This window comes from Sorex araneus, chromosome 4 (genome assembly GCF_027595985.1).
Source record: "Sorex araneus isolate mSorAra2 chromosome 4, mSorAra2.pri, whole genome shotgun sequence".
NCBI lineage: Eukaryota > Metazoa > Chordata > Mammalia > Eulipotyphla > Soricidae > Sorex > Sorex araneus.
In genome coordinates, this window is record NC_073305.1 from 205,345,228 (window position 1) to 205,411,919 (window position 66,692).

Consider the following 66,692-nt stretch of genomic DNA (forward strand, 5'->3'; position numbering starts at 1 on the left):
TGCACTTTGGTTCATGCTGGAAATGACTGTACTTTGGTTCTAACACTTGGACTCAATTTCAGGGCTGGTCAGTACATCAAGCCCCTTGCTCTTGGTCTGGGCAGCCCCTGCAGGTTAATAAAGGCTCTTAAATTTGGCAAATAAGCTTGTTCAAGACTTTCTGGAAAGGGGCTGGAGCAACAGCACAGCGGGTAGGGCGTTTGCCTTGCACTCGGCCGACCTGGGGTCAATTCCCAGCATCCCATATGGTCCCCTGAGCACTGCCAGGGGTGATTTCTGAGTGCAGAGCCAGGAGTAACCCCTGAGCATCGCTGGGTGTGACCCCCAAAAAACAAACCAAAAAGACTTCCTGGAAAATTCTCACTTCTTTACAGAAGAGAAATGACATTTGGTGAATCCTTATAATCCATACCAGTCTCTTTACAACAGCTTTGTTTAATTTAATATCTGTCTTTGCCAAATAGGAGAATTAAAGCTTAGATTAATTTGCTCAGTCATATAGCTGGTAAATAACACGTTCTTTCTATGGTACCAAATTTCTCTCTCAGGAATTAGGAAATAGGGGCCAGAGAGAGGACAGTGGGTAAGAAGCTTGCTTTGTGTGCAGCTGACCTGTGATTGATCCCAGTATCCCATAGGGTTCCCCAAGTGTTGTCAGTTGTAATTCCTTAGCAAAGAGGCAGCAGTAACCCCCAATCATCACTGGGTGTGGCCCAAAAAAAACACAAAAAGAAAGAAAGAAATTAGGAAATTGCTGCTGGAGTGATAGTACAGGAGGTAGGGTGTTTGCCTTGCATGTGGCCAACCAGGGTTCAATCCCTGGCATCCCATATGGTCCCCCGAGCACTGCCAGTAGTAATTATGGAGTGTAGAGCCAGGAATAACCCTGAGCATCACCAGGTGTGGCCCCAAAGTTAAAGAAAAGAAAAGCAAATAATAAGTCTTGCTTGTTCAGAAAGCAGAAAGAAGTCTTGCATGGCTGAAAGTCAACAAGCTAGGAAGGGAAAATGCATGTGGGAGTTGATGACTGGAGCATCACCCCAAGCAGATGCAAGACCTGCTGTTTCTGAGCAGAATCACAGGGGAGAACTAGTTGGGAGCAGTGAAAAACCCGCGAGGAAGGAATCTCTTTATTATTTTTTTTTCTTTTTTGGCCACACCCAGCGATACTCAGGAGTTGCTCCTGGTTTTGCACTCAGGAACTACCCCTGGCGGTGCTCGGGTGACCATATGGGATGCTGGGAATCGAACCCGGGTCAGCCGTGTGCAAGGCGAACACCCTACCCGCTGTGCTATTGCTCCAGCCCCTCTTTTTTTCTTTTTTTTTTTCTTTTGGCTTTTTGGGTCACACCCAGCAATTCTCAGGGGTTACTCCTGGCTCTGCACTCAGGAATTACTCCCGGCGGTGCTCAGGGGACCATATGGGATGCTGGGAATCGAACCCGGGTCGGCCGCGTGCAAGGCAAATGTCCTACCCGCCATGCTATGGCTCCAGCCCCAGGAATCTCCTTCTTGCAGAGAAGGAAAAGGGCTCTGGTTGCTCTAAGAACATGAGTGGATGAGGAATGAAGCTCAACTGTGAGGTTCTATGTTTGATTCCAGGCATAGCAAAAGAAAGAGAAATGTGCAAGTACCTACCTGGAATCAAATATATTTCTTGTTCAAGTAAAGAATATCATGATAGGGACTGGAGCAATAGCACAGCGGGTAAGGCGTTTGCCTTGCACATGGCTGACCCGGGTTCGATTCCCAGCATCCCATATGGTCCCCTGAGCACTGCCATGGGTAATTCCTGAGTGCAAAGCCAAGAGTAACCCCTGTGTATCGCCGGGTATGATCCAAAAAGAAAAAAAAATATGATAGGGGCCAGGGCGATAATAAAGTGGGTAGTGTGCACTTGGCCAACTGGGTTCGATCCCTGCCATCCCATATGGTCCCATGAGAACTGTCAAAGTAATTCCTGAGTGCAAAGTCAGGAGTAACCCCTGAGCATCACTGAGTGTAGCCCCAAAACCAAGAAGAAAAAAAAGATTACGATAGGGACCAGAGAGATAGTACAAAGGGCAGGATGCTTGCCTTGCATGTGGCTGACCTGAGTTTGATCCCTGGAACCAAATATAGTCTCCCAAGCTCCACCAGGGGTGTGGCCCCCAAACAAACCAACCAATAAAATATATTGTGACCACGTGTATATGAATATACATGAAATATTCATATGGTACATACAAAAATAGTGTTCTAGCATGTAAATAACAACATGGAAAGTGAGTAACTTCTTTTTTTTTCTTTTTGGGTCACACCCGGTGATGCACAGGGGTTACTCCTGGCTCTGCACTCAGGAATTACCTCTGGTGGTGCTCAGGGAACCATATGGGATGCTGGGGAATCGAACCCGGGTTGGCCGCATGCAAGGCAAACGCCCTCCCCGCTGCACTATTGCTCCAGCCCCCAGAAGGTGAATAACTTCTTAGAAGGGATGACCAGTGAGTGCAGGCCTCCCTGCGAGTAAATGTGAAGTGGAAGTTTGCCAGATTTACAAGTCGGTAGCAGATTGTGGGGTTGTATATTCTTGTGAAGAGCACAACAAATTCCAAGAGCAACTTTCACCAAAGTATTTAGTGAAAACTACTGTGCACAGGACCTATTCTAAAAGGAGGTAGAAAATTAATTTGGAAAAGTCTTCATCTTACTCACTAGTCTGCACTACACTTTCATCTGAGGAGAAAGGGGAAGAACACATCCAGTGGTGCTGGGGACTTACTCCTGGCTCTGTGCTCCAAATCACTCCTGGCACACTCCGGGGACCATATGGGACACCAGGGATCAAACCCAGTTTAGCTGCATGAAAACCAAGAGCCTTACCCGCTGTACTATTCGCTGTACTATTGCTCCTGCCCCAGCCTCTTTGGAGAATTTTTTTCTTTTCTTTTCTTTTCTTTTTTTTTTTTTTTTTTTTGCTTTTTGGTTCACACCCAGTGATGCTCAGGGGGAGTTACTCCTGGCTCTGCACTCAGGAATCACCCCTGGCAGTGCTCAGGGGACCATATGGGATGCTGGGAATTGAACCCGGGTCAGCCACGTGCAAGGCAAATGCCCTACCCGCCGTGATATCGCTCCAGCCACTGAATTTTTTTTTTTTTTTGGATCACGTAGGAGTCACTTCTGCATGTGTTTCCTTCAACTGCTTCACTACCTTGTCCAATTAACTTTCACTTAGAAAGAGGGCAGACTTAGTCATACTATCCCTACCACAACCCAACACTGCAGTTACAACAGCTGAGTGACTCATTATGCTCAGAAGCTAAATGCTCAGACGAAGGGAACCTTCTGATCTTAGACAGGCCTTCCAGGTAAGCTTCTAGGAAATAGATATTGAACGGTTTTGTCAAGATTTGCAAATAGTGTACCTGTGTGTTTGAGGGGAAGGGGGTGCGGGTAGGAAGGTGGCGATGGAGCGGAGGGGGCATTCCACCTAAAGGAAACTGAAACGCCTGGAACCAGAGATAATACAGTGGGCAGGGCACTTGCCTTGCACACGGAGGTCCAGGCGTAATCTCGGCACTCCCCGCGACCCCACTCCTCCATCCCCACAGGAGTGATCCCTGAGTCCTGAGCTGGAGTAAGTCCTGAGCACCGCTGGGTGTGGCCCCCAAACAAAAACAAACAAAAAATAAAAACATAAAAGATATTAAAAGGGAGTGATGAGCGTGGTTCCCCAAAAACAACAACGAAACTAATAAAGAGTGCGGCCCTCAAACACAGGCAGATATAGTGATGGGGCCCGAGCATATGCTCTGCTTGAGGGAGGCCCCTATCACTCATCCCCTGAGGGACGCCAAGCACTCTAGCAAGAACAGACCATGAGCACCAATGGTGTGGCCGACCAGCAAATACAAATACAAGGAGTGATGTGATCAGACGTTACTTTATAATCAAGTTCACTGCGGGCCATTCTGGAAGGGAAGCATCTTCCCCCCACAAACTCCGAAAGTTCCAACCAAGCTCACGGGTGAGCAATTAGAGGACAGGCGCCCAGGCTCTGGGACTGAGCAAAGAGCCCACGGCAGCAGCTGGCAGGGTGAGGGGCCGACAAGGAGGTCCCGCGGCCGGCTGGAGCAAGCTTTCATTGGTTGCGAGGAAAACGCGGCCCACGCTTACGATCTCGCGAGAGTTTCGGGCCGAGGCCCAGCCTGCGCGCCGATTAGCCGAGGCGTTCAAAAGGCTCCGCGGCGAGGCTGGCCAGTATTTCGTTCTTTAGGTGGATGAGCCGCCCCAGTCCTTTCTGTCCCTGGCCAATCAGGTCAGCGTCTCTCTCTCCTGCCCGCCCATTGGCGCACCCGTGGATAGAGACGGGAACGGGAGCGCCGCGCCTGCTGCTGCAGGGGGCGCCGGGAAGCGCGGCCTTTCCCCGCAGCCGCGCCCCGCCCCCAGCCGACCTGTTTCTCGGCAGGCGGAGCTTCCCGGCGCGCCGAGCATCCCAGTGGCGCCTCGTGCGCCCGCCCCCGACCGGCCACTTTCGACTCGTACCTGTCGCCATCACAAAGGGGCGCGCGGACCGCCCCCCCCTCCCCATGGCATGTTCTTCCAGTTCAGGGTAGAGCTCAGTGCTGTGAGGTAGGTAGCGCCTATGGGCAGTCAGAATCCAGGCGTGGGACATGCTCCGACTGTCCTGGGGGCAGTTTTTTTGGTTTGTTTTTATTTAGAAAAACTTACTTAGAAGTAAAAGGGAAGAGAGCTAGAGAGATCACAGGCAGCGCCAGGGCATAGTACAGGGTTTTTGGCGCTTGTCTTGCACACGGCTGGTCCAGGTTCAACCCTTTTACCATGTTACCTACCACAGGGTCCCAGGAGTAAACCCTGAGCACTGCAGGGTGTGGCTCAAAACACCGAAAACAAAGAAATAAGAACACAGGCTTCTCCAGAGGATCTATTCATCTCAGATCCAGATGTGGGAGAAAACTCTGCCCCATGGAGCTCATTTTAACCAGATGTGGAGCTAGAAAGCAGCAATGCCAACCTCGGCATCTGGACCCTTCACATGCCAGTGGGCTTGCCCTGTGCACTCCCCAGCCCTTCCCACCCGTGCCAGAAACACACACGCACACGGAGTCCAAGCCTCAGACAAGAAGCAGTTTATTGAGGTGACACAGTTGTGGCTGTTGGGCCCCGGGGCTTCTGCTCTGCCCTTCTCCCATCTCTGCTGCTGTCCACTGAGGTTTTCTGCTGTATCGGATCTATTTTGCCAGCGTCCAGGTGTCGACAGGGCAGTTTGGGGGTGAGTTAGTCCTGAGACTAGGTTCCTTGTGCTGTCCAGGAGTGAGCTCTGACTGAATGCATGCTTGCAACCTAGGTTCCAGGCCCTGAGCACCACCGGAAGTGACCCAAAAGTTATCCTAACTATTCCCCTTAAATTCCAGGAGTCCCATTGTTGCAGCTCACAAGGTCAAGTCTGGTTCAGGGGCAAGGCTGGGAGAGCTTCATTTCTTTTTGGTTGTGAGCCACACCCTATTGTAGTCAGGGTTGTCCTAGTTCTGCACTCAGGAACCGCTCCCAGCGGGGATCGAGGACCCATATGGGGTGCTGGGGATCAAACCTGGGTTGGCCCGGTACAAGGCAAATGCCCGCCTGCCCACTGTACTATCGCTCCGGCCCCGGGGTTCACTCCTTAACAGTTTAGGAGGCAGCAAGAATTTAGGTTTCCTTAAGAGCCCTAAGGTCCTGAGCCCAGCTAGGACATTTCCTGAGTGAGCGTCAAGGTCATCTCCAATCTCTATTTCTACCTATTCACTCCGTTCTCCCCCTTTCCCCCCCCAACCACCTCCCAGGCCCTTTTTTCCTCTGCTTAAGGAACAGATACCCTCCCTTTGGTCTCCTGGCCTTCCACCCTCCCTGGCCCCCTTCATTCCAGTCCCGTCGGTGGCTCCTCTTTGAGGGACCTTGCTTGATCATCTCCTATCCCAAAGGGCCTCAAGACCAGGTGCCCACGCTGGTGCTTGATTCGGGCCGAACTGTCCCCGAAACCCTTGCCACACTCCGCACACTTGTAGGGCTTCTCCCCGGTGTGCGTGCGCCTATGTTTGACTAAATCAGAGCTCCGGGGGAACTCCTTCCCACAGAAGCCACACACATGCCGCTGGCTGGGTGCAGAGGGTTGGGCCTGGACTCGGGCTGGAGGGGCCACGGGGCCGGGGCCTGGGGGGTTATGTGGCCTCAGGAGAGTGGATGCTGGTGGTGACCGGGCCCGCTCACCACGGTGGGTGCGGAGATGCTTGACCCGGGCCGAGCTGTCGGCAAACCCTTTGCCACACACAGGGCAGAGGTAGGGCTTCTCCCCCGTGTGCACACGATGGTGCTTCACCAGGTCCGAGCTTCGGCGGAAGCCCTTGCCACAGTCGGGGCACTTGTGGGGCTTGTCAATGGCTAGTGGTGGAGGCGGCTCCCCAGCCTGCGGGCCCCCAGGCTCGGGCTCCAAGCCTGGCAGGCCGAAAGGCCCGTCACCTGAGTGCGAAGGGCTCCTCGGGGTCAGCGGGGGGCTGGTGCCAAGAGGAGGTGGGGGGGGACTTGAACTGGGTGGCGGGCTCGGGATGAGGGGGGCCAGAGGGTAGCCCGGGAAGCTGAAGTCCTGGGGCTCCAGGTGTGTGAGGCGGTGGCGCAGGAGGGTGGAACTGAGGCTGAAGGTGCGGTCACATTCGGGGCAGGCGTGCGGCCTTTCCCCGCTGTGGGTGCGGAGGTGTTTGACCCGGGCCGAGCTGTCGGCAAAGCCCTTGCCACACTCAGGGCAGAGGTAGGGCTTCTCCCCCGTGTGCACCCGGAGGTGCTTCACCAGATCCGAGCCCCGCGCAAACTCTTTCCCGCACACGTCGCAGCCAAATGGTTTGGGCCCCAGGTGACTGCGCTGGTGGGTCAGGAGGCTGCAGCTGAGGACGAACCTCTTGCCACAGTCAGTGCAGACATAGGGCTTGTCCTGGCCTTTGGGTCCCTGAGTGGCGACTGCGGCTGTTCGAGAAGGCTGCCGGCGGGGCACCACCGGCCGGGGGGCCTGCTCCCCCCGGTGCGTCCGCTGGTGCTTTATGCGGGCGGAGCTGTCCCCGAAGCCCTTGCCACAGATGCCACACTTATAGGGCTTCTCACCTGTGTGTGTGCGCTGGTGCTTCACCAGGTCGGAACTCTGCCGGAAGCTCTTGCCACACTCACCGCAGATAGTGGGGCGCTCACCAGCAGGAATCCTGGACCGAGGAATCTTGGGGGGGCCCTGGGCTGCTGGACGGGCTCTGTAGGGCTTCTCACCGCTGTGAGTTCGCTGGTGTTTAATACGCGCAGAGCTATCCCCAAAGCCCTTCCCACAGACGCCACACTTGTAGGGCTTCTCCCCCGTGTGGGTCCGCTGGTGTTTCACCAGATCGGACATCTGCCGAAAACTCTTGCCGCACTCACCGCACACAGCAGCCCGATCGCTAGCCTGGCCCCAGCGGGGTTCCCCCAGGAGCCGGGGGCCTCGATCCCGAGGCTTTCCTAGTCCCTCTCTGTGGACCCACAAATCATCCCAGGTCTGGAAGCCGTCGGGTTTGAGAGAGGCATTTCCTACTTCGCGGCCGGGGGCCAGATCTTCCTCCTCCTTGAACCTCAAGTCATCCTCCTGTGGGGTTTGTTCAAACTCCTCAGGCTGGGAGAGCGCCACAGTCTCGATCCCTAGACCTGGGGAAAGAGAAGGGAGTAGCAGACCCTGTGTCTGATAGTGTGGCCTGGGGCTTCCATCACCACCCTGCCCCCAAGAACTTCGGGAGCACTTACTATTGTCTCTGCCTCTCATTAACATGCATTTACAGCTATTCCCCTAAACTCTACAGACCAGATGGCCTACAAGTGCCAAAGTTGCATCTTATTTTATTATTTTTTTTTTTCTTTTTGGGTCACACCTGGCGATGCACAGGGGTTACTCCTGGCTCTGCACTCAGGAATTACCCCTGGCAGTGCTCAGGGGACCATATGGGATGCTGGGATTCGAACCCGGGTTGGCCGCGTGCAAGGCAAACGCCCTACCCGCTGTGCTATCACTCCAGCCCCAGTTGCATCTTATTTTTAATTTTTAATTTAATTTTATTGTTTTGGGGCCATGCCCAGTAGTGCTCTGGGGTTACTCCTGGCTCTATACTCAGGACTCATTTCCTGGTAGGCTCAGGGACCATAATGGATGCGGAGGATCCAATGTGGGTTAGCTGCGTGCAAAGCAGGAGCCTTACCTGATGTACTATCTCTCCAGCCCCTTATTTTTAATTTTTAAAAGTCATTGAGGGGCCGGAGCAATAGCACAGCGGGTAGAGCGTTTGCCTTGCACGCGGCCAAATGCGGCGGACCCGGGTTCAATCCCTGGCATCCCGTATGGTATCCCAAGCACCGCCAGGAATAATTCCTGAGTGCAAAGCCAGGAGTAACCCCTGAGCATCACTGAGCATCACCAAAAAGCAAACAGTGATAGTACAACGGGTAGGGAACTTGCCTTGCACACACCTGACCTGGGTTTGATCCTTGGCATCCCAATTTATCTCTAAGCACCACTAGGACTAATTCCTGAGCGCGGAGCCGGGAGTAATCCCTAAGCATCACCATGTGGCCCAAAACAAAATTGAAAAGGTGAAAGTTAATAAATGCATGCTACCCCAACTCACTTTGCTCCTCAAACCAGGGACTGTCTCTGACCTTCCACTCTGATCCCCCCTGAAAGCAGGAACTAAATCTCTGTGAAAGGTACCCTCTGACAGACACCTTTATCAGCAGAGACAGGACAAACTAGCTCTGCTTAGCTCACTCCATTAAATGTCCAATGCTTTCAAGAATGTCTTTGTCCTGTCTGTTCTTCACAGATTAATTGCTTCTTTGTCTAAAAGCTATATAAACTGTTTGGCCATTCACGAGGTGACCTATATTTTATAAAATTAAATGTCTTTTTTTCCCCTTTTTAATCTCTTGTGTCCATTTATTATTTTGTTACCCAAAGGAACCAAACAAGATGAGGGAGAGATCCCACCCGACTTGCCTTTCCTCTGTGCGGCGGTACTGAGTCCTCGCAAGCAAACCTAAGATTATTATCAGCCAATTCCTGTTTCACAGACACTCTGTCACTTTCTCGAGATTAGAAAGGTCAGAAAGTAGCAGAGTCGAGTTTATAACTTCTGTCCCTCTGACTCTTGAGCCTGTGTTGTGACTACAATGTAAGAGCGCTCATTTGAAAAAGCAGGCATTCGCTGTTTCCATTGTCGCCAGAATGGATTGCTTCAGTCGTTTGATCTCGCACAGATTCTAAAGATGAATTCTAAGTAACTGCTGTCACAGGGCTAGGGAATCATAGCCTGTATGGGGACAGGTTTTCCCAGCGAAGGAAGGAGAAAACCACGGGGAGGAATGGAGTCTAACGCCGGGCAAGGCATCTCGGGATTAGAGGAAACATGTAAGGTCGGGACTGAACCCTAGGCTGGAGCTTCTCACTGAGCTGGGTTAGATTTCGGGGTGGGGGGGGGGGAGACCGGATTAGATCAGCCTGGCTGCAGAGGGCATCGCTGGAGAGACAAGGGCAGTGGGGAGGCCGCTGGAACTACCGAGGAGAGAGGCAAGGGCTAGAGTCAGGCAGCGCCCGGGCGGGAGGCGATGGCCGCGGGGAGGGGCGGCAGTCCTTGAAACGATGCCCCTTCCCGGGCGCACAGAAACACGGGCTCCGCGGGTGTGGACCCCCACCGCCACCCGCGCCTACCCGAAGCACAGTTCCCGCCCGGTCTTCCGGGGGCTCGTCCAGGTAGCGCCCGAGCCCGGACTTCCCACCCGCCGGGTACCTGCCGCCGGCCGCGCCTCGCCCGGTCTCACCTGCGCGGGCGCCCCGCAGCTGCTCCCTCCGTTCTGGACGTTGGAGCTCCGCGCCCCAAGGCTCCGCCGCGCGCTCCATCGCCGCCCTGAGCGCGGGGACAGACACCAGCCCACGGTCACACAGCCCGGGGCCGCTGCCCTCTGCCGGCCGGCGAGCGGGTCCGAGGTGGCCCGCGGTGCCCGCGGAGCCCGGCCGCGTCGCCCGCCGCCCTGCACCTGCCGGCCCCTCGGCCCGCGCGGCCGCACCCGGAGCTCCGAGCCGGGCTCAGGTGCCGAAGTCGCGGGCTGCCGGGGGCTGCGGGCTCGGCGCCAAGCAGGGAGGGGGTCGGGGCCGCCGGGGGCGGGACGGGAAGCGGAAGCGCGGCCGCCCCGAGTCGCTCTAGGACCGCGGAGGAGCCGCGCGCCCGCGGGGGCCGCCGGTCGGCCGGAGCGGGGGGCCGGCGCGCGGGGCCAGGGCCGCTCGGCGCCCGGGCCGGTGTCCGAACGCGCCGGTCTCCGCCGCGAGGCAGCGTCCTCGCCGCCCGGCCGGGCCGCCGGGCCGCCACCCCGGCCCCGGGAGACAAAGAGAGAGTCGCGGACGGGCCCCGGGAAGGGGTGGGGGCGGGGGGAGACCGAAGCAGACAAAGGGCGGCGGAGACCCCAGACGGGGCGGGGCGGGGCGCCCAGACGCAGGAAACAAAGCGGGGCAGGTCCGAGGCCCGGGGCCCGGGTGGGTGCGGGCGCCTGGCGAGCGCGAGACGCCGGTGGCGGCGGTGGCCGACGCCCCGTGGGTGCCGAGTGCAGACTGGGCACAGGGGATCAGACCCGGGCCCCGGCTTGGGGACTCACAATCCTCACCCAGGACCCAGAGACAGCGGCAGGCCAGAACTACGGGAGCCAGAGACTGGCCGCTGGAGACAAAGAGATGTAGGAACAGATAAGAGGAAAAAAATCATTGGCGGCAAATCACATGAGCTCTAAGAAAAGGCAGGGAGATTGGCGAGAAACAGGTCCCGAGGCAGAGAAACAAAAGACAATGGAACAGGCAGACACAAAGAATGAGGCCATGGGAGAGGAGGGACAGGCCCAGAGCCCTCCGAAGGCGGGGAACGGCTGCAGGATTAAGCTCAGTTTGGCGGGGCCCCTCGCGGGCTGCAGTAGATGCAGAGCCAGCGCTCCAGGCAAGCCTGCAAATGGCAGCAGCCAATCTGCTGATGGAGGGAGATTCTCTCACATTTCTTAGCGCTGAAGAGCAAAGCCAGGAGTTTGGAATAGAGTTGAAACCTGTGGAAGACTACCCTGGAGATTACAGGGCTTTGTGGGAGAGCGGAGAAGTATTCTAAGCTGTGGGGATGCTCCTGGGTGCTTGGCATGATGACACGACAAAACGGGGATCACAAATCAATAAGCACTGAGGCGTCACCAGCCAGTCCAGGCCTGGAAGAGGCTGAGAAGCTGATCAGGGAGCTCTGGGCTCAGTAGAATCAGACCAGTGAGGTACAGATTCTACCCTGACCTATTAACAAGATGGTAGGGTGTGAGGCTACCAGCGGGATCAGTCTCTGAAGATTTTAGTATCTGAGAGCTGTCGGGTCACTCATGCAGAATGCAACTGAGGCAGGCAGATAGATAGAAGAGGGCCTATGGCGATGGAGTTCCTGAGAAGTAATAAATCCAGTAACACCGAAGCTGCAAGAATTAAGGCCTAGGCCTGATAACATCTTCCTGGCGCCAGTGACAGGCCTTGTGGAGGCTGGGCCCCACAGAGACACAAACTTCAGCAAGAGACAGAGACTGCAATTAAGGATCTGAAGGAGATTTATGACACCTGAATGACCCCCATCTCTGCCAGAGAAATTCCAGACCAAGGTAGCCCCCCTTGGCAACCGCCCTAGCAACGAACTCTTACCTATCTAGACATCCCAGGTGGGGGCAGGTGGGAGAAACCCTATAAAAGCCACCTTGAACAAAGAAAGGGCGCACATATGCTGCCTGAACCCATGTGCTGCTTGCGCCCACATGGCCAAACACATATGATGTCTGAGCACATGTGTCACCCGCATGGCCCCTCTTGAGGTGTGTACTGAGACTCCACCATTGGAGAAGCCCACCTTCTCCCTTGAGCGTGTTACTCTCTCACTTTCCCCTTCCTAAAAAAACCTCCAAATAAAATCTGTGTTTACTTCACTGCTTATCTACTCCTGAAATTCCTTTCTGCCTATAAACCCTGGGGAAAGCCTAGGACTGATTCTCCGTTTCTGCAAAGAGCCAATCCTGGCTCCTGCCTGAGTCTGTGACTCCCAGAAAGAAATCTTAGGGGGGGATTAAGTCCCTTGCTGAGAAGACCAAACAGACGTTAGGTGTGACTCGATGTCACCTGATGGAGCTGGCGGGGCTCTGGCAGACTTTACCAATCCTAGTCTTCCCAGCTGGTCCCCGGGGGGCAGAGGCGGATTGGGAGAAAGTGACCACCTCTCCTCTTCGCCTCACATACACCACCCGCCGGGGCCCACCTACTTCAGGATTCCAATCCTTGCTGTTATGGTTTGATCTTGGGGAAATTATTTATTTCTGGCCAGAAAGATAGTACAAGGCTTAAGGCACTTGTCCTGCATGCAGCTACCTGGCTTCCGGCTTCCATCCCCAGTATCACTATCTCAGGCATTACCATGAGTAATTCGTGAGCACAGAGCTAGGAACACTGCTGGGTGTGGGCCAAAAAAAGTTTTACTGGATATCTTTTGCTAAATACTTTACACAGACTAATCCTTGTAGGATAACATTGGTTTGTACTTTCTGCCTTGCCACAGGGAGTTTAGGTTTATTGGATTACTCCTATCACAGTGCTCTCAATCCTCTGTGTTTATTTGTAATTTCTTTCTTTTTTTTCTTTTTTTTGTTTTTTTCTGTAATTTCTTTCTTTGTGCTCTGTTTTCCCAACCTGTCAATCACCTTTGCTTCCTGAGCAGACTCTGTTGACTTGTAAATATTGTTTTTCTCTTCTCCTTAAGTCCTTTGCATAGTTAATTCAGAGCAATGTTCTTTTGTATGAACACAGGAAGGCAGTTAATGCTATGCTTTTGTAAGTTGGGAGTTAACTGACTCTGAATGATGTTTACCACCTGGACCTCTGTTCTCTCAATTTAGGCCTCAGTTGCCCTTATTTCCTGGCACTCCACAAAAGCAGGGTCTCAATGAGGGACTGGATGAACCCAGGGCAAGTGATGTGCTACCCTGGCATCAAAAGGGGCCTGGCCAAAGTGCCATAATACTTAACTAAAGTTAAGAGCATGGTCATGGACAAATTCTGTCATGATCCAAAAAGTAATAACTAAATTCGGACCCTGCTGGGGTTAGGAAAGATTAATCTGGCCTGAGCACTGTGGTCTGAGTCTGTGGCAAGATGTTCCCAGGAGAGACACCCTATAAGCTCAATGTATCTCTTACTATGTCCAGATAAAATAACTAACATTAAGAAGTATTAAGATGTTAATTAAGATGTTAATTAAGTTATTGGACTAAGGAGAGCAGAAACACCCCTAGGTGGTATTTTCCACCCTGGAGCCTAATTGGCGATCAGGAAGGGCTGTTGATTTGTTGATGTACTACCCCCAACGCTGGGGAGTTGGAGAGAGACGTGAGAGTTGGAGGGAGATGCGAGAGGGAGACCAGGGCAGCAAGGTGGAGCGTGGTGAGGCTAGCAAGGGGGACGGAGGGAGAAGAATGTAGGGAAAGAATGCAGGAGCAGGCACGTGGAGAGATGTGGCTGCGAGAGGGAGCGCAGAGAGATGAGTGGGAGAGACGGGAAGAGATGGGATTGAGGGGCAGTGTGAGACTGGAATGGGGAGTTTAGTGAGACTGGAACGGGCACGTGGGGAGAATGGAATAAACGGCAACTGATCATCAATCAACCAGCCTGGCGGGCTTGTTTCCTCCTTCGTCTGCCCATGGCATCTACTGTCCAGGGCTGCAAGGGAGGGGGGGGATCAGAGAGAGCAGAGAGAGCGAGAGCGAGCGAGCAAGTGAGCCAGAGAGAGAGAGAGAGAGAGAGAGAGAGAGAGAGAGAGAGAGCGCTGGGGGGTGGGGGCATGCTCTCCCTAGCCACCCAGAGAATACACAAATCCTAAACCATTTTATTTTATTTTTTTTTTTTTCTTTTTGGGTCACACCCAGCGATGCTCAGGGGTTACTCCTGGCTTTGCACTCAGGAACTGCTCCTGGCAGTGCTTGGGGGACCATATGGGATGCCGGGGATCGAACCTGGGTCGGCTGCGTGCAAGCAAGGCAAACGCCCTACCCACTGTGCTATCGCTCCGGCCCCTAAACCATTTTAATTAGGTATCATCATGCCCGTTTTATAGCTTAGGAACAGAAGTAATCTTGGGGAGGAGGGTTGAACATATCCACCGGTGTTCAAGATTTATCCCTGGCTCTGCTCTGATGGAGCTTGGGTGACCCTATGGGGTGCCGGGGATCAAACCCAGGTTGGTTGCGTGCAAATATCTCGGGCCCCTCAATTATCACTCTTATGTTTGGGTCACTTCTGGCAGTACTCAGGCTACTTCTGCTTTGTGTTCAGGGGTCCATGTGAAATTGAACCTGGGCCTTCTGCATGTGAGGCAAGCACTCAGCCTGTTGAGCTATCTCTCCAGCTCTTCCGTTACAACTCTTTTAGCTAGAACTACCAAGGACAAAGATAACATTTTTAAACCTATCCTCATAGGGCAGCTAAGATTTCAGCAAAGTTCAGAGTTTGCCTGTAGTAGGAACTGAATGAACTTCAGAAAAGAAAAAAAAATAAGCTTAGGGGCCAGAGCTATAGTACAGCAGGTAGGGCATTTGCCTTGCACGTGGCCAACTGGAGTCAAGTTTGATTCCTGGCACCATATGTGGTCGCTCAGGGAATGATCCCTGAGCACAGAGCCAGAGTCGCCCTGAGCTACGCCAGGTGTGGCCTCAAAACAAAAACACATAAATAAATAAGCTTGAGATCCAAATATGATCTAAGACTCACTTACCTGGCTGACCTAGGTTCAGCGGACCCAGTGTTGCTTTGAACAGGGATGATCCTTGAGCACAGAGTCAAAGTAAGCCCTGCACACCACCAGGTATAGCAAAAAACAAAACAAAAGTATAGTAATAAATAGTAATTTTATTTCTTTGTGTTTGAGGGCCACACCCAGTGTGCTCAGGGGTCTTTTCTGTCTGGACAGTGATTGGAAGGCCGAATGTGGTGCTGGCATCAGCCTTTATGCAAGGCAGGCACCTTACCCGATGTACTGTATCTCTGACCCGATGGTCCCAGTTTTATTTGCTGTTGTGAGGGCCACCAGGGCCATAGCCAGGGAACACGGCAAACCCAGGGTCTTGCTCCTGAAAGGTTTATGTTCTATCACTGGAGCTATAACTCCAGCCCTGAGAATAGCTTTTTTGTATGTTTTGCGTTTGTTTATGGGGGGGGAACACACTTGGCAGTGCTCAGGAGCTACTTTTGGTTTGTTGCTTAGGGGTCACCCTGGTGCTGCTCAGAGGATCAAACTTAGATCTCTCACATGCTTTGCATGTGCTCAAATCCTTGAGCTCTCTCTCCAGCCCCCCCCAAACAGGTTTTTGTTTTTTTTTTTTTTTTTTTGCTTTTTGGGTCACACCTGGCCATGCACAGGGGTTACTCCTGGCTCTGCACTCAGGAATTACTTCTGGTGGTGCTCAGGGGACCATATGGGATGCTGGGAATCGAACCCGGGTCGGCCGCATGCAAGGCAAATGCCCTACCCGCTGTGCTATTGCTCCAGCCCCCCACAAACAGTTTTTTTTTTTTTTTTTTTTTTTTTTTGCTTTTTGGGTCACACCCAGCGATGCTCAGGGGTTACTCCTGGCTTTGCACTCAGGAATTGCTCCTGGCAGTGCTTGGGGGACCATATGGGATGCCGGGGATCGAACCCAGGTCGGCCGCGTGCAAGGCAAACGCCCTACCCGCTGTGCTATCGCTCCGGCCCCAACAGTTTTGTTTTGTTTTGTTTGCAGGGAGGCACACCCAGTTGTGCTTGGCGATCACTCCTGGTGGAGCTCAGGGGACCGTATGGGGTCGGCCCTGTGCAAGGCAAGCTCCTTACCCGCTGTACTATCCTTCAAGTCCCAGAGCTAACTTGTCTTGAACTAATTTCTTCCCCCATGCCTAAGACTGGCCAGATTGCACACCACACTGCAATCTTGCAGAGAACTAGCTCTGGCTTTGAGAAGAGTAGAGTAATAGGGTGTGAACTTGAACTCAAGTCTATAGATAGAGAAGCCTCTTGGGCCCAAGACTATGGCTCAATGATAGAGTGTGAGGCTACAAATTTGACCCATGGAACCAGCAATAACTCCCCACTCCAGCCTCAAGTGTGATGCCCCTGTCACTGTGATCTCTAATGCCACATGTGCGTGCTCTTTTTTTTTTTCTTTTTGCATCCCGCGTGCTCTTTTTTTTTTTTCTTTTTGCATCCCGACAATGACAATGCACCGGGGTAACTCCTGGCTCATGCATTCAGGAATTACTCCTGGCGGTGCTCAGGGTATCATATGGGATGCTGGGAATCGAACCCGGGTCGGCCGCGTGCAAGGCAAATGCCCTACTCGCTGTGCTATCGCTCCAGCCCCATGCGTGCTCTTTGGCAACTGCAACCGGGTACCAAAATTCCGTGTACAACCTGACATACAAAGTAAGAAAACAGCAGCATAGGGAAGGGAAGTGGGGCACTAGAGTTCTCCAGTTACGCCTGGGCTGGGGCCATATAAGTAGCTCGCTGTGAAGACCTGACAGGCTGACAGGAGAAGAAAAAGAACTAATCCAGCATTGGTGAGAGCTCACCTGGCACAGGTTTGCATGCAGGAGGTCCAGGTTTGCTTCCTGGCACTAGCCAAGCCACTGAGCACTGCCAGGAGCGATGACAAACAGAGCCCAGAGTAGTGCCAAACTGTTGGGCATGGTCCCAAACCAAAACAAAAGAACTAACCCAGATGGTTATGAAATGGGAAAACTGGGGCCAGAGAGATAGTACAGCGGGTAGGGTATTTGTCTTGCGTGCAGCAGACCCAGGTTCAATCCCCAGCATTCCATATGGTCCCTTGAGCACTGCCAGGAATAATCCCTGAGCACAGAGCCAGGAGTAATCCCTGAGCGCCTCTAGGTATGGTCCAAAACAGTACAAATGAACAAATAAAAATATGTGGGAGAACTATCCACTACCTGGCAAGCTACCTGTGGCATATTCGATATGCCAAAAACAGTAACAACAAGTCTCACAATAGAGACATTACTGGTGCCCGCTCAAGCAAATCGATGAACAATGGGATAATAGTGCTACAGTGCTACCCTAGAGGAAACTCAAGGTAGGACCGTCCTTTCTCCAACCTTAGCATGTGAGTGGTTAGGCATAATGTGCTGATGTGCATACACCTATTAGTAGAATATTGTGTCATTTAAAATTCATATTATCACCTTAAATTCATATTATCTCACTATAAATTCATATTTATATAATCTACATATAACACAAAGGTCAGTCTGAACCTTTTCAACAAGGTAATTGATTAGTACTGTAGCACTCTCGTCCCATTGTTCATCGATTTGCTTGAGCGGGCACCAGTAACATCTCCATGGTGAGACTTGTTACTGTTTTTGGCATATTGAATACACCACGGGTTGCTTGCCAGGCTCTGCAGTGTGGGCTGGATACCCTTGGTAGCTTGCTGGGCTCTTCAAGAGGGACGGAGGAATAGAACCCAGGTCAGCCACGTGCAAGGCAAATGCCCTACCCGATGTGCTGTCACTCCAGTCCACCAATAATAATAATAGTGGGGGGGAGGGGGGAGGTATACTGTGATTCTTGGTGGTGGAATATGTGCATTGGTGAAGGGATGGGTGTTCAAGCATTGTATAACTGAGACTTAAACCTGAAAGCTTTGTAACTTTCCACATGGTGATTCAATAAAATAATAAATTTAAATTAAAAATAATAATAATAATAATAATAATAACAATTTTAAAAAGTACTATATGGTACAAGTTTGGTATATATACATACACACACATATTTATTTATTTTTTTTTTAAATTTTTATTAAATCACCATGTGGAAAGTTACAAAGTTCTCAGGTTTATATGTCAGTTATACAATATTCAAACACCCATCCCTTCACCAGTGCCCATATTCCACCACCAGAAACCCCAGTATACCCCCCGCCCCCACCCCCTACCCCCTACTGTATAACTAATGAATTTCACTTCATTTTTTCTTTACCTTGATTACATTCCATAATTCAACACAAAACTCACTATAGTTGACATAACTCTCTCTCTCTCTCTCTCTTTTTTTCTCTTTTTCCTTTTCCCTTTTTTTTTTTTTCTTTTTCCCCCTCATCCCCCTTCCTGCGCCTCATAGTATGGTGTACGCCACGCCACGTCGGCCAGCGTGGGGCTTTTGCTTAGTTCACAGTCCAGAGGTGGCTGCTACATTAAAAACCTTCAATATTTTCAACAAAAACTTACTGTTATTATTTGGAGTTTCCCCCCCAAGTCAGACCTGTTCAAATGGAACCAATTCACATTGCTGACAATTATAAATGTTAAGTCGCGCGGACGCAGCAGCGGTTTTGGATTTCTGTATAAAGTCCAGGGAGAATTCTGCCAGAAATTACATAGCCCAGCTCACAGTCCCAGTGCATTGCTGTAAGAAGTCTCTGAATTCAAAGTCTTTAGGCGCAGAGGGTCCGATTCGCGCTCAGCGGCTCCGGGTTTATCTGGGCCGAGGGCGTGCCGGTTACGCCCCCTTCCCATGAGTTCCTGGGAGCCCCCAAAGTAAAATCCGAATACCTGTGGGTCTGGAATCAGAAGATGGCGCCTGCCACATGGTGCCGCCAGCCCGCCGCTTTCCATGCAGGAAGACAGGGTGGGGAGGAAAAAAAATTCCACCCCCAGCAGCACCGAGTTGTAGCCCAGTTTGGTGTCCCAATGCATTGCTCTCGGGTGCTGCGCTGGATGCCCGAATCACACACACATATTTAGATAACATTTTGGCCACATTGTGGCTCTTAGGACTACTCCAAGCTCTGTCCTCAGAGGTTACTCCTGTTAAATACTCAGTGCACCATATGGTGCCGGGAATCAAACCTGGGCTTCTGGCATAAAAAGCATGTGTGGGGGCTGTAGCCATAGCACAGCGGGTAGGGCGCTTGCCTTGCATATGGACCACCCGGGTTCGATTCCCAGCATCCCATAGGGTCCCCTGAGCACCGCCAGGAGTAATTCCTGAATGCAGAGCCAGGAATAACCCCTTTGCATCGCCAGGTGTGACCCAAAAAAAAAGCAAAAAAAAAAAAAAAAGCATGTGCGCAGCCAGTTGAACCATTTCTCTCTCTCTCTCTCTCTCTCTCTCTCTCTATATATATATATATATATATATATATATATATAGCTGTCTTCCCCAGGGCCCTCGGAGGGGACGGGCTCCAGCTTCCCTCCCCACCCAGAGCAGAGCTCCCGGCGGCTGAAGACCACCGGAACCTAGCTACAGCCATGCTGGAGGCCCCTCTCCACACGTTCGGACAGGCCTCATGCATGAAGGTACCAGCAGAGGAACCCAGGTGTGTGTAATCCCATCAACGACCAACATCCAGAGAGAGACTTAAAAGCAAGCTCTCAGAAGCGCTCGGCCGCTTGTAGCCTTCTCTCTCTGGGAGAAACTGGCAACCTTCTGAGTTTCCTCTTCTGAGAGTTTCAGCCTTGCAAGCTTCCCATGGTATATTCATATGCAAAATCCAGTAACAAGCTGGATCTCATTCCCCCAACCCTGAAAGAGCCCCCAGTGCAACATTGTTAGGAGGGCCGAGTTGAGATGGACTTCTAAGATCTCAGGGAAAGGACGAAATGAGATGTTAATGAGCCTGCCCGAGAAATCGGTGATAAACGGGATTTTGTGATTCATGATTCGTGATATATATATGTGTATATACATATATATAATTTTAGAGATATAAAAAATCTAGAAGGATAAACATCAAATAGGGTTGGATTATGGTAGCAATGTTAGATTTTAACTTGGGGTGCCATTCCGTGTGATGCTAAGATAACCACTTTTTTGTTTGTTTTGTTCTGGGTCACATTTGGTGATGCTCAGCTTTTACTCGTGGCTCTACACTAAGGAATTATTCCTGGAAGTGCTTGGGGGACCATATGGGATGCCAGGGATCAAACCCATGTTGGCTATGTGCAAGTGCCCTACCTGCTGTAATATCTCTCCAGCCCCCAAAAGATTTTTTTAACTCACTTTAATTTTCTAATTTTTCTATTAGAATATGTATTAATGGTATAATAGGTAAATGTATATTCTTGTTATTTTCTTTTTTTGGCTTTTTGGGTCACACCCGGCGATGCTCAGGGGTTACTCCTGGCTCATGCACTCAGGAATTACTCCTGGCGGTGCTCGGGGGACTATATGGGATGCAGGGAATCGAACCCAGGTCGGCCGCGTGCAAGGCAAATGCCCTACCCACTGTGCTATTGCTCCAGCCCCAATACTTGTTATTTTCTTAAAGGCCACTGAATGACTCAGAAAAGAGCAAATTAGGGACTGAAGCAATAGTACAGTGGGTAGGGCACTTGTTCTGCATGTGACCAACCTGAGTTCACTCCCCAACACCTCATATGGTCATCCGAGCCTGCCAGGAGTGATTCCTGACATCAGAGTCACCAAGCCCTGAACACTTCCAGGTGTGGCCTAAAAACAAAAACAAAAATAAAAACTAATAAATAAGTAAATACAAGAGCTAATCAGACAACACAGCACAAAGCCAAGGGATAGACAGGGGCCAATTTTTCTGATAAAAAGGGCTGGGAAACCAGTTGTATATACCTGGGGACAGCAATATAGAGAGAGGAGCTACTCAGGCTTTCACTAAAACACAGGAAAACTCAGCTTGTTGAGAAATGCGGGAAGAAATCGCGTGGTCTGGGAGGTGTATTTTATCTCTTTCTCAGCCTCTCCATCACTGTAGTACACTACTCGCAGCTTTCTGTCTCTGCAGAGGGCCACAGCCCTGTCTGATTCACTGTCTAGATCCTCAGAAACTCATCTGAGGAACACTCACAGACTAGAGTGACACTGCCGTCACACCCTCACTCAGGTACTGGCAGTAACCCACAATCTCTGTGATCTCATGCCAGGCACCTGCTACTTAGAGTTCAAGAGTATTCAACCGTATAAGCCTTATCACCATCCTGTGAGTCACAATTCTATGTCACACTGATAATCCTGTGAAGTAGATTTCTTTTTTGTTTGTTTTTTGGACTATACCCAGTAATGCTCAGGGGTTACTCCTGGCTCTGTGCTCAGGAATAACTCCTGGTGCTCAGGGGACCATATGGGAGCTGGGGATTCAAACCCAGGTTGGCCATGTGCAAGGCAAATGCCCTCCCTGCTGCACTATTGCTCTGGCTCCATATGAATTTTTAATGTAATGTATATAATTCTGTTGAATTCATTGTGATTGGAGCTTCTAATCCCACTTGATCGTTGAGAAAAGTAAGGAGAGAAATGATTTCCCAAGATTACTTGATGAGAACAAGAAATGAGGTTGAAATAAAGAATGAGATATACTATGAGTCCGAGAGCCAGTACACTGGGTAAGGTGATTGCCTGGCATACAGCCAACCTAAGTTCAATTCCAGCACCACATATGGTACCCTAAGCCCTGCCTGGAATGATCCCTGAGCACAGAGCTAGGAGTAAGCCCTAGGCAAGATGGGTGTGGCCCAGAAACAAAATAAAACAAAGATACAAACATAACCTGGCAACATGGACAATTTTTTTTTTGGTATAGGGGAATCAAACCCAGGGCCTCATACATGCAAGGCATATATTTTACTACTGAGTCATATCCCCAACCCATACATGGATAGATCCTTAAAAACAAAACTTCTGCTGAGAATAGCCTCAGCACCGGCAGGTGTTGGCAAAAGGGAAAAGGAAACAAACAAAAATTAGAACTTAATGGGGCTGGAAATGTGACTCAACAATAAAGGGTTTGCCTTGCGGGTGTGTATCACAGGGCCTAGAGGGATAGGGCAGTGCTCAGTGAAGAAGTTACACAAATGTTGTTCACGCATGCACGCACGCACGCACACGCGCACACACACCCTTCCTTTCCTACACATATGCACTATAGTATTTCCAAAGTGATACAAATAAAAAATACTTTTCGAGTATATTTTTGGAGTGATCGCATAATGAGCAGGGACTTGCCTTGCATTCAGCCAATCCCAGTTTTATCCCTGGCATCACATATGATCCCCAGAACCACTGGGCACTTCTGGTGCGGTCCAAAAACAAAACAAATAAAAAGGACAGCAGAACTGTTGTCTGAGCACTCTACCCTTATGACCTCACTTAACCTTAAGTACCTCCAAACACAGTCACTTAAGAGGGTCAGATTTTGGTACATGAATTTTGGGAGGGCATGCTTCTATCTATTTGGGAGGAGTTAATAGGGAAATGATAGGACTGGAAGGACAGTATAGGGGTTAACGTGCTTGCCTTGCTTCCTGCTGACCCCAGTTTATATCCTTGGCACCCAGCACTGCTCCTGAGCACAGAACAAGAATTAGTCCCTGTTGGAACCCAAGAGACAAAGAGCTAGCACAGTGGGCAGTGTGCTTGCCTGGGTTTGATCCCTGGCACCCCAGGTGGCCCCCAAAGCCCCACCAGAAATGATCCCGAGTGCAAAGCCAGGAGGTAATCCTGAGTACTACAGCCTGTGTACTCCTCCACCTCCAAAAGAGAAATAACAATCTAAAGGAGTGGAGAAGCTAAATGGCGTTGCAGCAATGAACAGGATCCATATTAAGCAGCTTCTTTCAAAGAGAGGATCTACTGTTTTGTTTTGTTCTCAAAGAGAGTGTCTTAAACAATTTAGCAGTTTATTTTTTTAACCCAAGTGTTCAAAAACAGGTGACTGGATAAGGAAACTATGGTACATATACACAATGGAGCACTAATCACTCAGAAGATGAAATCAGGGCTGGAGAGATAGAACAGCAGGTAGGGCGCTTGCCTTTCATGAGGCCAACTCTGTTCGAGTCTCAGCATCCCATATGGTCCCTCAAGTACTGCCAGGAGTAATTCTTGAGTGCAGAGTCAGAAGTAACCCCTGAGCATCGCCGGGTATGACCCAAGTACCCCCACGCCCCCACTCCAAATAAAAGATCAGCCTCCTTTTTTTTACATGTTCTGTAGCATTTCAGTCTTTGGCCTAACTTCATCCATTTAGTCTTCTATGCATCGATTCAACTAGTATATTGCCACTGTTTTGTGCTGAGGTCCTGTTCAAGACGCTGAGGTTATAGAAATTAGGAAAGCATCTCCCTTACTAAGAGAGCTCAGCAGGAAGCAGGAGAAACAGAGAAGCGAATCTGGCAGGGGTAGGGGGCACACCCAGCTATGCTCAGGGATCACTCCCGTTGGTGCTCGGGAGATCATCTGGGATGCTGGGGATCAAACACGGTCAGCTGCAGATCAGGCAAGGGCCCGCCTCAGTGCTATACTATCACCCTGACCTTGAAAAGGCAACTTTTGGGGCTGGAGCGATAGCACAGCGGGGAGGGCATTTATTTGCCTTGCACGCGGCCGACCCGGGTTCGATTCCCAGCATCCTATATGGTCCCCTGAGCACCGCCAGGAGTAGTTCCTGAGTGCATGAGCCACGAGTGACCCCTATGCATCACCGGGTGTGACCCAAAAAGAAGGGGAAAAAAAAGGCAACTTTTCATTTTTTTTTAACCATCCTTCAAAGCCTTCATTTCACTTGTCAGAGAGACCAGCTGCGTCCTTCCTCTAGCCCCCTCCTGGCCTCCTTTAGGATAATGGGGCTACCTGGGCATGGGGAATAAAGGGTGTGGAAATGGAGGGGCAGAAGGTCTTCTGGGCAGAAGAAGATAGGACAGGGAGGCCCCAGGCATTCATAGTTTTGATGTCGTCCCGGGGCCTGTGTGCATATCTCAGCCCGCCCCCTGGTTTGCCACACTTGACTTCCTGCCCCTCCAGAGGAAGTGGGGAGCAGCGACGGCAGGTGCAGTGGTGGACGCAGGGTCATGGTGAGTCTTTCTGGCCTAGAATCCAGCCTCTCGGCCCCCAGCCCAAAGGGAGCTGGGCACAGATGATGCCACAGTGAGCTGAATTCTCCAACCCTCTGGGCTCAGGTCGGGGGTGGTGGTGGGGGGGGGGAGGGAGGCTGCCTGCTGCTGGCCATGGCCTTGCACTGTCCACCCCCTTCAACAGGACAAGGAATATGTGGGTTTCGCCGCTCTCCCCACTCAGCTGCATCGCAAGTCCGTCAAGAAGGGGTTTGACTTCACTCTCATGGTGGCAGGTCTGGGGGTTTGGGAGAAGAGGCTGGACGGGGGTCCGCCAAAGGCCCGAGGCGTCACCTCACCTGATGGGTGGTCCTGTCCTGTCCACAGGGGAGTCGGGTCTGGGGAAATCCACCCTCATCAACAGCTTGTTTCTCACCAATCTCTATGAGGACCGGCAGCTGCCAGAGGCCAGTGGTAAGCTCCTTCCTGCCTCTCGGCCACTCGGTCGCCCTGGGCAGTGCCCTCCCTGCACCCCTGCTCTGGGTGTCTCCGGACTGGGTGCGTCTCTGTCTCTGGGTGCTTCTGCCTGAGGCCGTGTCCTTTCTTGAAAGCCAGGGTGGGGGCAACTGTGGTTCTGGGAAGGAAACTGGTCTCGCCCCGCCTCCAATTCCCTGATGTCTCTCGCCCCATAGCTCGGCTGTCGCAGACACTGAGCATCGAGCGCCGGGGAGTGGAGATCGAGGAGGGGGGCATTAAGGTGAAGCTGACCGTGGTGGACACACCTGGCTTTGGGGACTCAGTGGACTGCTCTGACTGGTGAGGAGACTGGGAGGGGCAGGGGTTAACCCCCCAATATGGCTGCTCCATGAAGACTGAGGGGTGAGACGGGGCTGGCCGAGCTCCCCGACACCTGTCACAAGAGGTGGAGCTGTTTCTGGTGACCATCTGGCCCCAAGTGTCCTGGGCCTCCCAACCCCTCACTTCCACCCAGCCCTGCGGCCCCGACTCTGACCACTGTCTCCCCACCCCCAGTTCTAACCACTGTCTCCCACCCCCAGCTCTAACCACTGTGTCTCCCCACCCTTAGCTGGCTGCCCGTGGTGCGCTTCATTGAGGAACAGTTCGAACAGTATCTCAGGGATGAGAGTGGCCTGAACCGGAAGAACATCCAAGATTCCCGTGTTCACTGCTGCCTCTACTTCATCTCACCCTTTGGCCGGGGGTCTGAGGGGCTCTCCAGGGGGCAGGGGGCATCGTCTGGGAGGGCTGGGGCTCTCTCTGCAGCAGGAGGCTGAGCCTAATTCCTACATGCAGGCTCAGGCCCCTGGATGTGGCCTTCCTCCGGGCCGTGCATGAGAAGGTCAACATCATCCCAGTCATTGGCAAAGCAGATGCCTTGATGCCTAAGGAAACCCAAGCCCTCAAGCAGAAGGTATGCGAGGGCCTAGGGCTGGAGGGATAGCACACTGGGTAAGGTGCTTGCCATGCACTCGCACGCCTGACCTCGGTTCGGCTGACACGGGTTCGATCAAACTCCTGGCATCCGTGGAGCACTGCCAGGAGTGCAGAGTAAGGAGTAATCCCCGAGCATTGCCACGTATGTCAAAAGCAAAGCATAACAAAAACAGAAGGTACATGAGGTCCTTTAAGCTGCTTGAAGCTCAATCACCAAGGGTAAAGAAAGTCCAAAGGCTGGAGTTTTATTTTATTTTATTTTTGCTTTTTGGGTCACACCCAGCAATACACAGGGGTTGCTCCTGGCTCATGCACTCAGTAATTACTCCTGGCAGTGCTCGGGGGACCATATGGGATGCTGGGAATCGAACCCAGGTCAGCCGCTTGCAAGGCAAATGCCCTACCCGCTGTGCTATTGCTTCAGCCCCAAAGGCCGGAGTTTTAAATGCACGCTTTGCAGGAGGGAGATCTGGGCTCAATCCCTGCCCCCCCATGCTCCATTTAGTACACGGGAGCAATCCCTGAGCACCAAGCTGAGAGTAGCCTTAAAGCATCACTGGGTGTGGCCCCGGGAAACCAAATGGCAATAACAAAATAACCAAAACTCATGACCCAATCTAAATTGCTTTGACTTCTTTCATCTTTCTGGAGCAAGATGTTAGGCTCAACTTTGGGAGTTTCTGAGGAGGGTGGGTTGAAAGCTCCCAGAAGCGGCCTTTCTTATTTCTCAGAACAGAAGTCCTGGCTGCAGACTTGGCTAAGGTGGGTCTGAGGGCAAGTGTAGACATGAGGGACCCCCATATCCCTCTGGCCCGGGGCAGAAGGCAGCCCGCTCTAGTATCTCTGGCGCCGTCTCCCAGTCTCTGCTGGGTGGGGCTGGAACGATAGCACAGCGGGTAGGGCGTTTGCCTTGCACGCAGCCGACCTGGGTTCCATTCCCAGCATCCCATATGGTCCAGGAGTAATTCCTGAGTTCAAAGGAGTAACCCCTGAGCATCGCCGGGTGTGACCCAAAAAGAAAAAAAAAAAACAACAAAAAACAGTCTCTGCTGAGTGCTCTGCCCTCAGTCCGCTTTCCCCTGTCTCTGATCCTCCCTGTCTTAGGCTTCCTGGTGCTGGAGATCCTGGTTTTGTTCACCTCTCATGATGCCTCTCTCTGTATCTCCTCCCAGATACGGGACCAGTTGAAGGAGGAGGAGATCAATATCTACCAGTTCCCAGACTGCGACTCTGACGAGGACGAAGACTTCAAGAGACAGGATGCTGAGATGAAGGTGCGGATGCGAGGGAGAAGGGGTGGGGGCTAGGGGAGGCGGAAGCTGGGAAGGGTGACCCTGTGTCCACCCACCCTGGCCCCTGCCGTCCAGGAAAGCATCCCGTTCGCGGTGGTGGGCTCCTGCGAGGTAGTGAGGGCCTGTGAGACCGGACCAGTGAGGGGGCGCCGCTACTCCTGGGGTACCGTGGAGGGTGAGTAGAGTAGAGGGGAACACCCGCGGTCAGCTGGGACTGCAGCCGAGTCATCTGCACCCAACATTTGCTCTGGTCGAAGGGGTCCTAGGAGCCCCGACCGGGTCCCTGTGCGGCAAACTCTGGGGGCGGGGGGGGGGGCAGCTCCCTGACGCTCCCGGGTCCGCCCCCCAGTGGAGAACCCCCTTCACTGCGATTTCCTGAACCTGCGTCGGATGCTGGTGCAGACACACCTACAGGACCTGAAGGAGGTGACGCACGAGCTGCTCTACGAGGGCTACCGGGCCCGCTGCTTACAGAGCCTGGCCAGGCCCGGGGCGCGAGATCGCGCCAGCCGGAGGTGAGAGCCGGGAGCCCTGGCCGAGGGGGCGCCCTCACCCCTCCGGGAGGCCGCCTGGCGCCGCCTCGAAGCCGTGGCCGCCAGCCCTAGACTCGTGTCCCTCTCCCGCACCCTCTAGTAAGCTTTCCCGCCAGAGCGCCACAGAGATCCCGCTGCCCATGCTGCCTCTGGCCGAGACGGAGAAGCTGATCCGCGAGAAAGACGAAGAGGTGAGTTCCCCGCGCCCCCTGCCCCCTGCCCAGACCCCAGTCCTCGTCGAAGTCCTCCTCCGGCCTCGCCCCGTCCCACCGCCCGCAATCTTGCCCGGCACAGCTGCGCCGCATGCAAGAGATGCTGGAGAAGATGCAAGCGCAGATGCAGCAGAGCCAGGAGCAGTCGGACACGCTCTGAGGCCGGGTTCCCTCGGCTCCGCCTTCGGTCCGTCTCGCGTCCAACCCCGGCCCCAGGCTGCCCAGCGGCTCCTGCAGCCCCGCCTGCAAGGCCCGCCCCCACCCCGCCCCGGCCCCGCCCGCCGCGCCCCGCCGCCCGCTTTCAATAAAGTCTGCGTTTTGCTGAGGCTGTGTGAGTCCTTTTATCCCGTCGGGAAAAAGTGGCGACCCCCCCCACCGGCGCCCCAAATCTGCAGGCCACTACTTCCCGCAGGGGTTCAGCCCGGCCTCCCTCCCTTCGGTCCCGACACGAAGGCGCGGCGGGTAGGAAACAAAGACCAGGCAGATTTTATTGGGGGTCGGGCCGAGGTCTGGCCGGCCGGAGGGCGGGGCCCGCGCCCGCCCCTGGGCTCTCCTACTCCTGGTCCTTGGCGTCGCCGTGCGTGATGACGTAGCAGATGTTCTTGTAGTCCACGTTGCCGCCCACGTCGGGGGGAAAGGCCGCCCACATGTTCTTGATCTGGGGGGAGACGGACACGGGGAGGGGGGCATCTCCCACTGGCCCTTCCCCCGCCCTCCTGTCTCCTCTTCTCCCGGGCCTCTCGCCCACTCACCTCTTCCTGGGAGAAGCGGTCACACTGCGTGGTCAGCAGCTCCTCCAGGCTGCAGAGAAGGGACAGGGCAGGGTGCCGGAGGGGGATGTTTGCGATTGAGTTTCACGGCCTTCCTCCTACCCTGGCGGTGCCCTTCCCCAGCCTCGCCCTGCAAGCCATCTGGCCGCTCCCTATCCTTCCTTCATATTTGCCCTCTGCAAGTTGAAGCCCACGGCCCATTTCCACATTCCTAATTTCTCCCCCTCTCTGGCAGCGCCACACCCGTGGTAGGAATTTAAGGAGGTTTTCCTTAAAACTTGGAGGGGCCACTTACAACTGTTTCTTAATGGTGCCCTTCCCCTCAGGGTCCAGGATCTTGAAAGCTCCAGTGATCACATCCTCAGGATCAGCGCCTGGGGGAGGTGTCAAAGAGCACAGTGGGAGTCAAAGGGCACACAGAAGCTGAGGGTCCTAGTGATCTCACTCCCTAGGGGTCTGGGGAGGGGCCGCTGAGTGAGGGTTTGGATAAAGGATACTTCAGTCACCTTTGAGCTTCTCCCCAAACATGGTGAGGAAGACAGTGAAGTTGATGGGACCGCTGGCTTCCTTCATCATGGCATCCAGCTCCTCATTCTTCACATTCAGGCGCCCTGGAGTAGGGTAGGGGGAGCAAGGCCTGGAGGTTGGGGGGCTGATGCTGGCCAGGCCTCATTCCACTCCTTTGTCATATGGGTAGAGTGAGGCCCAGGGTGGAACTGGCAGGGCCAGAATCAAAGGCTACCACATCCCCTGGACTCTGCAGGTGTGAGTCTTGGTGGGGGGGGGGTGTGCATGTGTGTGTGTGGGGGTGCTCACCCATGGCTGCAAAGGTGTCCCGCAGGTCTTCCTTGTCAATAATGCCATCGCGGTTCTGGTCAATCACAGTGAAGGCCTGCAGAGAGCAGAGGTGGGGACGTCAGTTCTCTGCATCCAGGCTTGGCGCTGGCCCCTGGCAGGTCAGGCTCTGGCCCCCAGCCAGCTGTCCTCTGACACCCTGAGCAGGGAGGGGAATTAGCAATCCTAAACCCTTCCCTCCCCAACAGGTGCACATTCCGGAGAGGGGGCGGGGTAGGGCGCGGCAGGCAGGGGGTGCTCTGGTCGGGACAGTTTCCTCCTCACCTCCTTGAACTCCTGGATCTGGGTTTGGTCGAACATGGAGAAGACATTGGAGCTGCCGCCCTCAGCCGCTGCCCTTCTCTTGGCTTTCTTGGGTGCCTGGAGAGTGAGGGTGGGCCAACGCGTCAGCCCCTACTCTCTGGAAGTGATGGATTCGATCCAGGCTGGTTTCTGACTAATTCTAGCTCTAGTCAAGCTCCCAGCTTCCACCCCCCACCCCCCACCTCAGAGCCTCCTTGCTGAGGGAACTTGCTTCAGTTGCCTCCAAGTTCCTAGCTGGAGCCCTGGAGTCCCTACCCCTCCTTCCTGCCTAACAAGGAGAAGGTCCCCAGCCCCTTCTTGGAACCCTGAGCCTGCCTCTGAGGCTTATTCTTTGGACCGGATACAACTCATTAACTGCAGGAGCCTCTGACTGGCCCCACGGGCATTTAGGCAGCCAAGGGGCTGAGTGCCCTGAATGGAGGGGCCCAGCCTCTCCTCTATGAAGTTCATTCATGACATTAAGAAAGAAGATTCAGAAAGAGGAAAGGAAGGGGAGAGAGAGAAGGGGTGGGGCTTTGAGAGAATATTCCTCCAGCACACATGGTTTCCAAAGCCTCAGGAGCAATCCCCAAGTACAGAGCCTGAATAGCCTCTGAGGATGTCCAGAAGTGCCCCCCCCAATAAATAAATTAATTAATTAAAAAGAGAGAACTTATCTCTTCTCAGAATCAGCTACTTTCTTTCAAGGGCAGAGTGGGGGGGAGGTGGAGGGCAGGGCGCTTGTCACTCACCATGTCTGGTGTCTTGCGGACCAGGTGGTGTCTCTGGCTGGGAAGGAGCAGAGTCAGCTTGGGCTGGCCCCTCTGGCGTTATATAGTCTGCCCAGGGAGCCTTAGCATACCAGGGTAACCTTAGCCCTGCGGGTGCCCACCCAGGATACCAAAATAGCCTGGCTCTGGCCTCTCCTTTCTTGGAGGGCCTGCAGCAGCTGGAGCTGGGAGGGAGGAGGCGAGGGAGGGGCTCGGCAGAGGGAGTGGATCCTGGGGTGCCATTTTACTAGGACCTGTTTTCTCCCCACAGGGGGCTAGAATGTGCCTGAATTCAGGGTGACCCGAGCTGAGGCACAGTCTAGGGAGAGGGATGAACTGGGCCCCTGCAGCCCGGGGGTAACGGGGTATAGATTTCAACCCAGCAAGTCATCAGGCATTAAAGCCATACTTTGGGGCACTTTGAAAAACACAGACCCCCATTTTGTGGAGGTAACAGTGAAGTCTGCTGTGTGGCAGAGCTGGGGTTTTGTTTTGGGGGTTGGTTTTTTGGCGTTTGGGCCACACCTGGTGCTCAGGGCTTATTCTTGACTGCACACAGGGATCCTGACGGTGCTCAGGGAACCTTAGAAGGTACTTTTTCTTTCTTTTTTTTCCTTATTTTGCTTTTTGGGTCACACCCGGCAATGCACAGGGGTTACTCCTGGCTCATGCACTCAGGAATCACTCCTGGCGATGCTTGGGTGACTGTGACCATATGGGATGCTGGGAATTGAACTTGGGTCGGCCGCGTGCAAGGCAAACACCCTCACCGCTGTGCTAACACTCCAGCCCTGAACCTTAGGAGGTACTGGGGGTTGAACTGAACCTTGGTCGGCCCTGTGCGAGGCAAACGCCCTACCCACTCTACTCTGGCTCCGGACCCCAATGAATGGCAGAGTTGAACAACAGAAACAGAAATGGAAGTCCCAGGAAGATTTTTTACATTCCCCTCAGGGAGAGGGGCAGTTTGTTCTGTTGGGTTTTGTTTTGTGTTTTTGCCACACCTGGATGTTCAGGGGCTGCTCTCTGACCCAGAGAGGAGGGAATTTTGAGCGCATAGTTGCACACCTGCTGGGCGCATGAGCTAAGAAGAGCACAGACCGCCTGGAGCCGGAGCGGATGAGCGGAGACTTTGTGTTTCAACTTCCTGAGCCTTGCTTTCCCTCTCTATTAAATAAGTGTGTGATTCCCATTGCACAGAATTTGGGAATGTGAACACTGCTTGGCAAGAGTTCAGTGAGCCATGGTCATGCTGAGGTCCTGCCTTGGTGGAAGTCCCATCTAGCACGGAGACAGGATAAACGCAACACCAAACCACGTGGGCAGGAGCAGAGAAGCAGAAGGCTCGGCAGTCCTGCCTCCGCCGTATGGCAGTGATTTCATGAAGTAGTTCAGGTTGAAGGTGCGAGAGCGGGTGTGCCAAGCAGAGGGCATAGGTGGGCAAAGGCGTGGAAAGGGATCAGAAGTATTCAGGCTGTGAAAACTGTGTTGTGATGAGCAGGGAAGACAAGGGGCATTTGTGCCAGGCCGAGCCTCTGGGAGCCTTGGGAGGGTTTGAAACAGGAAAAGAAAGTGGCCAAGTGAGAGCCGATTGCTGTTTCTTTGGAAAAGCTGGGACTCAGAGGAGGGAAAGGCTGGGACACCAGAAAGTTAGGGGGTTACTTCCTGCTGGTTCCATGGTCTTCTTATGAGAGATGAACTGGGATTTTTCTTTTTTTTTGCTTTTTGGGTCACACCCAGCATTGCTCAGGGGTTACTCCTGGCTCTGCACTCAGGATTTACTCCTGGCGTTGCTCAGGGGACCATATGGGATGCCGGGGATTGAACCCGGGTCAGCCGCATGCAAGGCAAACGCTCTACCCGCTGTGCTATCACTCTGGCCCATGGACCGGGATTTTTTTTTTTTTTTGGGGGGGACCGGGATTTTGAGGTATCCTCTTCCATACCTCCAGGACTTAGTGCCCTAGTCCCTTCCATAGAGTAGTGGTCTAGGGAAACAGGGACTGAAGAAGCCCCAGGAAACCCAGGGTTGATAAGGACACCCGTTTGTTTCCTCCTCCTGCTCCCTCTAGGACCCAATGTCCTGTGGAGGGTGTCTTTCCCCCCTCCCCCCACCAGCCTCATGCCAGCGCCTCTAAGACATTTTCTTTTCTGGGCACTGGGGTCCAGCCACCTGTTGTCTCTAAGAAGAGAGAAGGAGCCATCCTAAACTTAGCAGCTGCTCCTGGCTTCCTGCACTGGCCCCTCCCTGCCTCAGTAGACAGCTGCCTCACCTAATATGGTTGCCATGGGGGTCTAGGCCCAGGGAGGAGCCCACTGGTTACTGGGTTCAGGGAGGGAGGAGGACTTCATATAGGGACATCCTGGAAGTTCTCAGACAGCTTGGCTTTGGGGCTAGAGCGAGAGTACAGCTGGTAGCCATTTGCCTTACGCGTAGCTGAACTGGGTTCAACCCCCGACACCCCAGATGGTCCCCTGTGCACCACCAGGAGTAATTCCTGAGTAACTGAATTCCTGAATTCCAGAGCCAGGACGTACCCCCGAATATTGCTGGGTGTAGCAATAAAAGAAAGAAGAAAGAAAGAAAAGAAAGCAAGCTTGGGTCAAATGGAAAGTGTGGAAGTTGAGCAGATCAGGAGCAAGATGTAGGAGAGACCGAGTGGGAATCGACAGGACTGGGTCTGAGCTGGGAGTGAGGAGCCAAGGAGGAACTGCAAAGTTGGGAGCCAGACTGATCGAAATTTCAGGTGGTGGGCAGAAGGGATAGTACAGCAGACAGGGCACTTGCCTTCTCATGGCCTACCCTGTTTTGTTCCATAGGGTCCCCTGAGCCCCAGCAGGTGTGATCTCTGAGTACAGAGCAGAAGTAAGTCCTGAGCAGTCAGGCGTGGCACAGAAACAAACAAAAAGAAATTTCAGGTGGTTGGAGTCTCTGTGGAAATTGTGGACTTTAAACTATGGTGATGGAGAGGCTGGAGAGATAGCACAGCAGGTAGGGTACTTGCCTTGTACATGGCCGACCTGGGTTCGAGCCCTGGCATTCCATATGGGCCCCCGAGCACTGTCAGGAGTGATTCCTGAGTGCAGAACCCCTTAGCATTGCCAGATATTCTGACCCCCCTCACCCCCCCACAAAAACGAAATACCCCAACAAAACCCCTAGAGATATGGATGGAAGAGAGCAGAGGGTCTCTAAAATTAGAGCCCTCGGGGCTGGAGCGATAGCACAGCGGGTAGGGCGTTTGCCCTGCACGCGGCGACCCGGGTTCGATTCCCAGCATCCCATATGGTCCCCTGAGCACCTCCAGGAGTAATTCCTGAGTGCATGAGCCAGGAGTAACCTCTGTGCATCGCCGGGTGTGACCCAAAAAGAAAAAAAAATTTTTTTTTTTTGCTTTTTGGGTCACACCCGGCTCTGCACAGGGGTTACTCCTGGCTCTGCACTCAGGAATATCCCTGGCGGTGCTCAGGGGACCATATGGGATGCTGGGAATCGAACCCGGGTCGCCGCGTGCAGGGCAAACGCCCTACCCGCTGTGCTATCGCTCCAGCCCCTGAAAAAAAATTTTTAAAAAATAAAATTAGAGCCCTCTGAGGCATTAATATAAAATGGTCACTCTGGATAAGAATTGAGTGCTAAAAGTAGATGAAGGGATATACATGATATATGATAACCTTATAATACCCATACTGCAAACCATAATGACCAAAAGGATAGAGAAAGAGGGTGGGGAGGAGAGAGGGGTGGTGGGGGGAGAGAGAGAGAGAGAGAGAGAGAGAGAGAGAGAGAGAGAGAGAAGAAGAAGAAGAAGAAGAAGAAGAAGAAGAAAAGTGTCTCTGTAGAGGCAGTCTGGGGGTGGGGAGTGTGGAAGGGAAATTGGGGACATTGGTGGTGTGAAATGTGTATGAGTGAAGGACTGGTGAAATGTACACTGGTGTTTGGAACATTGTATGACTGAAAACCAATCATGAACAACTTTGTAACTGTTTATCTCACAGTGATTTAATTAAAAAAAATTTTAAATAAAATAAGATTAGTGCCCAGGGTAGCCTTGGTGATCCAGCAGACTGCAGTCTTGTTTCTGGTAGAAGATGAGGAGCAGAAAGACGTGTGGCAATGAGAGGGAAGGTGTAAATCGGATTCTACTTCTGGATCCCCCCAAAAATAAGAGCACAGATAGGGAAATTCAAAGTTTTGGGGATTCATCGTTTGGGGTCAGGATTCCCACCGGGAGACACTCAGATGGTGAAGTCAGAGTACTAAGAACAGGGATTGTGGGGAGGAACTCATATGGGCGAGGGACTGGTGCTTGAAATTTGTGTAGGAAATAATGGATCCTTAGAGAATTTGAGAGTGGGGGATTCTGATTATAGTGGCCTGAGCTTGGGAGTGTTGGAGTTGGCTTCGGCAGGATAAGGATTAGACAGAGGGATTCTAGAGCACTGGATCAGGGCGTTGGTTCTGTGATGGAGCTCGCAGACTCGGGAGCTAGGTCGAAAATGGGGGTCAGAATGGACTGAGACAGAACTGTGGATTGCTCTTATTAGCTATGGGAGGCACGAATGCCCAGGCTCCAGGCCCTTTACGCGCTGTCCCCAACTGACACCTCTCAGCCTTCCGCGCTTGTCTCCGATTGTCACCGATGTCCCTGGGCTGGCACCGCCTGCTAGGCAGCATCCTGCCCTTTGGATGCTGCCATTGGCTGAGACCTCTGTCTTCCTCCTCTGTTGCTAAAAGTGATAGAACGTGCTCATTGGCTGATGAAGCAAATTAATCGCAAATATGGCCCGCCCTACAGCTGTCATTCTTTCCTGACCTTCTTGGGATACTTACAGCATTCCTCAGGTCTTCCTATTGACTGCGGATGCTGTCGGTCATCGCCCAGCGAGACATCACTGTCTATTCATTTGACCGCCTTCTCCCGTTTTTCATTGGTTCCCTACTACTGTTCCTATTAGCCTGGCCTGCCCCTTTTCGCATAGCACCCGCCTTCTTCCGTGGTCATTTACGTACGCTTCAGCCATCGTTATTGGTCAGGAGGTTCAGTTTCCCGCTTTTCTATTAGTCACTCCCTTCGTCCCGCCTCCTCGTGCCTTCACTCGCCTTCTCATTGGTACTTTAGCCCTCCGCCTTCTCCGTTTCCTCTTTGCACATGACCCGCCCCCGGCCCCACCCACCTTCCCAACGATTGGCAGAAAGCCGGTCCCCTCTCTCCTGTTATTCGTCCAAGGTCTCTGACGAGGCGGGAGAAAAAAAGGAGCGCGATGGGCTGGCCCGCGCGCAGGCGTGAAACCCCGAAACGCTGGGCGCTCAGCCGGCCCCGAGTTGTGTGCGCAGGCGCAAGGTCGGCGGCTCGTCCGAAGCGGGTGGGAGGGGGCGGCGGCGAGAGAGGTGAGAGGGCGCCAGTGAGACCCCGGCGCCCGGCGCCCGGGGACCCCTGCCCCGCCTCCGCGCGCCCGCCGCCGCCCGCGCGCCGCCCCCGCCCCCGGCGTGCGCCGGGCCGCGCCCTTCGCCCTCTCCCCTTCCTCGGCGGGCGGCGCGGCGCGGCCGGAGGGGCGGCGCTTTCTGCGGCCGCCCCGGCTGGGGGGGATGTGAGGGGCGGCCCACGGCCATGGAGACGGGCCCGGCGCCCCTGGTGGCCCCGCCGCGCCGTCATGGCTCACCCGCGGCTGCCGCGGCCCCCTCGCCGCCGCCCCGCGGCTCCCGGGCCGGGCCCGTCGTTTTGGTGGCTCCGGGCCCGCCAGTGACCACGGCCACTTCGGTCCCGGTCAACCTGGTGGCCCCCGGGGAGGCGCGGCCCGCCTGCGTCCCGGTGCCGGCCCAGACCTCGGCCCCAGCCCCTGCGCCGACGGGCGCTGCTGGCGTCGACGGGCTGCCGACCCCGGAGGCCTCCCCTGAAGCCCCGACGGCGCAGATCGGCCCCGGTCCGGAGCCCCGGGTGCCTGCGGCAGTGGCAGGAGCGGAGAGGGCGATGACTCCGGCCCCAGGGGCGGACCCTCCGAAGACGATGGAGCCCAGGACCTCATCTCCTCCTGGACCAGACACCCCGACCGGAACCCCCACCAGGACCCCTTCTCGAACGGCTCCTGGGCCCCTGACGTCCAAACCCCCGCTCGCTCCCAAGCCGGGAACCACAGTGGCCTCAGGAGCGACTGCACGGGTTGCACCGGTGACAGCAGGACAGGTGACCAGTGGACATGGAACTGCATCCGCAACATCAGCATCAGCAGGACAGGCGCCCGCGGACCCCACGGGGGCAGGCCCAGGCCCAGGCCCTGGCCCTGCAGGGACATGTGAGCCGCCGGTAGCTGTTGTGACGGTGACCCCAGCCCCGGAGCCTGCCGATCACGCCCAGGACCTGGGTTCCACGTCCAGCCTGGGGCCTGGCATCTCTGGGCCTCGGGGGCAGGCCCCGGACACCCTGAGCTACTTGGACTCAGTGAGCCTCATGTCGGGGACCTTGGAGTCCTTGGCCGATGATGTGAGCTCCATGGGCTCGGACTCGGAGATAAACGGGCTGGCTTTGCGCAAGACCGACAAGTATGGCTTCCTTGGGGGCAACCAGTATTCAGGCAGCCAGTGAGTACTGGGCACACAGTGGGGCTGCTTCAGGGAAGCAGCTTGGGGAGGGCGTTGCCCGGAATGTGGATGTCCAGGACTCTTGAGGATGGGGGTGGGCAGTGGGAGAGGGATCCTTCGTGACCTCCATCAGACTTGGAGCATCCTGAGGTTTCTGTGGCCTTTTACTCTAAGACTAGGATGCAGGATGTCTGGGTTTGTGCCCAAGCCTTGCATCTGTGCTCTGTGCCCTTGAGCTAGGGCCTTCCCTACTTCAGTGCCTCAGTTTCCTCCCGGTAAAGTATGACGTGATCTCCGCGCCTTGAGATGAAACTCGAGCAATGAGCCAGCTATGCTGGAGGGGCTGGCTGCCAGGGTTCCTGGGGGAAAGAGTCTGGGAGGGATGCAGTACCCCTCCTTCCCCGCCCTTCCCCTCCCCCCCAGTAACCCTGGGCCCAGTGAGGTGGTGCCAAGGATGTCCGGATGATGGAGACCCTGGGGCGAGGTCCGTATGTGAATGAGAAGGGCAGTCATGTATCTTCACTGAAGGAAAGAGGGTGCAGGAGGCCTCTTCCCCATTTCCTCATGTCCCCAGCACGACTTACTCTTTCCTAGTTCCCTCCAGGGCCCTGAGTCACTCCTGAGGTGGGGGTGTGATCGCCTCTGACTTCTTCCTTCCCTCTCTCCAGATCCTGCCCGTTGTTCCTGTACCCCTTTTAGCCTCTCCTCTGCTCCAGCATCACTTGAGCACGCAGGTGGCATGCCTTGAAGTTTGGTGTTAGGATGAAGGGTAATATGCGTAGGGTCTTAGGCTTAGGACCTGACCCTCACAGGGCTTTGTGAGTGCCCAGCTTTTGCCTAGTCCAGGAATTCAGCTGAACCTGATCTGAACTGGAAAGGATAAATAGGCTCTGGGGGCTGGAGAGACAGTTTAGTAGGCAAGGCACTTGCTTCCATGCAGCTGACCTGGGTTCGATCCCAGCATCCCATATGGTCCCCTGAACACCCCCAGGAATAACCCCTGAGCATAGCCAAGTGTGGCCCCCCAAAAAACAGAATAAGTAGGATTTAATCATGGCTTGTGTGTTGAGGGAAGCCCTGTGGCCGGGCAGTTCCCTGCAGGGTATCCAGCAAACAAACCCGTATCTTTGATTGCACAGAGCATTCTCAGTTCTGTCAGAGGAGGCACCTGAAGTTTGACCCTGGTGCTTTCCATGCTTGAGGGATGTATAGTGTACCTAATTTAGAGATGAATAAATAGGATTAGAACAATTGACTGAATTGCCCCGACTCAGTAATGTGGCTCTTTGTGACCAATGGCCCCCTCGGTGCCACGCTGTTCTGAGGAACCTGAGTTGAATTGGATTTCAGTGATCAATTAGGTGCCAATCACCACATGAGCCATTTCTCAGCTTTGTAATTTTGTCCCTCTAAAATCCCTTCCATGCTGGAGAAGTCTCTTCCGAAACATGACTAGCTGTGGTACTTGTTCCCTAAAAAGCTTTAAGGATTTCCTTATTGCTCACAGGATAAACTCTGAGCACATTTAATTTCTTACTATCTGACTCGATAGTGCCTCTGATTTTCTCTTCCTCTTCTCCTCACTGGGTACTTTGTCTTGCCTGCCTCATTCCCAGGCTGCCCCACCTGTCAGGAATGCCCTTCTTCTTTTCCTTCATGACTCATATCTGTCCCCTCCTCCAGGAAGCCTTCTCGGATAGTCACCACTGTTCATCTAATTAGATGTCTCTGCTGTGCATCTTTGTATTTGGATTTTCCACACCATCTTGCAGTTATATTCCACAGCATATGCTACATATTTTGTTTGTGTGTGACCTTTCTGAGGGCAGGAAAGATACTGTGTACTTCCTAGCCCTTTAAAGGAGGTTGGAAGTGATTTATGATGAAGATGAACAGAGGTGCGCCCTCTGTTTAAGTTTCCCTTAGGACAAAATTAATATGAAATGTGCATGTTCTATTTAAGAACTCTGTGTATACAATATCTCAATTGTCTTCTCAGAACATTGTGACAGGTGGCATCCCTTTTTACAGATGAGAAACTTGGGTTACCACTTGCTAATCCTCCAGGACTTTGGGGATGGAAGTGAGGTTTGAGTTCAGGTCGACCTGGACATCTGAGCGCTTCCCATTTCCTTCACCTGGAACGAGGTCCTGCAAGTAACTCTCTCGATACTGATGGAGAGACAAAACAGTGGTCAAACAGCTTGTTGAGAGAGCTTCCCGTGCCCCTTGGGAATGATTTCAGGGAGGAAGAGAAATGGTTGAAGGGATCTCTAGGATCTGGTAGGAGTCTCCGTTTTTTTCTAAGCGAAGAAGTCAATTCTGCATTTTATGGACATCAGTTAATATTACGGAGGCCCTGCCATGAGTAGTCTCAAGTAACTGTTTAGTCAAGTCAGGTAGATGTTTTTCTCTTCATCTTATTAATGAGGAAATTGAGGCTTAGAGCAGTTAAGTGACTAGCCCAAGGTCACACAGTGGTTAAGTGGTAAAGTTAGAACTTGGATGCAGGCCTAAGGCAAAGTGCAGCTTTTAGGGGCCAGAGCGATAGAACAGCTGTAGGATGTTTGTCTTGCATACAGTGGACCCTGGTTCTATCCGTGGCACTCCATATGGTACCCCGAACACCGCCAGGAGTAATTCCTGAGTGCAGAGCCAGGAGTAACCCCTGAACATCTCCGGGTGTGATTCAAAAAGAAAAAAAATAAAACCCCAATGTGTGGCTCTAAAATATTCCATAATTGTGTCCCAAACTTGTCTGTTTCAAGGGGGATTTGAATACTCTCCAACATGAGGACTCAATCCTTTGAAATAGTTCTTCTAAATGAAGAATTTCTTTCAGTGTGGAAAACTAGGATTTTGAATGATCCATGGCCAGACATCCTGCATAGCTCAAAAGATGCTCTACGTCAACCCTTTCACTTGAACCTGGGAGGGTAACTGGCCTCCGTCTTCCCAGCGGTCCAGGTTTTATATTACTGCTACTGACTCTTTCCGTGCTGCCCCCATTCTGCAGAGAGAGTTCCATTCCCGTGGATGTGGCTCGGCAGCGGGAACTCAAATGGCTGGAGATGTTCAGTAACTGGGATAAGTGGCTGTCGCGACGTTTTCAAAAGGTTTGAGAAGCTGAGTGGTGGGCAGGGCAGTGGATAGGGGCTGGGGGCACAGGGTGGGCCCATGTGCTCCGGGAAAGCGCAGGAGCTTGGCATTCGCTGCTCTCTGGACCATGTTGGAGGTGGGTGGTACTTGGGTCTGTGGGGAGAAATGACTCTAAAGACAGAAGGTTGGGGGTCCAGTGTCGTCAAGCCTGTGACATGTGGGAGGGGTGTCCCACTGAGGGAAAGCTTGGCGGTGGGGCCAGCCCCTGAAGCTCTGCCGCTCTGCCCTAGGTGAAGTTACGCTGTCGGAAGGGTGTCCCCTCCTCCCTCAGAGCCAAGGCCTGGCAATACCTGTCCAATAGCAAGGAACTCCTGGAGCAGAACCCCGGCAAGTTTGAGGTGTGTGAAGCTCCGTGATCTGGGGACTGGGACACAGTGAAGGATGTTGTCAGTTTTCCAGATCCTGAGATTTTCCCACCGCCCCCCTGTAGGAACTGGAACGAGCTCCTGGGGACCCCAAGTGGCTCGATGTGATTGAGAAGGACTTGCACCGCCAGTTTCCGTTCCACGAGATGTTCGCAGCTCGAGGGGGACATGGGTAAGGCGGCCTGCCCACCTGGGCAAGTTTGTTGAAGGCTCCGGGCTGGGGAGGAAACTGGTCCTGCCCTTGAGAACTTCTGGAAGAGGGGTTCTTTTTTTTTTTTTTTTTTTCCTTTTTGGGTCACACCTGGCGATGCACAGGGGTTACTCCTGGCTAATGCACTCAGGAATTACTCCTGGCAGTTCTCCGGGGACCATATGGGATGCTGGGAATTGAATCCGGGTCGGCCGTATGCACGGCAAACGCCCTATCCTCTGTGCTATCGCTCCAGCCCCTGGAAGAAGGGTTCTTACTGGAGAGAAAGTCAAGCTGTATTGAAGAAAGCGTTCTTGGAGAGAGACTCTGACTAGGACTCGGGATACAGGTGTGGTAGGGAGTTCGGAAGAGAAGTTCATCATGCACAGCAAAATTAATTTGAGGGGCTAGAGAGACAGTACAGCAGGTACGGCACCTGCCTTGTACATGGCTGACCCAGGTTTGCTTCCTGGCATCCCATATGGTCCCCCAAGCCCTGCCAGAAGTGATCTCTGAGCACTGCTAGGAAAAAAAAAAACAACCATAAAATGCATTTGAGCATTTTTTTTCTTCTGGTGAAGCCAGGGATTAAAGTACAGGGCCTCAGAGTAGGAAGGCAAGTGCCCTGTCCCTACTCTGAGCTGCATCCTTGGCCCTAACCTGGGTTTTGCAAGATAGGTGGGAGCTGATCAGGAGGCAAAATGTTCTTGAGGACTGTGTCATCTGTGTTGTATGGGTTAGTAGAGTCGGAGAGAGCTGAGTTTGGAAATGTGATTTGGGGTCCTTAAATCAGTGGTTTTCAATTTCTTTTTACACCTGTGAGTCATTGGAAATACAAGTTTTTGAGAAGTGGCAGATGCTGTGTGTGTGCACTGCGGCTCACGCTCGTCATCGCGGGCAGTGCCGTCACCCTCTGCTCCACTCCCGGATCCAGGCGGGCCATTTTCTAAGCGCTAACAACTTTTTTCTTGGATCAGTACTTGGCTTTTGTTTGGTATGCCACACTTTCCTCAAACTGCGTACGTGCCACTCCCTAGTATGTAAGCTGATCTCTGGCGGTTCTCTGATGGACATTTTTTGTCAGTAGTTTCATCTTTTCAGCAAAGATTTATTGAGAACACAGTGTCTGCCAGGTGCTGTTTTAATCACAGACGACAGCATCAGACAAAACATAAAACTCCTGGCCTGGGACGTAGCTCAGCGGTAGGCCACTTCCTTGCTTGTGTTAGGCTCTGGGTTCAGTCCCTGGCACTGCAAAAACAAAACCAGCCCTTATGGGGCTTACGATATCTCCGCACAGAGCCAGGAGTAAGCCCTGAACACTGGTGGGTGTGGCCCCCCAAAAAACAAGAAAAAGTGCCCAGTCACTTGAACATTTCAAGATGAGAAAAAAAAACAGAAATAGAGACAGGGAGGGAAAACAGGAGTGGTGGAAAAAAACTGTGAGTTTGACTCCTGGAAGAAAAATGCAGAGAGATTTTAGTGATCAGCGGCAAGAAATGCGAGATGGGTCAAGTAAAGGCAGGTCTGCAAATTGGCTTCCAGAGTTCGGTGACCGTGATGTGAAGCAGTGGGTTAATGCCTGATTGAGGGTGTGTATGTGGTGGGGGAGGGGAGTAGAGTGATAGAACAGTGGGTAGGGCACTTGATTTGCATGCAAGCACTTGCCAACATCCCATATGGTTCCCCAAGCATTGCCAGGGGTTATTCCTGAGTGCAGAGCTAGGAGTAACTCCTGAGTATTGCCAGGTGTGGCCAACCCCTCTATCTCCCCCCCCTCAAAAAAAATGCTGTTGAAGTGCCAGAAAGATCGCTTAGTGGCTTGGGTGCATGCTTTGCCTGCTGGATGCCCAGATGCAGTGGCCAGCACCACATGTTCCCTGAGCATTGCCAGGAGCAATCCTGAACACTGCCAAGTGTGCACTCCTCCTGGTATATATAAAAAAGATGTTAAGCTAGAGGAAATAACAAATGTGGTTACCAAAGAGAACAATCTAGTAGGGAAATGGTGATGCAGTCAAGATGGACAAGTTACAAGTTGTCGGAATGATGGTCTGTGGAGCGAAAAGATTGTGTTTGGCCAGGATCACAGACAGCTCACCCACAGCTCCAGTGGGAAAGGCAGGTCAGAGAAGCAGGCAGGAAGGTAAATATCTTGGGAGTTGATGCTTCTTTTACTGTGTATTAAGTAATATAACTAGTATGTCAGTGTGCTGTTGCAAAGTGAAAAAATGCTGTTGATAGTAATGGAGTTGTATGTAGATAAGCACAAAAGAAGATCATACTTAAATGCTAGGAAATAACTATTGAAGCAGTGGTCAGGAAGATGATCCAGGAAGTCATTTGTTTCCTATTATATGTGAAACATGTTCCAAGACCCCCAGTGGATAGTCCCAAACCCTAGATAGACTGTGCTTTTCCATTATCCGTACAGATCTCGATAAAAAGGTATAGTAAGAGGTTAACAACAATAAGCAATAATACAATTGTAGTAATAGCAATAATAAAAGTTATCTGAGTATGGTCTCTCAAAATATCTTCATGTATGAGTGTTTTTGGACCACAGTTGTGGGTAACTGAACTTACAGATTAGGGGGATCACTTTCTGGTAAGAGGAGGAGGACTGAGCTGTGATGTGGCAGTGGAGGTAGAGGTTCAGCAGACTCCAGTGGAACCAGGAAGCCGGGAGACATGGGGATACTGGGGAGTTTGGCACTCAGGGATTACTCCTGACTCTGCTCAGGATAACCCGAGGAGTGATGGGTGGCAGGTTTTTTTTTTTTTTTGGAGGCGGGGTGTTGCACACTAGCTGTGCTCAGGGCTTACCCTCTCAGGAATCACTCCTGGTGAGGCTCAGGTGACTTATGATGCCAGGGATTTGAACCCAGGTTGGTCACATGCAAAGCAAATGCTCTACTCACTATATTAATCTTTTTTTTTTTTCTTTTTGGGTCACACCTGGCAGTGCTCAGGGTTTATTCCTGGCTCTGCACTCAGGAATCACTCCTCGAGGTGCTCGGGGGATCATACGGGATTCTGGGAATCAAATCCGGGTTGGCTGCGTGCAAGGCAAACGCCCTACCCGCTGTGCTATCACTCCAGCCCCACTATATTAATCTTTTTAAATTTAGTTGTGTGCTGGTTTTTGATGGGTCAGTGAATAGGATTCCCATGCTTCGACAGAGCATCCTCAAGCAGTCGGCACTGGTCCAGGGTAGAGATTTAATTTTGTGTGAAGAGACATGAACTGTCTGAGGCACAGCTGGCTTCCCACACTGTCACTGAGGGACTTGCTGGGGTGAACGGACTGGGGGGAGCCGGCCGTGAAGGGCCCGTGGCAGATGAAGGCTGGATGGAGCACAGCCTGTGCTGGGAACAGACGGGCCGTGTAGGCGAGGGTGGAGGGCTGGAACCTGGGACGCTTTATGGTCTGAGTGTGCCTTAAACTTGAGAGGCAGGCAAGGAAAGCGTGGCGAGGAGGTGGCAGTGAAGCTCTGAAGGTTTGGGGTAGGAGGGTTAGCCGGCAGCAGTGGTCTCCCAACGCCCGTGACTGCCCTCATGGTCTCCCCCACCCCACAGGCAGCAGGACCTGTACCGCATCCTGAAGGCCTACACCATCTACCGACCCGACGAGGGCTACTGCCAGGCCCAGGCCCCTGTGGCCGCAGTGCTGCTTATGCATATGCCCGCGGAGGTCAGCATAGGTCGGGCCTGGCGGGGGACGGGGACGCTCTCTTCTCCCGTGTCTCAGGCCCCACCCCTCTCCTTGTTCTTGTCCTTCCTCAGCAAGCCTTTTGGTGCCTGGTGCAGATCTGTGACAAGTACCTCCCCGGTTACTACAGTGCAGGGCTGGTGAGTGACTGCGGGCTGGGCGTACCCGGGGCTGGGACTTTTCCCCCAAGTGTGTCGGAAGTCACCTTGTGCTGTGCCCCCTTCGTTCCCTGGCCTCTGGGCCTTCCGCACTGAGGCGAGGATCCCCTCCCAGGGCCACAGCAGGTCTCGCCTCACGGCTTGTCCCATCTCCAGGAGGCCATTCAGTTGGATGGAGAAATCTTTTTTGCGCTGCTGCGCCGGGCCTCCCCGCTGGCACACCGGCATCTGCGGCGACAGCGGATCGACCCCGTGCTCTACATGACGGAGTGGTTCATGTGCATCTTCGCCCGCACCCTGCCTTGGGCCTCAGTGCTGCGTGTCTGGGACATGTTCTTCTGTGAAGGTACTTCTGTAGCCGGTCAGGCCGTGGGGCACTGGGGTTTCTGAGGCCGCTGCAGAGGGCACCTACTTCCATCAGGTATTTGATGGGTTTCACTGGACGCCTGTGGGCTTGAGAAACGGAGGCTTGGCTTTAGCTGTCCTGGTACTGCTGTGGCACCTCTTCTAACCCCCAGGGGCCTAACACTCATGATGGATCGTTCCCTTTCTTAGTTTTTTTAGTTTGTGCTTTTGGTCTCCCGAGTACTGCTTCCCAGCTGTTCAGGCCAGACAGGTCAACATGTGGGCCTGGGGATATAATGCTGCTGGGATTCTTCAGTACTGGGACCGCCTAGAATGGGGGTGATACCTGGGGTTAAACGCAGGGCTTTGTGCATGCCAAGCACGTGCTTCAGCCCTTGTTGCTATCTTCCTGGCCTCTTCATTTCTTTCTTTCTTTTTTTTTTTTTTTTGCTTTTTGGGTTACACCCAGCGATGCTCAGGGGTCACTCCTGGCTCTGCACTCAGGAGTTATCCTGGCTGTGCTCATGGGACCATATGGGATGGTGGGAATCGAACCCGGGTTAGCCGCATGCAAGGCAAATGCCCTACCCGCTGTGCTATCGCTCCAGCCCCCAAGCCTCCTCATTAAAAATGAATCTATTGTTTTGTTTTAGGGACCACAGCCAGCAGTGCTAAGGGACTGCCTGGCCCTGTGCTCAGGAGTCATTCCCAGCCAGTGCTTGGGGGGACAGTGCAGTACTGGGGATTAAACCTGGGGTTCCTGGGGCTGGAACAATAGTTCAGCGGGGAGGACACTTGCCTTGCACACATCTGACCTGGGGATCCTGACATCCCATATGGTCCCCCGAGCCTGCTAGGCGTGGCCCCCAAACCAAAAGCGAACTAAGCACCTTCCTGGGCTCCTGCATGTAAAACCTGCACTCAGCCCTTGAAGCTCTCTCTCTGGTGCTCCTTTCTCTCCTTAAGGCCTTAGCAGCTGAGTGGGGCTGCTGCGTCCCTTCTGAATGGAACAGGCTGAGATCCCAGGCCTGATCCCTCAAGGCTGCTTTTCTCTGGCCCCACAGGCGTGAAGATCATCTTCCGGGTTGCCCTGGTACTGCTGCGGCACACGCTGGGCTCCGTGGATAAGCTGCGTGCCTGCCAAGGCATGTACGAGACCATGGAGCAGTTGCGCAATCTTCCCCAGCAGTGTATGCAGGAAGACTTCCTGGTGCACGAGGTAGGATGTGGCCTTAGCACACGTTACATCTGCCTCAGCCCATCATTTTCTGTACCGTTCTAGCCCCGCTTCTCCTCTCACTAGGTGACCAACCTTCCAGTAACAGAAGCCCTGATTGAGCGAGAGAATGCAGCCCAGCTCAAGAAGTGGCGGGAAACCCGGGGAGAGCTACAGTATCGGCCATCAAGGCGATTGCATGGCTCCCGGGCCATCCATGAGGAGCGCCGGCGGCAGCAGCCACCCCTGGGCCCCTCCTCCAGCCTCCTCAGCCTCCCGGGCCTCAAGAGTCGAGGCTCCCGAGCAGCTGGGGGGGCCTCTCCCCCCCCTCCTGCCCGAAGGGCCAGTGCTGGGCCTGCCCCAGGGCCTGTGGTCACTGCAGAGGGACTGCATCCATCCCTTCCTTCACCTACTGGCAACAGCACCCCTCTGGGCTCCAGCAAGGAAATCCGGAAGCTGGAGAAGGAGCGGCAGAAACAGGAAAAAGAACGGGAGAAGGAGCGGCAGAAGCAGGAGAAAGAGCGGGAGAAACAGGAGAAGGAGCGGCAGAAGTGGGAAAAAGAGCAGGAGAAGGAACAGCAAAAGCTGGAGAAGGAGCGGCAGAAGCAGGAGAAGAAGGCCCAAGGCAGGAAGCTCTCACTGCGCCGGAAGGCAGATGGGCCCCCCGCACCCACAGAGGGCGGGGACAGGGCCTCAGCATCTGAGACCCGCCAGGATGCTTACTTCTGACTGCATGGCCCTCCTCCTCTTCCCTCGGCCAAGGAGCAGGCCTGGCCAGGTGCTGGCCCCGGCCCCCAGCAGGCTGACCCTTTCTGAAGAAAGCGGCTTGACTTCCATCTCCTAGCCAGCCAGGACAGTCGGAGTGCATGGGGCAGTGGGAACAACAGCAGGGGTCTCACTCCTGTCCCAGTTCCCACGGGGCCCCTTCCCAGGTACTGTCCTGGTTGGCCTTCTGTCACCGTAGTGGTGATGTGGCCCTGGCAGTCAGCATTTTTCAGATTCTTACACTCCGTCGCCCCCTTCCCCGTGAAGCGGACGGAGCTGGGTTCCTTTTTCTCTGCAGTCCTGCCTGTCTGCCTCCCTCCTGGCTGGGAGCCAGGTTCTCACTACTTTGGGACATCTCTGTGTTGTAATTATGTACAGAGGACCTGCTTGGCCCCAGGGCGGGGCAGGGCGGGGTGGGGGCTCTAACTTCTGCCCTCTGGTTCTCCTTCCACAGTGTTCTTACCTAGTTTATTTAAGGGGACATGCACTGGAACAAGGACTGTCCCTCTCGTCCCTACACACCAACCTCGCTCTTCTTCCTGTCCACGCACCTTCCTCTGTATTCTCAGGCTTCTGCTTTGTCTCACCAGCAACCCCGCCTTTCACCTATTCCCTAGCAACCCTCCTCCAGCCCCTCTCTGGGCAAGGGGTCATCCCTTGAGCTATAGGGGTGGAACCCAATGTTTACATTCTCTTCTGTCTCTGCTCCCACCCCATGCGGCGCTTTGAGGAACCAGAACCGGAAAAAAACCTGCTGTTATACCTGGGCATGTCTCCGGCCTTGTTATTTGATGAGCGGGTTAGAGTAATGACTGGGGAGGGATGCAGGGGTGAAGCCAAAATATGTGCCTCTAAGGAAGCAGTCTGCTGCTCTCGGCAGGAAGGAGCCTCCTGGCCTTGGGTCCATCTCTCAGTCATCCATCAACAATGGGTGAGCTCCTGCGGACTGGCGGCCTCCGAGGTCATTGGCCTCGTGGAGGGCTCCCCGGACCAGCTGTAGTACCCGGATCTCCTTCCCAAAGCGCTCGTGTAATTCCTGGAAGCTAGAGGGAGGATTGAGGGTGGCGAGGAAGTCCTGGTGCTCTGGGGGTGAGCTGGGCTCGTGGCCAGCTGCCTGGCACAGCTCCCGGTACTGGGCCTCGAGTGGGGGTAACAGCACTGCTAGTCGCCTCCAGCTCACCCTGGCCAGCGCCCCCAGCCAGGCGCCCAGCTCCTGCTGGCTTTCTGCAGCCAGTTTGTAGGCCCGCCCGCCCTCGCTGCCGTCGCCCCCGGGGGTCACGATGGTGAAGGCGTAGGGCTCCGTGGCCCCCAGGCGGGGCGCCACCTGGCAGTTCTCCAACAGGATGAGGCCCAGGGGTGTGCGGTCGGCCCGGTGCTCCAGATAGAAGAGGAGGTTCCCGCGCAGGATGAACCAGCGGCGCTGGTAGCTGGTGTTCCGGGCGCCCTTCTTGAGCAGGACGCCCTCCTGGTCCGGCGCCTGCGCCTGGTACCCGCGGAAGAACCCGAGCACGGGCTTGCGGTGCAGCTTCATGTTGGCCGGGGCTCGGAGGGGCGCCTGGGGGCAGGAGAGAGGCCTGGCAGTCTGGGCCCCGGTGCTGCCCGCCGCGGGCCGGCGGGATCCGGACTCGAGTGTCCTCAGCCGGGTGTCCGGTGCCCCGAGACCGAGACCCACTCTCCCGCCTCCCAACTTCAGCTCGTCCCAGTGGGCCAGATCACAGCCTGGGGGCCTCTTCTCCGTGAGGCGGCAGAGTGGACGTTGCTGCCTTTTTCGAGGCCTACCTGGGGTCAAGGCACAGGGGCTTCTGGCCTGGGTACTAGGCACAGGTGCCACTCCCTGGCGATGGCTCTTCTACCTCAGGAATCAGGAACTTGCCCTGGGGATAGGCCCGGGGTAAGTAACCTCCCCTGGGTCCTAAAGGCAGCTGGGTTCAGGCAGCGGCCAAAAGGCGGTCGGAGCCCCCGGGTGGCCATCCCGGAGCCGGGCTCTCCCCGACTAGCCGGCAGACGCTGGGTGCGAAGAAGGGTTTCTACTGAGCGAGGTGGCGGGTCGCACTAGGCCGAGGCCCAGGGGCAACGGCGACTCAAGCCTGGAAGGGGAAACCAGGGCAGGAATCCGCGAGCCCGGCTCGGACTGACATCGTGGGGGCTCGAGGTAGAAGCGCTCCACGCTCGCCCATTCTGCTACAGTACGAGGGAACGGAAACCACTTTCTGCCATCCCTCGACTGACCGGGGCGGAGGCGCTCAAACATCCCTCTAGTAGCCGTTGTTTCCCCCACGCGGTGACGTCACTGCAGGGGGTGGGTGGGCTGCTGCACCCCATCCCTACTTCCGCCCGCTCTCCGTACTGGGCCTCCAGCCCCAGTGAAGCTACTTCCGGTCTCCCGGGCGCCCGCCACAATCCTCTTCCGGGTGCGGGCGGCCCGGTGCCCCGGATGTGCCTCTGCTGAAAGCATCTTTGCTTTTCTTCCCCGCCTCCCCTGGATCCCTAGGTGAGCACGCGCCAGGGGGCTTCTCGGGTCTCTGTGGCTCGGTCGCCTCTCCGCTGTGTACACGTACCCCGAAGCAGTTGGGGTTCGGGGCTTCCCCGCGGGGCCGGGAGCGCGGCGGGAGAGAAGCGGAGTGACCCGGGTGCCAGGTCGAGTCCTCCCGGGCGCCAGGTCGAGTCCACCCAGGCCTTACGGGCTTTGAGGTGGTTTGGCGTAAGGGAGCGGGTGTCCCCGCACCGCGGGTCGCCACGTGAAGGAACACTGAGCGCGGAGGGGGTCCGGGGGAGGTCGTCCGCGAGCTCGCCTTAGGATGCCGAGCCCAGGGGCCCTCCTGGCCGCCCACTCTCCCCCCCCTCCCTCCCTTCCTCCCTCTCCGCCCTGATTCTAAGTCCTTTTCCTCCCACGCCGGCTGCTGCGTGAACAGGGGAACGTTTCGTTGTGCCTTCTCTTCTCTCGCCGGGCATGAGTGTCATCCCCCGGTTTGCAGTTCCCTGAATCGACTCCGTTTCCCTTGGCCCAGTCGGGGAAGGCCTTTATCCAGTCATGCCAAAGAGGAAAGTGACCTTCCAAGGCGTGGGAGATGAGGACGAGGATGAGATCAGTGTGCCCAAGAAGAAGGTGAGGGGCCTTGTGTTGTGTTGCAGGACTGAAGGGACGAGCCGGGAGATAGAAACCAGAGGAGTAAGAGAATTGAGAATTGAGGACGGGGATGGCCAAGGAGGAGGGGGAGGTCAGGGTTAGCTTTGCCAAGGTCTTTGACAAGTGCGCTTGGAAGATTTTCAGTTTGAGTCCAGATCTAGAAAATTGTGGGGCGGGGAGGGAATTTGTCCGGTGACCACATCTTAGTTTGCTGGTTCCTGCTCACAGCTGGTAGATGCCGTGGGTCCTGTCGGGGGTCCCGGGAGCCGCTTCAAAGGCAAACACTCTTTGGACAGTGACGAGGAAGACGATGATGATGAGGGGTCCAGCAAATATGATATCTTGGCTTCAGAGGATGTGGAAGGTGAGCGGGTCCCTCCCTGTTGGCACAGACGGTGGCTGTTGGGGGTTCCTGCAGGGGCCGGGCTGTGCCTTCCGCTCTCGTGACATGGGGCTCGGGTGTCTTCGGTACAGGTCAGGAAGCGGCCACACTGCCCAGTGAGGGAGGTGTGCGGATCACCCCCTTCAACCTGCAGGAGGAGATGGAGGAGGGACACTTTGATGCCGACGGCAACTACTTCCTGAACCGGGATGCTCAGATCCGAGACAGCTGGCTGGACAACATCGACTGGGTGTGGCCCGGGGTGGGCTGTTGGCGGCCGTGATGTGGGGCCTGTGGTCCGCGTGTGGGAAATTAACCTGTTTCCACATTACAGGTGAAGATCAAGGAGCGGCCCCCGGATCAGAAGCCCCCATCAGACTCCGAGGACGAGGAAAACTCGGGCCAGACCCCACTGAGCGCCCAAGCCCTATTGGAGGGTCTCCTGGAGCTACTGTTGCCAAGAGAGACAGTGGCCGGAGCACTGAGACGGCTGGGGGCACGGGGGGGATGCAAACGGGGTGGCAAGGGGCCAGCGCGGCCCAGCTCCCCGCAGCGCCTGGACCGACTTTCTGGGTTGGCTGACCAGATGGTGGCCCGGGGCAACCTGGGCGTGTATCAGGAGACGAGGGAACGGCTGGCCATGCGGCTGAAGGGTTTGGGGAGTCGAACCCAGGGAATGCCTGACCCCACCCCCCCTCCCTCTCTGGACATGTTTGCTGAGGAAGTGACAGAGGGGGAGCTGGAGACCCCCACCCCTGTCCCGAGAGCAGGTAAGCCAGAAGGGCAGTAGACGGGTGCAGCCTTGTGCAGGGGCAGGGTGCCTGTGGTCACGCCTGTTATTTCAGAAGCAGAGTCTTCCGGTGACGGTCTCGCCGACGTGATGTGGGAGTATAAGTGGGAGAACACGGGGGATGCTGAGCTGTACGGGCCCTTCACCAGCACCCAGATGCAGGTAAGCCCCATCCTCTCCTTCTGTCTGTCCCCCTGCGTCAGGCCTCTCCTAGCTCTGTCCTCTCTCCCCACAGACCTGGGTGAATGAAGGCTACTTTCCAGACGGTGTTTATTGCCGGAAGCTCGACCCGCCTGGTGGACAGTTCTACAACTCCAAACGGATTGACTTTGACCTCTACACCTGAGCCCGCTAGCGGCCCCTTCTTTCCTGGACTGTGCCATGCAGACGTTGGAGGCCACTTTTCTGTTTCCCTTGCCCAATAAAAGCCTTTAGTTGTGTATTAGGGCCGTGGCTGTGGTGATGGCCGGAAGCCAGGGACCTTCATTGCAGCCCTTTTGGACTCACGGTGGTCCTTTTAAATGTTGGAGGGGAGCTTTGGGGGTGGTTATGGGGGGCTTCTTCCAGTCTCGGCGTCTAAGTGATGCCAGGGATGGCACCTCCCCAAAGCAGAGCATGCGCTTTGATTCATCTCTCCGGCCCTTTGCCTTGGTCCGTGAGATTTTAGTCCCTTGGACGCTTCCCCTTTGCTTCTCGCTCCTGGGCAAGAGCCAGTGCCTGTTGGGGTCTTGTGACCTCCCCAGCTGGACGTCTTTCAACAGCTCCAAATCCTGTCCGTCCTCCAGCATCCCCTGAGGCTGATATATTTTTTGGGGGGGGTCAGGGGAGTGAAGCAAGACAGTTTTATTGAAACTTATATAAATAAGTTGTGAGGGGAGAGAAAGAGAGAAGTATGATCTTGAGATAGAACACGGCCTTCTCCAGAGTGAGATAGGCAAGTCAAGAAACCGAGGGGCTGGAGCGATAGCACAGCAGGTAGGGCATTTGCCTTGCACGCGGCCGACCCAGGTTCGATTCCCAGCATCCCATATGGTCCCCCAGCACCGCCAGGGGTAATTCCTGAGTGCAGAGCCAGGAGTAACCCCTGTGCATCGCCGGGTGTGACCCAAAAAGCAAAAAAAAAAAAAAAAAAAAAAAAAAAAACCAGAGAGACAGGCAAGCGTGATGCATGTTTGAGGGAGAGCACGGGCTTGAAGGGCACACCAAGGTTGATTTTGTTCTGTTTGGACTCGGCTGCTAGAGGATAGAACTCTCCGAGTGGAGATTTCAGGTCCAGAAGGCCTGGATAGGCGGTCCGGGACTCCCTGGTTCCGCACTGGCTTCAGGTGAAGTGCAGAGTCAGTGTTTGGCCATTTGAGGCCCCCTGGGCCAACTGTCACTGTTCACAGACATGCCCTCAGCCTCCTGTGTGCTCCTGTGGAATCGTGGCCAACGGCTGCCTTTCCAGGCCTCTGTCGAAGCCCTGCAGCCGAGATGGAGCCCAGGTGCCGTGGCACCGGCTGACGCTTGGCTGGGCCCTCATGCTGGGGAAGGAGACAGCTGTCATCGCATATCGGACCCCAGGCCCTCGACCTCCCACCACTCCTGCCTCCGAATTCGAGGATTCCTCACTCGAATCAAGTTACACAGATTTTTGTCTTGACGGTCCACAGTAATCTCAGGAAGCTGTGAAATCACTGCAAAAATTGTGAATCACCAAGGCGGGGAACCTGGCTTGGGCTTTCATTTTATTTAATTTCTAACTGTTTGGGGCCCACAACCGCCTGAGCGTGGGGCTTAGTCCTGGCTGTGAGCCAAGGGACCATACCTGTTGGTGTCAGGAGAGGGACCATACGGGGTGCTGGGGCTGGAACCCGAGTCAGCTGTGTGCTATTCCTCTGGCCCCTTGTTTTTCACCTGGAGCTTTTAGAAGCCCCCAGCTGTTTCCAGTGGCGTGGTGAGCCGCTGGCCTGGCTGGTGTGACTGAAGTTTTCCCTGGGGGGGAGGCCAGCAGCTGAGCATTCACTGTGGGGCAGGCCAGAGCCTCCGGAAGAAGTCAAGCTACGAAAGGCAGGGCTGTGGCGGGTGGGGAAGCCCAGGTGAGGTGTGGTGAGGCTTCCAAATGGTGGTGGTCCTAGTAGGGCTGAGTTTTTTGGTGTTTTCGTTTTTGTTTTCCATTTTGGGTCATACCTGGCGATGCTCAGGGGTTACTCCTGGCTCTGCACACAGGAATTACTCCTGGCAGTGCTTGGATATGGGATGCTGGGGATTGGAACTCAGTTCGGCTGCGTGCAAGGCAAATGCCCTCCCCACTGTACAATCACTCCAACCCATGGGCTGGGTTTTTTTTGTTTGTTGTTTTTGCTTTGTTGTTTGGGCCACACCCGGCAGTGCTCAGGGGTTCCTCGTGGCTCTGTGCTCAGGGATCACTCCTGGCAGTGCTATGGGTACCATATGGGATGCTGGAGGCTGTACTTGGGTTGGCGAGGCAAGCGCCCTATCTGTAGTAGTATAGCTCCGGCCCCTATGGTTGTGTTATTATTGACGGCAAAATGCCTTTGGTGCTAAGTTGCCTTTATGTGTCACTGAGAAAGGGAAGGCCAAGGGACCAGGGATGTGACTCAGGTTGAGTACATTGCATGGGCACATTCGAGGTCTTGGGTCCAGTTCCTGGCACCACGACAGCCCCACTTCTTACAGCGTGGGGGGGCATTGTTCCATGGGTACACCCTGGTTTCAGCAATGTCGAGCACTGAGAAGCTGGTAACAGGGCCAGCGGCGATGCCCAGACCTCAGCCTCAGAGCCTGTTAGTATATTACCCTGCACGGCAAAGGGGACTTTGCGGATGTGAAAGGGTTTCTGGGGATTCCCTAGGTGATTGAGGGCAACAGTGTAGTTGAAGTGCCCTGGGTCCATAGCTGCTGGGCTGGGAGACGGGACCATGTGTTTAGGAAAGAGGTGGCTTGGGAAAGTCCAGAACGCAAACTGCCCAGAAACTCCACAGCAAGCCCTTTTGGACTTCTGACCTCTACAACTAAGATAATAAAAATCGTGTTGAGTCACCAAGTTATAGCCTCAATTGAAAGCTACCACCGGATCCAAATGCCTGGCGCCCCTCAGAGCAACAGTGACTCACGTTCTCGGTGGCCACGACCCTATTTCGTGCCCCTTGCCTTAAAACTTTTTTTGGGGGGGAGGGGCTGGAGCGATTGCACAGCGGGTAGGGCGTTTGCCTTGCACGAGGCTGACCCGGGTTCGATTCCCAGCATCCCATAGGGTCCCCTGAGCACCGCCAGGAGTAATTCCTGAGTGCAGAGCCAGGAGTAACCCCTGAGCATCGCTGGGTGTGACCCAAAAAGCAAAAAAAACCTTTTCAGGGTGGGGGTTGCAGAGGCGGTGCAGCAGGTAGGGTGCCTACCTTGCACGTGGGTGACCAAGGTTTGATATCTGGCACTATATATGGTTCCCAGTCTCTGCCAGGAGCCCTGAAAACAGGAGGAAACCCTGAGCACTGCTGGTCACCCAACGCCCACCCCCAAAATGAATGAATGCATGTATATATTTTCATGTTACTGAACTTTATATATATATGTATATGTATATGTATGTGTATGTGTGTGTGTGTGTGTGTGTGTGTGCGTGCGTGTGTGTGTTTGGCGGGGGAAACCTATGTTCACAGTGCTCAGGGCTTGATCCTGGCTCTGAGCTCAGGGATCACTCCTGGCAGGGCTCGGGAAACCATATGGGGTCTCAGGGATTGAACCCAGGTCAGCTGTTTGCGAGGCAAGTATCCTACCTGCTGTACTATCTCTCCAACCTCTCAACTTGATATATTTTGTGATATACTGAAAATATATGAAAGTAGAACAGAGTTCACCCAGTTACCCAGTTGGGAGCACCTTTCAGTAGGACGTTGATCACAGATACCCGAATTGAGCCTTGGGGGCTGGAGAGATGGTACAGGGTTCAGGTGTTTTGTAAGCAGCCAACCACAATTCACTGCCTGGCACTGCGTGTGGTTCCTGAGCGTCACCGGGAGTGATCCTTGAGCTCAGAGCCAGGAAAGCCCTGAGCACTACAGGGCGTGCCCACAAAACAAAAACATGACAAAACAGCTCGATGGAAAGATAATCCACTGGTATAAAGTGTAGAATTTAATGATTTTGTTTGTTTGTTTTATTTTTTACTATAGTCATAGGTTGTACAACCAAAATACTACATACTATGATCTACTGCTTTTGTTTTGGGGCCACACCCATTAGTGCTTAGGGCTTACTTTTGGCAGTCTCTGGGGACCATATGGGGTGCCAGGGATCTAACCCAGGTTGGCTGAGTGCATGGCAAGTGCTTTCCCCACTCTTTGGCCACTGCGATCTACTTTTGGAACATTTTGTCTACCCTAACCCTCCACCACCACTCCCCCATAGTTGCTTTTTCCCTCATTTCTCCCCAGTCTCTGTCCTGGCACCACTAACCACTAATCCACTTCCTGTCTCTTAATTGCTTATAATCCTTACAGAGTATTTTATGCAACTATTTTCATAAATTCTATTCTGTGTCTTATGTGGCAGCTTCTTCCACTCATCATGGTTTCAGGATTTACTTTGTGCATGTTTGATTTTGGGGCCACAACCTGCAGTGCTCAGCGGCTATTCCTGGCAGGAATGGACCCAGATGGTGCTCGTAGTCCTGGACATTTGATCTGGGATTGGCTGCATGCGGGCAAGCATCTAACTCCAGGACTATCTTATCTTCAGCTTTTGATTTCAAAATTTACCCATGAGGCATTTAATAGCACTGTATTGCTTTCTTGCTAAGTGATAGTTAATTTACCATGTATATTATACCCATATCTTCAATGTTGAATATTTCAATATTCCATTGTGTTATTACTCTTACTAGACATCACTTTTTTTTTGTTTGTTTGCTTTTTAGGTCACACCCAGTGATGCTCGGGTTACTCCTGGCTTTTCACTTAGGAATTGCTCCTGGCGGTGCTTGGGGGACCATATGGGATGCTGGGGATTGAACCCGGGTCGCTGCGTGCAAGGCAAACGCCCTACCTGCTGTGCTATCGCTCTCGCCCCACTTTTTTTTTTTTTTTTTGCCACATGCAAGGCAAATATAGACACCTTCTGCATTAGCTCTCTGGTCTTGGTTAGATACTTTGGTGAAATATCTCACAAATTTAGGTGAGATATTGTCACGATTAGATTTGGGTTATGGGTTTGGCAGAAGAAAGACCACGAAGGTGAAATCCCTTATTTATTGAAAAGCTTTTTTTTGGGGGGGGGTCACACCAGGTGATGCACAGGGATTACTTTTGGCTCATGCACTCAAGAATTACTCCTGGCGGTGCTCGGGGGACCATATAGGATGCTGGGAATCAAACCCAGGTCAGCTGCATGCAAGGCAAAAGCCCTACCCGCTGTGCTATCTCTCCAGCCTTAATGAGTCCTCATTACCCTGAAGATAAGGTTCAAAAGCTTGAAGCTGGACTGGAGAGGGTACAAGGGGTGAGGGTAGACACTTGGCTTGCATGAGACTGAGTCTGGTTTGATTCCCGGCACCCATATGTGGTTTTCCTAGGCACCACCAGGAGTGATCCCTGAGCACAGATCCAGGAATAAGTCCTGAGCATCACCAGGTATGACCCAACAAAACAGCTTGAAGCTCTTTGAGGTCTTGAAGACTCCCTGGAGCCTGCTGCCTCAGCCCCATCTCTGCCTGTGATTTCTTTCTCTTTTTCCTCCCTACTCCAGCCTCCCACCTGCTTGCAGAATGGGGCAGATCATTTCATTTTTGTAGGCCTGGCCACAGATGCTCTTCTTTCTTTTTGTTCCAAGGGTCACATGTGGCGGTGTTCAGGGCTTACTCCTGGCTCTGCGCTTGGGGCTCATTCCTGGTAGGCTCAGGATTATACATGGTGCCAGGGATTGAACCCAGTCCATCTGTGTGCAAGGCAAACACCATGCCCACTGTACTATGGTGCCACTGTCACTGTCACTGTCATCCCGTTGCTCATCGATTTGTTCAAGTGGGCACCAGTAACGTCTCTCATTGAGAGACTTATTGTTACTGTTTCTGGCATATCCAATACGCACGGGTAGCTTGCCAGGCTCTGCCACGCGGCTCGATACTCTCGGTAGCTTGCTGGGCTCTCCAAGAGGGGCGGAGGAATCGATCTCGGGTCGGCTGTGTGCAAGGCTGTGCTATCGTTCCAGCGATACTCCAGTACTATGGTGTACTATGTAAATCTCCTTTCCCTAAAGACTTCCTAGCGCCCTAGCCCCCTCCCCAGGGTGATGCAGATTTAGAAACTCCTGAGGACTACAGGTTGTGGCCCAGAGATCAAACGTGCTGCCCGGTGGCACAGGTGCCCACGCAATGCCTAAAGCAGTTCCTCCTGGCCTGTCTCCAGCCGGTAGCCTGAGACAGGGTCGATGCTGTGGAATATATAGTGCCCAGTGCCCAGCGCACAATGCCTTGAGTACGTGAGAGAATGGGCACTGTTTGTCATACATGCCTGGGGGGGCGGTCAGGTGTGACCTGGAGGGGCAGCAAGCAGGTACTGAGTCCTAAGGGTCTCGGGATTTGGCTGAGGAGTCATTAGGATTGTTTAACTCATGAGGAGACCGGAAAAAGAGGCTCAAGTCAGGGGCCGAAGCACTCATACAGCGAGGAGGGTGTTTGCCTTGCACGCAGTCAACTCAGGCTCGATCCCCAACACCCATTTGGTTCTCCCGAGCGCATCAGGAGTAATCCCTGAATGCAGAGCCAGGAGTAAACCCTGAGTACCTCTGGGCATGACCCCCAAATCAGACAAAATTAAGGGTCAGGAATACATTCAATGTCTTACAGACAGAACAAGTTTTAAACTTCAGGCAGCTTCATTTGTTGTGTTTCTCCCAATGAACACTGTGCTTTCTGCATTCTGTTTCGGAGAGCTGCACCACCCAGAATTAATATAATTTTCTATATTTTTCCTATAATTTTTATAGTGTCAATTCTACCCTGAGGTCCATGATACAGTTCATTAATTTTTTCCTCCTTAGTGATTAAGCCACACCTGGTGGCGTTCAGGGACCACACCTGGCGCTTTGCTCAGGGTCACTTTGGTAGTTCTCAGGGAACCAAGCAATGCAGGGGCTCAAATTTGGGCCTTCTGCATGCAAAGCAGGTACTCTAGCTTAGGGAACAGTCTCTGGGCCTTCGAGTTTTGTCAGTGATTTTGTTTTATTTATTTATTTATTTATTTATTTATTTATTTAGCTTTTTAGGTCACACTCAGCGATGCTCAGGGGTTACTCCTTTTACATTCAGGAATTACTCCTGGCAGTGCTCAGGGGACCATGTGGGATGCCGGGGATCGAACCTGGGTTGGCTGTGTGCAAGGCAAACACCGTACCCGCTGTACCCTGTTTGTTTTATTTTTGATGTGGCAATTCTCAGGCTTCCTCCTGGCCCTGACCTCAGAGATCACTCCTGGTGGTGCTCAGGGGACCCGATGGAGCGTTGGGATTAAATCCCAGCCAGCTATGTGCAAGACAAGTGCCCTCCCCGCTCTATTATTGCTCCAGCCCCTAGAGATGACTTGTGTGTGTGTGTGTGTGTGTGTGTGTGTTTGTGTGTGTGTGTTGTTTTAATCCAATTGTTTCAGTACTATTTACTGAGATTATCTTTTACTTGCTGCCTTTGTTAATTTTAGTTAGCACCAATGAACTACTTTTACGTTCACATATTTCTGAAGTTTAAAATGTTCTTTACTGAGGGGGCTGGAGTGATAGCATAGCGGATAGGGCGTTTGCCTTGCACTCGGCCAACCTGGGTTCAAATCCCAGCATCCCATATGGTCCCCTGAGCACCGCCAGGAGTAATTCCTGAGTGCAGAGCCAGGAGTAACTCCTGTGCATCGCCAGGTGTGACCCAAAAAACAAAAAAAAAAAATAATAATAATAAAATAAAATAAAATGTTCTTTATTGAATTTTGATACATTTCTCTTGTTTTGGATTTTTGTGCTCAGAATGGTGCTGGGTATTGCGCCACTACCTTATCCCCACCTTCTTTCCAGCCCTGAGTTCTTATATTTCACTCCTGGGATTTAACTGCTCCCAGGGATGCTTGGGGGGACATGCAGTGCTGGAGATCAAACTGGGGCCGGCTGTATTCAAGGAAGTACCTTATCCCGTATATCTCTCCGGCCTGGAAACTAATTTCACAGAGTGACTGACATATCCTATAATATTTTTTAATAGTTTAGATCCTCTAAACTGGAGCGATAGCACAGCGGGTAGGGCGTTTGCTTTGCACGTGGCTGACCCGGCTTTGATTCCTCTGTCCCTCTCGGAGAGCCCGGCAAGCTACCGAGAGTACCGAGCCTGCACGGAAGAGCCTGGCAAGCTCCTTGTGGCGTATTCAATATGCCAAAAACTAACAACAAGTCTCACAATGGAGACGTTACTGGTGCCTGCTTGAGCAAATCGATGAACAACAGGATGACAATGACAATAATAGATTCTCTAGTCATTGTTCTTTCTCCCCTCCCCCATTGATTTACAAAGTTATAAAGATATTTATGATTGAATTTCAGGCATATATTGTTGCAACATCAATCCCTTCACCAGTGCCAATTACCCTTCACCACTGTCCCCAGTTTCCCTCTCACACTCTAGCCTGCCTCTGTGGCAGACACTTTCCCCTCCCCCATTGTCCTCGTGTCCCCTTCCCTAACTGTCCCCCTCACCCCTACCCCAGTGCCAAGCTTCCTACTGAAGACCAGTTCTTCTGCTCTTCATTTCTATTGCCATTGGCATTTGATATTACCCTGCGAGGTTTCTTTGTAGCCCACATATGAGAGATCATTCTGAGTCTGCTTCTCTCCTCTGGCTCATTTCGCTCAGCCTGGCACTCTCCAGATCCATACATGACGCAGCAAATTGCATGATTTTATCTTAAGGCTTCGTACTATCCTATCGTGTATGGTACCATAGTCTTTGTCCTGTATCTGTTTGTGAGAATTTGGGTTGTTTCCATATTTTGGCTATATAGTGTTGCAATGAACACAGGAGTGTAGATGTCTTCTCTGATTTGTGCTTTTGGGCCTTTGGGATATATTCCAGGAGTGGAATTGTTGGGTCATATAGAAGCTCAATTCTAGCTTGACTTTATTTATTTATTTTTTTGGGGTCACACCCGGCGATGCACAGGGTTTACTTCTGGCTCTGCACTCAGGAATTACCCCTGGCGGTGCTCAGGGGACTATATGGGATGCTGGGAATTGAACCCGGGTCGGCCATGTACAAGGCAAACTCCCTACCTGCTGTGCTATCATTCCAGCCCCTTATTTTTATTTTTTGAGGAGTGTTCATACCGTCTTCCAAAAAGGCTGGACCAGTTGATATTTTCACCAGAAGTGAATGAAGGTCTCTTTCTCCCCACATTCTCACCAGCACTGGTTTTTGTTGTTCTTTTTGATGAGTCAGTGTCAGTCTCTATGGTGTGAGATGATATCTCATTGTTGTAGCCCACATGCTACAACATGATTTGTATTTCCTGATGGTTGGTGATATAGAGCATATTTTCACATGCTTTTTGGTCATTTGTATTTCTTCTTTGAAGGAGTTTCTGTTCATGTTTTATCTCACATCTTGTAATTGTTTTCTTTTAAAATTTTCCTTTGATGACCAAAAGGCAAGCCAACTTGTCTTGTGTTTGATCCCAGCATCCCATATAGGTCCTCTGAGCACTGTCAAGAGTAAATTTCTGAGTTCAGAACCAGGATAGTCCCCTAGCATCGCTGGGTGTGGTGTGGCCGCCAAACAGAAACAAAAACAATTTTTTTCTGCGTGTAGAGATGTACAGAGGCTAAGGCAGTTGCCTCACATGTGGCCAATCCAGGTTTGAATTACAGTACCCCAGAAGGTTCCCCCGAACCCTGCCAGGAGTGATTCCTGAACACAGAGCCAGGAGTAAGCCCTGAGTACTGCCAGTTGTGGCCAAAAAACAACAAAATTTGGGGCTGGAGTGATAGCACAGTGGGTAGGGTGTTTGCCTTGCATGCAGCCGGCCCAGGTTCAATTCCCAGCGTTCCAAAAAGAAAAAAAAATTTTTTTTTTCAATTGAGGCACTGTGATTAGAAGGTTATCTATGCCTGGGTTTCATGCAGTGTTCCAGCACCCATCCGTCACCAGTGTTCATTCCCTCCACCAGCGTCCTAGTTTCCCTCGAGCCTCCCAGCCTGCTTCTATGACAGTTACTTTTCTTTTTTCCTTTTGGGTCACACCTGGCGATGGTCAGGGGTCACTCCTGGCTTTGCGCTCAGAAATTACTCCTGGCACTGCTTGGGGACCCTATGGGATGCTGAGGAATTGAACCCGGGTCGGCCTCGTGCAAGGCAAATGCCCTACCCGCTGTGCTATCTCTCCAGCCCCAGTTATTTTTCTTTAGGCCCTGTGGTTTGCAGTGTGGTCACTGAAAGGGTTTCATGCATTAATTAGCACTTACCCTGCTTCCAGCGCCACCTCCTGTTCCAGAGTGCCACTTCTCTCTGCCTGTGCAGTGTCTCCCCTCCTCCCTCCCCACCCCCACTCCCACCAGGCTTCCTCAAGGTATGCAGGAGAATCCAGAACTCAGGCACTTCAGCTTGGTCCAGCTTTACTGTCCACCAGGTGCTCAGGCCTTACTCCTGGCTCTGCACTCGGGATCACTTCTGGTGGTGCTCCGGGGACCATATGGGGCCTTGGGGATGGCACCTGTGTCAGCCACAGGCAAGGCAAGCGCCTTCTCCATCATGCTCTCTCCGGCCCCTCCGTCAGGTCCTTTACATTTTCTCTGTGTGTGCAGCACAGGGTCCCCCAGGAGTGTCTGGGAAGGGACAGGGGAGGCACGGGATTGTTCCCTCTCAGCACCACATGTGGTCCCCCTGCCCTGTCAGGAGTGATCCGAGCACAGAGTCAGGAGTAAACCTTGAGCACAGCCAGGTGTGGCCGGGGTGGGGCTCCCAGCAGCGGGGTGCCTGCGAGCTCCTCTTCTTTGGCAGCAGCTCCGGGTACGCTGGTCCTGGCTACTCACTGACCACAAGGTGGCCACTTTCCCCGTGTCTGCTCGGAGCCTTGCCCTGCAGCAGAGCCACCAGCTCCGCCAGGGGGACACCAGGCGTGTCCCCAACAAGAATTCCCGCTCCCAGTGCCCTTCCTCAAAGCAGAGCAGATCTCAGGTGGATTTGCCTCTGAATCCTAATCTGAGTGGCTGTTCCGGATTCTCGGAATCTTGCTGACCAGGAGCCGAGACTGGGACTGGAGAGGGGGCCACAGAGCAGCTTGGCTCGGCTGTTCATCTCTCGGGAAGGACGGGCTCTGGCATCTCAACGGGGGTCCCTAGGACCCCTGGGCTGAGTCCTGATGCACAGACTGCTCCCCCTGGTTATAAAGCTGATTGAACTGTTCTTAGGAAATAAATGGAAATGGGCTGGAGCAACAGGACAGCGGGCAGACTCCTTCCCTTGCACTCAGCCCCCCAGGTTCTATCCCCAGCACCCCGTATGGTCTCCTGAGCCCCCCTGGGAGTGATCCCTGAACACAGAGAGGAGGAAGGCCTGAGCATCGCCAGGCATAACCCCCAAACTGTTTGGATTGCAAGATCTGTAACTGCTGCCAAAAATTATAGACGGAAATTTGGAAATTTGGCGGGGGAGGGGCGGGGTGGGGAGTGGCATGGGTTGGGGGTTGCAGGGGGAGGGTGTAAGTGTTCCAAAGTGGCCTGGGCCTGCTCCTGGCCACCCTAGCCCAAGCAGCTGCACGGCTAAATACTCAGACTGAGGAGGCCTGACTGGTCGGGTAGGAGGTGCCAGGCTACCCTGGCAGTGCTAGGGGCCCTGTGGTGCCAGGGTTCAAACCTGAATCTGGACTGACTGCTGAACTACATTCCTAACTCCTGGAAATAATATTTTGGGGAGTCTTTAGTGTAGCTCAGGAGGTCCGGGAGTCCCACCAGCACCCCTTAGCCAGTGGGCACAGGAAATAGTGTCTCCCAGTTCCCCCTGGCAGTACTGGGGCCGATGCTCAGGAACCAACTGGGGAGGGCACCAGGCTTTGCCCCGCCCACAGTGCTATTTCTCAGCCCCTCCCCCTGGAAATCTTAGTGGAAGGGTGGTGAGTAGTTCTGTGCCTTTGTTGATTTCAGAACACTGATATTTCGATTTAGTTACTTTACAGTTGTTTTGGGGGAGAGAATTTGCTGATCTCCTTAATCATAGGTGGAATTCTCCTGTGTGAGAAGCCAGATAGTTTTTTTTTTTTTTTTTTGCTTTTTGGGTCACACCTGACGATGCACAGGGATTACTCCTGGCTCTGCACTCAGGAATTACTCCTGGCAGTGTTCGGGGGGACCATATGGGATGCTGCGAATCAAACCCAGGTTGGCCGCGTGCAAGGCAAACACCCTACCCGCTGTGCTATCGCTCCAGCCCCCAAAGCCAGATAGTTGTTATTGAACAAAATTTACTTAGAAAGACATGAGGGGAGAGAGAAAGAGGAATACGTGTTCAAGAGAGAGCATGAGCTTCTCCAGAGTGGGAAATGCAGAAAGAGAGAAAGTGTTCAAGGGAGAATATGAGCTTTCATGGGCAGGGCAAGCCACCAAGAAGTGAAGAGACGGAGAGGGATCTGTTCCATGGGGAGCACAGGCTTGAGACAGAAAGCCTCTTTTTGTTGTTGTTTTGGTTTGGGGGGTCACACCCGGCGATGCTCGGCGCTTACTCCTGGCTCCACACTCAGGGATCACTCCTGGTGGGATCGTGGGACCACATGGAGTGCAAGGCAAGGGTCTTACCCGCTGTGCTATCTCTCTGGCTCCAGTGAGCAGATTTTTGATCTTTGTTCTGGGAAATACTTATATTACTTTGGCTGAGAAGTGTTTAGTGGTGGTGGTGGGGTTGTCTTAAAATCTCGGGGACAGTTTGTTTTATTTTCGGGGCCTCACCCAGTGCTCAGGGTTTTACTCCTGGTTCAGTGCTCAGGGGTCATTCCTGGCCTTTCTGAGGAACCACATGTAGTCCAAGGAATTCCACTCTGGGTCACCCATGCATACGGCAAGTGCCTTACCCCTTGACTAACCCTCAGTCCCCTTGGAAACAGTTTGATCCTTAACAGTTCACTTCATTCCAACTGAAACTGAACCAGAAACGCTTCTGGTCTGAGCTTAGCTTGGTTCCGGTGGAGGCCCGCGTGTCTGGTGGGTTTTTTCACCCTGGGGAGCCCCATAACTGTTCCGCTTTGCAGCACTCAGCCTGGCACGGCACCTGTGCTTTCTTTGTGAATTCAGATTGCCTCGACTTCCCCTGAAGAGTCCCCTCAGCTCAGCCCCCATCCCTGCGCTGCAGCTTTTCTCAGAAGTCTTGGCGCCCCGCACCCGCACACACTCATGCACAGGGGGTTTGTAAAACGGGTAGGTCTCCTTATTTCCGAGATACCTGGAAGTTCTCGTGGAGGGTCAGCAGGGGGCGCCATTCCCTGAGCCGGTGAACGCTGAGCAGTGTGGGTTAAGGGCAGGCAGAGGGAAACCTGCTGTTGGAATGTTTGGCTCTGAATGCCATGGAGATGGAATCCCGGTGATTGTGATTCTACTTCCACCAACTAATGTGGGGTCCCCGAGGAGAGGGGGTGTGGGGCATTTGCCTGGAGCTCCTTGGAGAATGGTCTCTGTGGTGATGTGCATTGGCTGGATTGCTCCTGTTTGCACTGGGGCAAGAGTAACATTGCGTTGCGGATCAACACAACATCTCCTGAGTTATGATGGTGTGTGCTTAGGCACTAAGGTCCCCATAATAACGTGGGGGGGGGACTATGCTTGAAGGAATGACCAGATTTACTACAGGGGACGGGGCCTGAGCAAGTACAGTGGGTAGGGCACTTGCCCCGCTCTAGGTAAACCTGTGTTTGATCCTTGGCACACCATAGGGTCCCCTGAGCACCACCAGGAGTGATCCCTGAGCACAGCCCAGTGTGGCTCCAAAATAAGACAAAACAAGCAGTTTTCCAAAACCTGAAGCAGAGGGTGGGCAAAATTCTGGTTACTCAGTCCAATATCTAGGTGGAGTGTTTTGGGGGCTGTGTGCCAAAGGCAGCGCTATAAATCACAGTGGCCCACTCCTGGCCTTTGGGTGGTGTTGTTTTTTTCCCCTTTTTTGTTTGTGGGTCACAGCTTGTTGTGCTCAGGGGCAATTCCCTGCCTTGTGAACATACGTGGTGCCAAAATGGAGCCCGGGATAGGCAAGGCGAGTGCCTGAACCCTTGTCCAGTCTCTTGGGCTCATCCACCCCCAGGCATTTGGACACAGATTTCTTAGAGAAAAGCAAGCATACAAGTCAAAAGATACTGGCGCAACATTCGAAAAGACAGAAACAGTTGGTGAGGGTGTGGAGGAAAAGGAACCTGCGTTCACTGTTGGTAGGAATATTAACTGGGTCAGCTTCTGTGGAAAACGGAAAATCAGGCTAGGAAGATGGCTGCAAGGCTGGGCATGCACATAGCTGGCAGGAAGCAGGGGTCGGTCCCCGGCACTGAGTCATCCCCCAAGCACTGAACCAGAAGCAGTTTCTGAGCTGGGTATGGTCCCCAAACAAAATAAAAAACTAAATAAAACAAATGAATACAAACAGAGAGGGGGGAACCCAAAAATAGAGAATAGAAATGTGGTACCGGGGTAAAGCACTAGCCTTGAATGTATAAGACCCTGAGTTTAACTCCCAGCACCTCCCTCCCCCCAAAAAAAGCCCCCAAACTAAATATATGACCCGAAAATATTGCTTGTAGGCATTGAGCTGAAGATTATCAATACCAACACCAGGGGGCCAGAGAGATGGTACAGCGGGGAGGGTGCTTGCCTTGCACACGGCCAACCTGAGTTTGATCCCCGGCATCCCATATGGTCCCCTGAGCACCACCAGGAGTGACTCCTGAGTGCAGAGCCACGAGTAACTTGAGCATTGCCAGGTGCGGTCCAGAATCAAAAGAAAACAAAGCAAAACAGAAATAACTCAAAAAACTTAATAAAAATACTAATTTGAAAAGCTATTTGCAGCCTCGTTCACAATACATACACTTAGTGGGATACGACCCACTTTTAAGGGATACTACATGTGTCCCTAAGGCAAGACACTTACCTTGTATGTGGCCAACCCCAATTGGATCTAGTACAACATAAGCCCAAGCACCACTGGAAGTAATTCCTGAGCACAGAACTGGGAGTAACCCTGAGCACAACTAGGTATGGTCCCCAAACCAAAACCCAAACCAACCAACAACACATATGTATATAATTTTATTTTGTTTGTTTTTGTTTTTTGAAGCCAAACTTGGCGATGCTCAGGGGTTACTCCTGGCGGTGCTCAGGGGGCCATATGGGGTTCTGGGGTTAAACCCTGGTTAGTCACATGCAAAGAAAGCACCTTCCCCACTGTGCTATCTCTTTAGCCCCCCAAAAAATATTTTTTAAAAAATGAAATTTTGCCTTTTGCAAAAGATGAATAGAACTGTAAATGAAATTGCTAAGAGAAATGTCAGGAAATGAATAGCAAACACCAGATGTCCTCACACCCATGAGCTATAAAGAAAGCAGGGCTGGAGAGAGGCTTCACGTGCGCGTCTGCGCGGGGCCAACCCTCGGTTCCCTGAGCCCACGCAGGAGTGACCCCTAGGAGTAAGTTCTGAGCACTGCTGGCTGCTAAAAACCAACAAGAAGAAAAGGAAAGAAAGGCACAAGGCAGCAAACCAAGGAATTGTAGCAGGAGCAGGGGATTTCTCAGAGGTCGAGCC

The 66,692-nt window shown here is 53.2% G+C and overlaps 6 protein-coding genes across 10 annotated transcripts; 3 read left to right on the forward strand and 3 right to left on the reverse strand.

Moving 5' to 3' along the window:
* Positions 1 to 5,115: 5,115 nt before the first annotated feature.
* Positions 5,116 to 11,924, reverse strand: ZNF48 (zinc finger protein 48). The gene is made up of 2 exons (XM_004615877.2): positions 9,856 to 11,924; positions 5,116 to 7,695 (listed from the first exon to the last, which is right to left on the reverse strand). Exons 1-2 carry the CDS (start codon positions 9,932 to 9,934, stop codon positions 5,900 to 5,902), a joined length of 1,875 nt encoding a protein of 624 aa, XP_004615934.2. The 5' UTR covers positions 9,935 to 11,924; the 3' UTR covers positions 5,116 to 5,899.
* Positions 11,925 to 13,488: 1,564 nt separating this feature from the next.
* SEPTIN1 (septin 1) lies at positions 13,489 to 27,749 on the forward strand. Its single transcript, XM_004615876.2, has 12 exons — positions 13,489 to 13,525; positions 23,913 to 23,962; positions 24,147 to 24,237; positions 24,329 to 24,415; positions 24,634 to 24,757; positions 25,029 to 25,163; positions 25,256 to 25,373; positions 26,569 to 26,670; positions 26,764 to 26,863; positions 27,038 to 27,203; positions 27,322 to 27,412; positions 27,516 to 27,749. The coding sequence occupies exons 1-12, from the start codon at positions 13,489 to 13,491 to the stop codon at positions 27,591 to 27,593; spliced, it is 1,179 nt and encodes a 392-aa protein (XP_004615933.2). The 3' UTR covers positions 27,594 to 27,749.
* A 147-nt stretch (positions 27,750 to 27,896) lies between these two features.
* On the reverse strand, positions 27,897 to 35,039 carry MYL11 (myosin light chain 11). Of its 3 annotated transcripts, XM_055134507.1 has the most exons (9): positions 34,945 to 35,034; positions 34,718 to 34,841; positions 30,093 to 30,129; positions 29,323 to 29,418; positions 29,020 to 29,095; positions 28,710 to 28,814; positions 28,499 to 28,577; positions 28,186 to 28,234; positions 27,897 to 28,091 (listed from the first exon to the last, which is right to left on the reverse strand). In XM_055134507.1, the coding sequence occupies exons 2-9, from the start codon at positions 34,786 to 34,788 to the stop codon at positions 27,987 to 27,989; spliced, it is 618 nt and encodes a 205-aa protein (XP_054990482.1). In that variant the 5' UTR covers positions 34,789 to 34,841; positions 34,945 to 35,034; the 3' UTR covers positions 27,897 to 27,986. The 3 variants fall into 3 exon arrangements, with proteins under 3 accessions (XP_054990482.1, XP_054990483.1, XP_054990484.1); XM_055134508.1 differs by lacking the exon at positions 34,718 to 34,841 and having other exon boundaries at positions 34,945 to 34,964; XM_055134509.1 differs by lacking the exons at positions 30,093 to 30,129; positions 34,718 to 34,841 and having other exon boundaries at positions 34,945 to 35,039.
* Positions 35,040 to 35,612: 573 nt separating this feature from the next.
* TBC1D10B (TBC1 domain family member 10B) lies at positions 35,613 to 47,367 on the forward strand. Its single transcript, XM_004615949.2, has 9 exons — positions 35,613 to 36,690; positions 39,707 to 39,806; positions 40,080 to 40,187; positions 40,280 to 40,386; positions 43,984 to 44,098; positions 44,191 to 44,256; positions 44,431 to 44,620; positions 45,684 to 45,838; positions 45,923 to 47,367. Exons 1-9 carry the CDS (start codon positions 35,723 to 35,725, stop codon positions 46,562 to 46,564), a joined length of 2,451 nt encoding a protein of 816 aa, XP_004616006.2. The 5' UTR covers positions 35,613 to 35,722; the 3' UTR covers positions 46,565 to 47,367.
* LOC101541111 (sesquipedalian-1-like) lies at positions 44,592 to 48,888 on the reverse strand. 2 transcript variants are annotated; one of them, XM_055134505.1, is made up of 2 exons: positions 47,364 to 48,888; positions 44,592 to 44,727 (listed from the first exon to the last, which is right to left on the reverse strand). In XM_055134505.1, exon 1 carries the CDS (start codon positions 48,129 to 48,131, stop codon positions 47,511 to 47,513), a length of 621 nt encoding a protein of 206 aa, XP_054990480.1. In that variant the 5' UTR covers positions 48,132 to 48,888; the 3' UTR covers positions 44,592 to 44,727; positions 47,364 to 47,510. The 2 variants fall into 2 exon arrangements, with proteins under 2 accessions (XP_054990480.1, XP_054990481.1); XM_055134506.1 differs by having other exon boundaries at positions 44,624 to 44,720.
* Positions 48,889 to 48,990: 102 nt separating this feature from the next.
* On the forward strand, positions 48,991 to 51,346 carry CD2BP2 (CD2 cytoplasmic tail binding protein 2). Of its 2 annotated transcripts, none has more exons than XM_055134504.1 (7): positions 48,991 to 49,091; positions 49,513 to 49,706; positions 49,956 to 50,091; positions 50,202 to 50,359; positions 50,444 to 50,879; positions 50,958 to 51,061; positions 51,135 to 51,346. In XM_055134504.1, exons 2-7 carry the CDS (start codon positions 49,632 to 49,634, stop codon positions 51,243 to 51,245), a joined length of 1,020 nt encoding a protein of 339 aa, XP_054990479.1. In that variant the 5' UTR covers positions 48,991 to 49,091; positions 49,513 to 49,631; the 3' UTR covers positions 51,246 to 51,346. The 2 variants fall into 2 exon arrangements, with proteins under 2 accessions (XP_054990479.1, XP_004615931.2); XM_004615874.2 differs by having other exon boundaries at positions 48,992 to 49,091; positions 50,955 to 51,061.
* The last annotated feature ends 15,346 nt before the right edge of the window (positions 51,347 to 66,692 follow it).

What these genes read in the sequence shown, in the direction of transcription:
- CD2BP2 (XM_004615874.2), top strand. Translation starts at nt 49,632, where the DNA reads ATGCCAAAGAGGAAAGTGACCTTCCAAGGCGTGGGAGATGAGGACGAG. An exon ending in TCAGTGTGCCCAAGAAGAAG is followed by an intron (nt 49,707 to 49,955) that starts GTGAGGGGCCTT and finishes TCCTGCTCACAG; the next exon opens with CTGGTAGATGCCGTGGGTCC. An exon ending in GGCTTCAGAGGATGTGGAAG is followed by an intron (nt 50,092 to 50,201) that starts GTGAGCGGGTCC and finishes TCTTCGGTACAG; the next exon opens with GTCAGGAAGCGGCCACACTG.
- LOC101541111 (XM_055134505.1), bottom strand. Translation starts at nt 48,131, where the DNA reads ATGAAGCTGCACCGCAAGCCCGTGCTCGGGTTCTTCCGCGGGTACCAG.
- TBC1D10B (XM_004615949.2), top strand. Translation starts at nt 35,723, where the DNA reads ATGGAGACGGGCCCGGCGCCCCTGGTGGCCCCGCCGCGCCGTCATGGC. An exon ending in AACCAGTATTCAGGCAGCCA is followed by an intron (nt 36,691 to 39,706) that starts GTGAGTACTGGG and finishes CCCATTCTGCAG; the next exon opens with AGAGAGTTCCATTCCCGTGG. An exon ending in GTTACTACAGTGCAGGGCTG is followed by an intron (nt 44,257 to 44,430) that starts GTGAGTGACTGC and finishes TCCCATCTCCAG; the next exon opens with GAGGCCATTCAGTTGGATGG.
- MYL11 (XM_055134507.1), bottom strand. Translation starts at nt 34,788, where the DNA reads ATGCTGCCTAGCAGGCGGTGCCAGCCCAGGGACATCGGTGACAATCGG. An exon ending in GGACACCTTTGCAGCCATGG is followed by an intron (nt 28,815 to 29,019) that starts GTGAGCACCCCC and finishes ACCCTACTCCAG; the next exon opens with GGCGCCTGAATGTGAAGAAT. An exon ending in GGCACCATTAAGAAACAGTT is followed by an intron (nt 28,235 to 28,498) that starts GTAAGTGGCCCC and finishes CCTTCTCTGCAG; the next exon opens with CCTGGAGGAGCTGCTGACCA.
- SEPTIN1 (XM_004615876.2), top strand. Translation starts at nt 13,489, where the DNA reads ATGCGAGAGGGAGACCAGGGCAGCAAGGTGGAGCGTG. An exon ending in GCAGCTGCCAGAGGCCAGTG is followed by an intron (nt 24,416 to 24,633) that starts GTAAGCTCCTTC and finishes CTCGCCCCATAG; the next exon opens with CTCGGCTGTCGCAGACACTG. An exon ending in CCCAAGCCCTCAAGCAGAAG is followed by an intron (nt 25,374 to 26,568) that starts GTATGCGAGGGC and finishes ATCTCCTCCCAG; the next exon opens with ATACGGGACCAGTTGAAGGA.
- ZNF48 (XM_004615877.2), bottom strand. Translation starts at nt 9,934, where the DNA reads ATGGAGCGCGCGGCGGAGCCTTGGGGCGCGGAGCTCCAACGTCCAGAA. An exon ending in GCTGCGGGGCGCCCGCGCAG is followed by an intron (nt 7,696 to 9,855) that starts GTGAGACCGGGC and finishes CTCTTTCCCCAG; the next exon opens with GTCTAGGGATCGAGACTGTG.